At 54.7% G+C, this 71,793-nt stretch overlaps 1 protein-coding gene across 1 annotated transcript; it reads left to right on the top strand.

Moving 5' to 3' along the window:
• Positions 1 to 13,449: 13,449 nt before the first annotated feature.
• myrf (myelin regulatory factor) lies at positions 13,450 to 68,332 on the top strand. Its single transcript, XM_088935046.1, has 27 exons — positions 13,450 to 14,265; positions 32,899 to 32,989; positions 34,360 to 34,602; positions 36,715 to 36,776; positions 38,742 to 39,012; positions 39,598 to 39,698; positions 40,457 to 40,571; positions 42,746 to 42,941; positions 43,061 to 43,137; positions 44,605 to 44,715; positions 46,091 to 46,181; positions 47,533 to 47,733; positions 50,430 to 50,538; positions 51,950 to 52,059; positions 52,142 to 52,302; positions 55,362 to 55,434; positions 58,037 to 58,119; positions 58,203 to 58,271; positions 58,512 to 58,595; positions 60,365 to 60,435; positions 62,093 to 62,209; positions 62,302 to 62,505; positions 62,586 to 62,679; positions 64,439 to 64,516; positions 64,620 to 64,722; positions 64,836 to 64,910; positions 66,973 to 68,332. The coding sequence occupies exons 1-27, from the start codon at positions 14,220 to 14,222 to the stop codon at positions 67,063 to 67,065; spliced, it is 3,129 nt and encodes a 1,042-aa protein (XP_088791172.1). The 5' UTR covers positions 13,450 to 14,219; the 3' UTR covers positions 67,066 to 68,332.
• Positions 68,333 to 71,793: the final 3,461 nt, after the last annotated feature.

The following is a 71,793-nucleotide window of genomic DNA, read 5'->3' as shown; positions in this document are numbered from 1 at the left end:
GCTGAGCTCCTCTCTGTGTGTCACTCCTGCAGCTGACAGTGAGAGCTGGGCTCCTCTGTGTGTGTCACTCCTGCTGCTGAGAGTGAGAGCTGAGCTCCTCTGTGTATGTGTCACTCCTGCTGCTGAGAGTGAGAGCTGAGCTTCTCTGTGTGTGTGTGTGTGTCACTCCTGCTGCTGAGAGTGAGAGCTGGGCTCCTCTGTGTGTGTCACTCCTGCTGCTGAGTGTGAGAGCTGAGCTTCTCTCTGTGTGTGTGTGTCACTCCTGCTGCTGAGAGTGAGAGCTGGGCTCCTCTGTGTGTGTCACTCCTGCTGCTGAGAGTGAGAGCTGGGCTTCTCTGTGTGTGTGTCACTCCTGCTGCTGAGAGTGAGAGCTGAGCTCCTCTGTGTGTGTGTCACTCCTGCTGCTGAGAGTGAGAGCTGAGCTCCTCTGGGTGTGTGTCACTCCTGCTGCTAAGAGTGAGAACAGAGCTCCTCTGGGTGTGTGTCACTCCTGCTAAGAGTGAGAGCTGAGCTCCTCTGGGTGTGTCACTCCTGCTGCTGAGAGTGAGCGCTGGGCTCCTCTGTGTGTGTGTGTGTCACTCCTGCTGAGAGTGAGAGCTGGGATCCTTTGTGTGTGTGTGTGTCACTCCTGCTGCTGAGAGTGAGAGCTGGGCTCCTCTGTGTGTCACTCCTGCTGCTGAGGGTGAGAGCTGATACATGCACCCTCATACACACATGTGCACACGCCATCATACACACACACATACACATCCCCAAACACACATATAGAGACACCCTTATACACACATACAGTATACACACCCCCTCATAAACACATACACACACATATAAGTACACACCTCCAGATTTACACACACACGTATACACACAGCCTCATACACACCCCCATACACACACATACTGTACACACACACATACATACCCCCATACACACACCATCATACACACACCTCCATACACACGCCATCATACATACATATACACACCCTCATACACACACCTCCATACACACGCCATCATACACACACATATACACCCCTATACACACCGCCATACACACACCATCATTCACACACATATACACACCCCCATATACACACACCCTCATACACACACATATACACACCTCCATACACACACCATCATACACACACATATACACACACCATCATTCACACATATACACACACCATCATTCACACATATATACATACCCTCATACACACCCCCATACACACAACCCCATACACACACCATCATACACATACACACCCCTATACACACACCATTATACACACATACACACCCCCATACACACACCATCATACACATACACACCCCCATACACACATACACACCCCCATACACACACCATCATACACGTCTATACACACCCCCATACACAAGCCATCATGCACACATATACACACATATACACACCCCCATACACACATATACACACCCTCATACACACGCCATCATACACACATATACACACCCACACACACACCCTTATACACACACCATCATACACACATATACACCCCCATATACACATATACACACCCTCATACACACCCCCATACACACATATACACACCATCATACACACCCCCACACGCTGCCTGCTGTTCCCAGGAATGCAGCAGGAATCCAGCAGGCTGTCAGCTCATGGATAGAAGCCACCTGTGGGCAGAAGGGGGCAGGGGTATCAGCACAGTGTGTGAGAGTATCTGTGTGTGTGAGAGTGTTTGTGTGTGTGTATCTGTGAGAGTGTGTTTGTGTAAGTATCTGTGTGTGTGTGAGTATCTGTGTGTGTGTGTGTGTGTGTGAGAGAGTATCTGTCTGTATGTGAGAGAATATCGGTGTGTGTATCTGTGAGAGAGTATCTGTGTGTGTGTGTGTGAGAGTAGCTGTGTAAGAGAGTATCTGTGTGTGTGTGAGAGTAGCTGTGTGAGAGAGTATCTGTGTGTGTGAAAGTAAGTACACACCTCCAGATTTACACACACATACGTATACACATACGCTGTGAGCAGTTGTGAGAAAACGTTTGTGAACCATTAGGAATTACCTGGATTTCTGCATGAATGGCTCTGAAAATGTGATCTGATCTTTTTTCATAATCATAATAAATGATTAAATGATTATTTAAACAACACACAACATTTTACATTGTCCTATCTTTATTGAACAAATGGTCAAAAAGTTCTGACTGGACATGCTGACCTGACCTGCAGTTTACACACTGACCAGACCTGCACTGGACACACTGACCAGACCTGGACTGGATATGCTGACCTGTCTGGTAGTGGACACGCTGAGCAGACCTGGACTGGATGTACTGACCTGTCTGGTAGTGGACACTCCGAGCAGACCTGACCTGTCTGGTAGTGGACACTGTGAGCAGACCTGGACTGGACATACTGACCTGTCTGGTAGTGGACACTCTGAGCAGACCTGGCCTGTCTGGTAGTGGATGCTGTGAGCAGACCTGGCCTGTCTGGTAGTGGACACTGTGAGCAGACCTGGCCTGTCTGGTAGTGGACGCTGTGAGCAGACCTGGTCTGTCTGGTAGTGGACGCTGTGAGCAGACCTGGCCTGTCTGGTAGTGGACACACCGGGCAGACCTGGCCTGTCTGGTAGTGGACACTCTGAGCAGACCTGGCATGTCTGGTAGTGGACGCTGTGAGCAGACCTGGCCTGTCTGGTAGTGGACGCTGTGAGCATACCTGGCCTGTCTGGTAGTGGACACTCCGGGCAGACCTGGCCTGTCTGGTAGTGGACACTCCGGGCAGACCTGGCCTGTCTGGCAGTGGACACTCCGGGCAGACCTGGCCAGTCTGGTAGTGGACGCTCTGAGCAGACCTGGCCTGTCTGGTAGTGGACGCTGTGAGCAGACCTGACCTGCCTGGTAGTGGACACTCCGAGCAGACCTGGCCTGTCTGGTAGTGGACACTCCGGGCAGACCTGGCCTGTCTGGCAGTGGACGCTGTGAGCAGACCTGGCCTGTCTGGTAGTGGACACTCTGAGGAGACCTGGCCTGTCTGGTAGTGGACGCTGTGAGCAGACCTGGCCTGTCTGGCAGTGGACGCTGTGAGCAGACCTGGCCTGTCTGGTAGTGGACACTCTGAGGAGACCTGGCCTGTCTGGTAGTGGACGCTGTAAGCAGACCTGGCCTGTCTGGCAGTGGACGCTGTGAGCAGACCTGGCCTGTCTGGCAGTGGACACTCCGGGCAGACCTGGCCTGTCTGGCAGTGGACGCTGTGAGCAGACCTGGCCTGTCTGGCAGTGGACGCTGTGAGCAGACCTGGCCTGTCTGGTAGTGGACGCTGTGAGCAGACCTGGCCTGTCTGGCAGTGGACGCTGTGAGCAGACCTGGCCTGTCTGGCAGTGGACGCTGTGAGCAGACCTGGCCTGTCTGGTAGTGGACGCTGTGAGCAGACCTGGCCTGTCTGGCAGTGGACACTCCGGGCAGACCTGGCCTGTCTGGCAGTGGACGCTGTGAGCAGACCTGGCCTGTCTGGCAGTGGACGCTGTGAGCAGACCTGGCCTGTCTGGCAGTGGACGCTGTGAGCAGACCTGGCCTGTCTGGTAGTGGACACTCCGGGCAGACCTGGCCTGTCTGGTAGTGGACACTCCGGGCAGACCTGGCCTGTCTGGCAGTGGACGCTCCGAGCAGACCTGGCCTGTCTGGCAGTGGACGCTCCGGGCAGACCTGGCCTGTCTGGCAGTGGACGCTGTGAGCAGACCTGGCCTGTCTGGCAGTGGACACTCCGGGCAGACCTGGCCTGTCTGGCAGTGGACGCTGTGAGCAGACCTGGCCTGTCTGGCAGTGGACGCTGTGAGCAGACCTGGCCTGTCTGGCAGTGGACACTCCGGGCAGACCTGGCCTGTCTGGCAGTGGACGCTGTGAGCAGACCTGGCCTGTCTGGCAGTGGACGCTGTGAGCAGACCTGGCCTGTCTGGTAGTGGACACTCCGGGCAGACCTGGCCTGTCTGGTAGTGGACACTCCGGGCAGACCTGGCCTGTCTGGCAGTGGACGCTCCGAGCAGACCTGGCCTGTCTGGCAGTGGACGCTCCGGGCAGACCTGGCCTGTCTGGCAGTGGACGCTGTGAGCAGACCTGGCCTGTCTGGCAGTGGACACTCCGGGCAGACCTGGCCTGTCTGGCAGTGGACGCTGTGAGCAGACCTGGCCTGTCTGGCAGTGGACGCTGTGAGCAGACCTGGCCTGTCTGGCAGTGGACACTCCGGGCAGACCTGGCCTGTCTGGCAGTGGATGCTGTGAGCAGACCTGGCCTGTCTGGTAGTGGACGCTGTGAGCAGACCTGGCCTGTCTGGCAGTGGACACTCCGAGCAGACCTGGCCTGTCTGGCAGTGGACGCTGTGAGCAGACCTGGCCTGTCTGGTAGTGGACGGTGTGAGCAGACCTGGCCTGTCTGGTAGTGGACACTCCGAGCAGACCTGGCCTGTCTGGCAGTGGACGCTGTGAGCAGACCTGGCCTGTCTGGTAGTGGACACTCCGGGCAGACCTGGCCTGTCTGGCAGTGGACACTCCGGGCAGACCTGGCCTGTCTGGCAGTGGACGCTGTGAGCAGACCTGGCCTGTCTGGTAGTGGACACTCCGGGCAGACCTGGCCTGTCTGTCAGTGGACGCTGTGAGCAGACCTGGCCTGTCTGGCAGTGGACACTCCGAGCAGACCTGGCCTGTCTGGCAGTGGACGGTGTGAGCAGACCTGGCCTGTCTGGCAGTGGACGCTGTGAGCAGACCTGGCCTGTCTGGTAGTGGACACTCTGGGCAGACCTGGCCTGTCTGGCAGTGGACGCTGTGAGCAGACCTGGCCTGTCTGGCAGTGGACGCTGTGAGCAGACCTGGCCTGTCTGGTAGTGGACACTCTGGGCAGACCTGGCCTGTCTGGCAGTGGACGCTGTGAGCAGACCTGGCCTGTCTGGTAGTGGACGCTGTGAGCAGACCTGGCCTGTCTGGCAGTGGACACTCCGGGCAGACCTGGCCTGTCTGGCAGTGGACACTCCGAGCAGACCTGGCCTGTCTGGCAGTGGACGCTCCGAGCAGACCTGGCCTGTCTGGTAGTGGACCCTGTGAGCAGACCTGGCCTGTCTGGCAGTGGACACTCCGGGCAGACCTGGCCTGTCTGGCAGTGGACACTCCGAGCAGACCTGGCCTGTCTGGCAGTGGACGCTCCGAGCAGACCTGGCCTGTCTGGCAGTGGACGCTGTGAGCAGACCTGGAAGCTGCAGCAGCCCAGTGGCGTGCAGAGGCAGCTGTTCACTGGGAGGAACAATCCCCACTCTGTGCAGAAGAAGGGAGGTGTTGTTCCCACAAACAGAGGCCAGAGAGAGCGAGACTCCAGCTGTGAGGGAAAACACAACAGCACGCCTCAGAGAGGCAGGGCAGCCGTGGGGCACAAACACTGCCATTGTCTCCGCACACCCTGAACAAGGCAGGGGTAGAATCTCTCCTCCCCCTGCCTGCACAGCAAACCTGAGAGTACAGTCTGAGCAGGGCCCGCTCACAGACACACAGACAGCATGAGCGCCAGAGACACAGAGACACAGAGACACAGACACACAGACAGCATGAGCAGCACAGAGACACAGAGACACAGACAGCATGAGCAGCACAGAGACACAGAGACACAGACACACAGACAGCATGAGCACCAGAGACACAGAGACACAGACACACAGACAGCATGAGCAGCACAGAGACACAGAGACACAGACAGCATGAGCAGCACAGAGACACAGAGACACAGAGACACAGACACACAGACAGCATGAGCAGCACAGAGACACAGAGACACAGACAGCATGAGCACCAGAGACACAGAGACACAGACACACAGACAGCATGAGCAGCACAGAGACACAGAGACACAGACAGCATGAGCGCCAGAGACACAGAGACACAGACACACAGACACACAGACACACAGACAGCATGAGCAGCACAGAGACACAGAGACACAGACAGCATGAGCGCCAGAGACACAGAGACACAGAGACACAGAGACACAGAGACACAAACACACAGACACACAGACACACAGACAGCATGAGCAGCACAGAGACACAGAGACACAGACAGCATGAGCACCAGAGACACAGAGACACAGACACACAGACACACAGACAGCATGAGCAGCACAGAGACACAGAGACACAGACAGCATGAGCACCAGAGACACAGAGACACAGACAGCATGAACAGCACAGAGACACAGAGACACAGACAGCATGAGCAGCACAGAGACACAGAGACACAGACAGCATGAGCACCAGAGACACAGAGACACAGACACACAGACAGCATGAGCAGCACAGAGACACAGAGACACAGACACACAGACAGCATGAGCAGCACAGAGACACAGAGACACAGACAGCATGAGCACCAGAGACACAGAGACACAGACACACAGACAGCATGAGCAGCACAGAGACACAGAGACACAGACAGCATGAGCAGCACAGAGACACAGACAGCATGAGCAGCACAGAGACACAGAGACACAGAGACACAGACAGCATGAGCAGCACAGAGACACAGACAGCATGAGCAGCACAGAGACACAGAGACACAGAGAGCATGAGCACCAGAGACACAGAGACACAGACACACAGACAGCATGAGCAGCACAGAGACACAGAGACACAGACAGCATGAGCACCAGAGACACAGAGACACAGAGACACAGAGACACAGACACACAGACACACAGACAGCATGAGCAGCACAGAGACACAGAGACACAGACAGCATGAGCGCCAGAGACACAGAGACACAGAGACACAAACACACAGACACACAGACACACAGACAGCATGAGCAGCACAGAGACACAGACAGCATGAGCACCAGAGACACAGAGACACAGACACACAGACAGCATGAGCAGCACAGAGACACAGACACACAGACACACAGACAGCATGAGCAGCACAGAGACACAGAGACACAGACAGCATGAGCACCAGAGACACAGAGACACAGACAGCATGAACAGCACAGAGACACAGAGACACAGACAGCATGAGCAGCACAGAGACACAGAGACACAGACAGCATGAGCACCAGAGACACAGAGACACAGACACACAGACAGCATGAGCAGCACAGAGACACAGAGACACAGACACACAGACAGCATGAGCAGCACAGAGACACAGAGACACAGACAGCATGAGCACCAGAGACACAGAGACACAGACACACAGACAGCATGAGCAGCACAGAGACACAGACAGCATGAGCAGCACAGAGACACAGAGACACAGACAGCATGAGCAGCACAGAGACACAGAGACACAGAGAGCATGAGCACCAGAGACACAGAGACACAGACACACAGACAGCATGAGCAGCACAGAGACACAGACAGCATGAGCACCAGAGACACAGAGACACAGAGACACAGACACACAGACAGCATGAGCAGCACAGAGACACAGAGACACAGACAGCATGAGCGCCAGAGAGACAGAGAGACAGAGAGACAGAGACACAGAGACACACAGACAGCATGAGCAGCACAGAGACACAGAGACACAGACAGCATGAGCACCAGAGACACAGAGACACAGACACACAGACAGCATGAGCAGCACAGAGACACAGAGACACAGACAGCATGAGCACTAGAGACACAGAGACAGCATGAGAGCCAGAGACACTGAGACACAGATAGCATAAGCACCAGAGACACAGACAGCATGACCAGCACAGAGACACAGAGACACAGACAGCATGACCAGCACAGAGACACAGAGACACAGACAACAGGAGCAGCACAGCGACACAGAGACACAGACAGCATGAGCACCAGAGACACAGACAGCATGAGAACCAGAGACACTGAGACACAGATAGCATAAGCACCAGAGACACAGAGACACAGACAACAGGAGCAGCACAGAGACACAGACAGCATGAGCACCAGAGACACAGAGACACAGACAGCATGAGCAGCACAGAATAACACAGAGATATGATACAATGATACAGAGACAGTGACACACTGTCCCTCACTCCTGTGTCTGTTTGACACACTATCACACCTGTGTCTGTCTGACACACTGTCACACCAGTGTCTGACACACCGTCACACTTGTGTCTGTTTGACACACTGTTACACCTGTGTCTGACACACTGTTACACCTGTATCTGTCTGAAACACAGTCACACCTATGTGTCTCTGACACACTGTCACTCCTATGTCTGTCTGACACACTGTGACACCTGTGTCTGTCTGACACAACCGTGTCTGACACATTGTCACACCTGTGTCTGACACACTATCACATCTGTGTCTGTCTGAGACACTGTCACTCCTATGTCTGTCAGACACACTGTGACACCTGTGTCTGTATGACACACTGTCATTCCTGTGTCTGTCTGACACACCGTCACACCTGTGTCTGTCAGACACATCATCACACCTGTGTCTATCTGACACACTGTCACTCCTGTGTCTGACTGACACACTGTCACACCTGTGTCTATCTGACACGCTGTCACACCTGTGTCTGTCTGACACACTGTCACACCTGTGTCTGACACACTGTCACTTCTGAGTCTGACTGACACACCGTCACACCTGTATCTGTCTGACACACTGTCACACCTGTCTGTATGACACGCTGTCACTCCTGTGTCTGTCTGACACACTGTCACACCTGCGTCTCACACACTGACACACTGTCACTCCTGTGTCTGTCTGACACACTGTCACACCTGTCTGTATGACACGCTGTCACTCCTGTGTCTGTCTGACACACTGTCACACCTGAGTCTGTCTGACATACTGTGTCTGTCTAACACACTGTGTCTCACACACTGACACACCGTCACACCTGTGTCTGTCTGACACACTGTCACACCTGTGTTTTACTGAAACACTGTCACACCTGTGTCTGTCTGACACACCGTCACACCTGTGTCTGTCTGACACACCATCACTCCTGTGTCTGTCAGACACACTGTGACACCTGTGTCTGTATGACACACTGTCATTCCTGTGTCTGTTTGAGACACTCTGACACCTGTGTCTGACTGACACACTGTCACTCCTTTTCTGTCAGACACGCTGTCACACCTGTGTCTGTCTGACACAGTGTCAAACCTGTTTCTGACACACTGTCACTCCTGTGTCTGTCTGACAAACCGTCACACCTGTCTGTCTGACACACTGTCACACCTGTGTTTTACTGACACACTGTCACACCTGTGTCTGACTGACACAGTTTCACTCCTGTGTCTGTCTGACATGCTGTCACACCTGCGTCTGACACACTGTCACTCCTGTGATTGTCTGACACACTGTGACACCTGTGTCTGTATGACACACTGTCATTCCTGTGTCTGTCTGAGACACTCTGACACCTGTGTCTGACTGACACACTGTCACACTTGTGTCTATCTGACAAACCGTCACACCTGTGTCTGTCTGACACACCGTCACACCTGTGTCTCACACACTGTCACACCTGTGTCTGATACGCTGTCACCCCTGTGTCTGTCTGACACACTGTCACTCCTGTGTCTGACTGACACACTGTCACTCCTGTGTCTATCTGACACACTGTCACTCCTGTGTCTGACTGACACACTGTCACTCCTGTGTCTATCTGACACACTGTCACTCCTGTGTCTGTCTGACACACCGTCACACCTGTGTCTCACACACTGTCACACCTGTGTCTGATACGCTGTCACCCCTGTGTCTGTCTGACACACTGTCACTCCTGTGTCTCACACACTGACACACTGTCACTCCTGTGTCTGTCTGACACGCTGTCACACCTGTGTCTGACACGCTGTCACACCTGTGTCTGACACACTGTCACTCCTGTGTCTGTCTGACAAACCGTCACACCTGTGTCTGTCTGACATACTGTCTCTCCTGTCTGTCTAACACACTGTCACACCTGTGTCTGACTGACACACTGTCACTCCTGTGTCTATCTGACACACTGTCACTCCTGTGTCTGACTGACACACTGTCACTCCTGTGTCTATCTGACACACTGTCACTCCTGTGTCTGTCTGACACACCGTCACACCTGTGTCTCACACACTGTCACACCTGTGTCTGACACACTGTCACCCCTGTGTCTATCTGACACACTGTCACTCCTGTGTCTCACACACTGACACACTGTCACTCCTGTGTCTGTCTGACACGCTGTCACACCTGTGTCTGACACACTGTCACTCCTGTGTCTGTCTGACAAACCGTCACACCTGTGTCTGTCTGACATACTGTCTCTCCTGTCTGTCTAACACACTGTCACACCTGTGTCTTACACACCGACACACCGTCACACCTGTTTCTCACACACCGACACACCGTCACACCTGTGTCTGTCTGACACACTGTCACACCTGTGTTTTACTGACACACTGTCACACCTGTGTCTGACTGACACAGTTTCACTCCTGTGTCTATCTGACACACTGTCACTCGTGTCTGTCTGACACACCGTCACACCTGTGTCTAACTGACACTGTCACACCTGTGTCTGTCTGACACACTGTCACTCCTGTGTCTTGTCAGACACACTGTGACACCTGTGTCTGTATGACACACTGTCATTCCTGTGTCTGTTTGAGACACTCTGACACCTGTGTCTGACTGACACACTGTCACACCTGTGTCTGTCTGACATACTGTCACTCCTTTTTCTGTCAGACATACTGTCACACCCGTGTCTGTCTGACATACCGTCACTCCTTTTTCTGTCAGACACACTGTCACACCCGTGTCTGTCTGACACACTGTCACACCTGTGTCTGTCTGACACACCGTCACACCTGTGTCTGTCTGACACACTGTCACTCCTGTGTCTGTCAGACACACTGTGACACCTGTGTCTGTATGACACACTGTCATTCCTGTGTCTGTTTGAGACACTCTGACACCTGTGTCTGACTGACACACTGTCACACTTGTGTCTATCTGACAAACCGTCACACCTGTGTCTGTCTGACACACCGTCACACCTGTGTCTCACACACTGTCACACCTGTGTCTGATACACTGTCACCCCTGTGTCTGTCTGACACACTGTCACCCCTGTGTCTATCTGACACACTGTCACTCCTGTGTCTATCTGACACACTGTCACTCATGTCTGTCTGACACACTGTCACTCATGTCTGTCTGACACAGTCACACCTGTGTCTGTCTGACACACTGTCACTCCTGTGTCTTGTCAGACATACTGTGACACCTGTGTCTGTATGACACACTGTCATTCCTGTGTCTGTTTGAGACACTCTGACACCTGTGTCTGACTGACACACTGTCACACTTGTGTGTGACTGACACACTGTCACACTTGTGTCTGTCTGACAAACCGTCACACCTGTGTCTCACACACTGTCACTCCTGTGTCTGACTGACACACGGTCACACCTGTGTCTGTCTGACATACCGTCACTCCTTTTTCTGTCAGACACACTGTCACACCCGTGTCTGTCTGACATACCGTCACTCCTTTTTCTGTCAGACACGCTGTCACACCCGTGTCTATCTGACACACTGTCACACCTGTGTCTGTCTGACACACTGTCACTCCTGTGTCTGACTGACACACTGTCACACTTGTGTCTTTCTGACACACTGTCACTTCTGTATCTGTTTGACACACCAACACTTCTGTGTCTATTTGACACACTCTCACACCTGTGTCTGACACACTGTCACTCCTGTGTCTGACACACTGTCACTCCTGTGTCTGTCTGACACACTGTCACTCCTGTGTCTCACACACTGTCACTCTTGTGTCTGTCTGACAAACTGTCACTCCTGTGTCTGTCTGACACACTGTCACACCTGTGTCTGACACACCGTCGCAACTGTCTGACACACTGTCACACCTGTGTCTGACACACTAGCACTTCTGTCTGTCTGACACACTGTCACTCCTGTGTCTGTCAGACACACCGTCACTCCTGTGTCTCACACACTGACACTGTCACTGCTGTATCTGTCTGACAAACTGTCTCACCTGTGTCTGTCTGACACACTGTCACACCTGTCTGTATGACACGCTGTCACTCCTGTGTCTGTCTGACACACTGTCACTCCTGTGTCTGTCTGACACACTGTCACTTCTGTCTGTCTGACACACTGTCACTCCTGTGTCTGTCAGACACACTGTCACTTCTGTATCTGTCACACTGTCACTCCTGTGTCTGTCAGACACACTGTCACTTCTGTATCTGTCACACTGTCACTCCTGTGTCTATCTGACACACTGTCACTCCTGTATCTGTCACACTGACACACTGTCACTGCTGTATCTGTCTGACACACCGTCACACCTGTCTGTATGACACGCTGTCACTCCTGTGTCTGACACTGTCACTCCTGTGTCTGTCTGACACACTGTCACTTCTGTATCTGTCACACTGTCACTCCTGTGTCTGACACACTGTCACTCCTGTGTCTGTCTGACACACTGTCACTTCTGTATCTGTCACACTGTCACTCCTGTGTCTGTCTGACACACTGTCACACCTGTGTCTGTCTGACACACTGTCACTCCTACAGTGTGTCTGTCTGACACACTGTCACACCTGTGTCTGTCTGACACACTGTCACACCTGTCTGTATGACACACTCTCACTCCTGTGTCTGTCTGACACACTGTCACACCTGTGTCTGACACACTGTCACACCTGGGTCTGTCTGACACACCGTCACACCTGTATCTGTCACACTGTCACTCCTGTGTCTGACACACTGTCACTCCTGTGTCTGTCTGACACACTGTCACTTCTGTATCTGTCACACTGTCACTCCTGTGTCTGTCTGACACACTGTCACACCTGTGTCTGTCTGACACACTGTCACTCCTACAGTATGTCTGTCTGACACACTGTCACACCTGTGTCTGTCTGACACACTGTCACACCTGTCTGTATGACACACTGTCACTTCTGTGTCTGACTGACACACTGTCACTCCTGTGTCTGTCTGACACACTGTCACACCTGTATCTGACACACTGTCACACCTGTGTCTGACTGACACAGTGTCGCTCCTGTGTCTGACACACTCTCACTGCTGTTTCTGACACACTCTTCCTGTGACCCTGGCGCCGGGTCAGTCTGCAGTCTGTGGCCAGAGTTCCCCTTGCTGGACTTCTGCTGATCGTGTCGGTTTTACCGAGGAGGAGGAAACGTGACGCTCTTGATTGGTCTCGCCGGGACAGTGAACTTGTGGCCGCGGCCGCGGGAGGAGAAACGATAGGTATTGAAAACGGTTGGTTTGGGCAGGAGCGCCGGTCCTGGGGCTGGGAGGACGGGCGGAGCAGCTCGTGTCGGAGGCGTGTCGATGCCGCTCACCTGGGGGAGAGGGGCCGGGTCTCGGGGCGGAGCCGAGCAGCGCAGCGCAGCGCAGAGCAGCGCCCCTCCTCTCACAGCGCTGCTGCCCTCGCTGGGATTCACGGACCGGACCGCGCTGGGCTGCACCGCGGAGAGCTGTGAACTAGCGGATTCGGTTCCGGACGATGCTGACCCGCTAGGGCGGACGAGTTTCCGTGTGTCGGTGGTCTGAAACACTTTCTCGGCTCAGCTGCTACCTGTGCGGGCGGGCGGGCGAGTGAGCGAGCGAGCGAGCGGGGCAGAGCGGAGCCCAGCCCGCAGCGGAGACCCGGGGCAGAGAGGAGCCCAGCCCGCAGCGGAGACCCGGGGCAGAGAGGAGCCCAGCCCGCAGCGGAGACCCGGGGCAGAGCGGAGCCCGCAGAGGAGAGCCGGGGCAGAGAGGAGCCCAGCCCGCAGCGGAGACCCGGAGCAGAGACTCGGGGCAGAGCGGAGCCAGCAGAGGAGAGCCGGGGCAGAGCGGAGCCCAGCCCGCAGCGGAGACCCGGAGCAGAGACTCGGGGCAGAGCGGAGCCCGCAGAGGAGAGCCGGGGCAGAGACCCGGGGCAGAGCGGAGCCCAGCCCGCAGCGGAGAGCCGGGGAGGCGCGCAGGTCCTCAGCCCGGCGGCGGGCGGGCGAAGCCGGGCGATGACGGCCGGGCTGCCCGCGAGTGGAGCAAGAGACTACTGAGGGAGAGGACGGCCGAGCAGCCGCCGCAGAGAGAAACAGGGACCCGCTTCACTCCCCTCCGGGCCGCCATGGGCCCGGTCTAGACCCGAGTCCGGCTGGGAGAGACACCTGGATGGAGGTTCCGAAGAGGACCCGCTAGAATGGATGTGGTCGGTGAAACGGAAGCCTTACAGCGATTCTTTGAAGGTAGTGCTGCTATTATTATTATTATTATTATTGTTATTATTATTATTATTATTGTTGTTGTTGGACCCGTGTTTTCAGGGTCCGCTCAGTCTCGAGCTGCACCTGAGCGACAGGGTGGCCAGCGCTCGTGCCCGGGCTCTGTCTGTGCGGAGTCCGCACGTTCTCTCCGGGCTAACCCTGGGGTTCCATCAGGAAGCCGAGCCATGCTGGGAGGTTAGCGTGGCCCCGGGTGCGAGAGTGTGCGGCCCTGCGCTGGTGAGACACGCTCGGCCTCCTGCTCCGCCCTGCACTGTGAGGAGGTGGCCGCTCAGAACTTCAGTTAAAACTTGATTTTATTTTGTATAGCGCCTTTGCGGTCAGAAAAAAGAAGCAGACAATGAGAGGAGGAGGCAGAATGACAGGGCTCTGTGGGCCGTGGGGAGAGCAGAGGCAGCTCAGTGACAGCCCTTCTGAGTCCGGACATGGTAGGGTGGTAGGGTAGGAGCCTCTTTCAGCTCTGGGGCACAGCTCGAGAAGCCCCTGTCACCCCCAGAGTGTCCGCAAGCTGGGGGGACAGACAGAGGACCAGGGTCAGCTGAGCGAAGGCTGTGAGGTGGGAGCAGTTCAGACAGGTGCTGAAGCGTCATGCAGAGCCCTGTAGCTGAGAGAAGGGGGTTTAAGTCAACGTGAAACCTCGCAGGTCAGATGGAGAGAATTCGGAGTCACCCAGGATTTTAGGAGACAGAGAAACTGGGAGAGACTGACACTTAGAAGATGGACGCTGGTGTGGGCAGTTGGACCACACTGCTGTACTGCTCTGTCACAGACAGGGGGCAGCTCGGAGTCGGGGGCTTGAATACCTGGGTGACGAGCGCTGTAGTGTCCCCTGCTGCAGGAGGGGGTGAGGAATGTGATGGTCAGCTCATGTGCGGATCAGGATGATAGAAGTTCTGCAAGTGTATCTGCAGCTCCTGGAGTCTGTCCAGCAGGTTCTGTACACATCCCCTAGACCCAGCACTGACCCTGACCCCAGCTCAACACTGACCCCGACACTGACCCCCGCACTGACCCCAGCCAAACACTGCCACTGACCCCAGCACTGATACTCACCCCAGCACTGACACTGACACTGACACTGACTCCAGCACTGATACTGACCCTGACCCCAGCCAAACACTGCCACTGACCCCAGCACTGACCCTGACCCCAGCACTGACCCTGACCCCAGCACTGATACTGACCCCAGCACTGACACTGACACTGACCCCAGCACTGATACTCACCCCAGCACTGACACTGACACTGACTCCAGCACTGATACTGACCCTGACCCCTGCACTGACCCCAGCCAAACACTGCCACTGACCCCAGCACTGACCCTGACACTGACCCCAGCACTGATACTGACCCCAGCACTGACACTGACACTGACCCCAGCACTGATACTGACCCCGACACTGACCCGAGCACTGATACTGACCCCAGCACTGACACTGACACTGACCCCCATTCTGACCCCAGCCAAACACTGCCACTGACCCCAGCACTGATACTGACCCCGACACTGACCCCTGCACTGACCCCAGCCAAACACTGCCACTGACCCCAGCACTGACCCTGACACTGACCCCAGCACTGATACTGACCCCAGCACTGACCCTGACACTGACCCCAGCACTGATACTGACCCCAGCACTGACACTGACCCTGACCCCAGCACTGATACTGACCCCAGCACTGACACTGACACTGACCCCAGCACTGATACTCACCCCAGCACTGACACTGACACTGACTCCAGCACTGATACTGACCCTGACCCCTGCACTGACCCCAGCCAAACACTATCCACTGACCCCAGCACTGACCCTGACACTGACCCCAGCACTGATACTGACCCCAGCACTGACACTGACACTGACCCCAGCACTGATACTGACCCCGACACTGACCCGAGCACTGATACTGACCCCAGCACTGACACTGACACTGACCCCCATTCTGACCCCAGCCAAACACTGCCACTGACCCCAGCACTGATACTGACCCCGACACTGACCCCTGCACTGACCCCAGCCAAACACTGCCACTGACCCCCGCACTGACACTGACACTGACCCCAGCACTGATACTCACCCTGACACTGACACTGACCCCAGCACTGACACTGACCCCCGCACTGACCCCAGCCAAACACTGATACTGACCCCAGCACTGACCCTGACACTGACCCCCGCACTGACCCCAGCCAAACACTGCCACTGACCCCAGCACTGACCCTGACACTGACCCCAGCACTGACACTGATACTGACCCCAGCACTGACACTGACACTGACCCCAGCACTGATACTGACCCCAGCACTGTCCCCAGCCAAACACTGATACTGACCCCAGCACTGATACTGACCCTGACACTGACCCCTGGACTGACCCCAGCCAAACACTGACACTGACCCCAGCACTGATACTGACCCCGACACTGACCCCCGGACTGACCCCAGCCAAACACTGACACTGACCCTGACACTGACCCCAGCACTGACACTGACCGCAGCACTGATACTCACCCCAGCACTGACACTGACACTGACTCCAGCACTGATACTGACCCTGACCCCCGCACTGACCCCAGCCAAACACTGACACTGACCCCGACACTGACCCCAGCACTGATACTGACCCCGACACTGACCCCCGCACTGACCCCAGCCAAACACTGACACTGACCCCAGCACTGATACTGACCCTGACCCCAGCCAAACACTGACACTGACCCCAGGACTGACCCCAGCACTGACCCTGACCCCAGCCCAATACTGACCCTGACCCCAGCCCAGCACTGACCCCCGCACTGACCCCAGCACTGTCAGTGCGGTAGGGTCAGTGTCAGTGTGGTAGGGTCAGTGTCAGTGGGTCAGGTCAGTCTCAGTGTCAGTGGGTCGGGTCAGTGTCAGTGTCAGTGTGGTAGGGTCAGTGTCAGTCTCAGTGTCAGTGGGTCGGGTCAGTGTCAGTGGGTCAGTCTCAGTGTCAGTGCGGTAGGGTCAGTGTCAGTGGGTCGGGTCAGTGTCAGTGTCAGTCTCAGTGTCAGTGGGTCGGGTCAGTGTCAGTGGGTCAGTGTCAGTGTGTCGGGTCAGTGTCAGTGTCAGTGTGGTAGGGTCAGTGTCAGTCTCAGTGTCAGTGGGTCGGGTCAGTGTCGGTGTCAGTGGGTTGAGTTAGTGGGTCTGGTCAGTGTCAGTGTGGTAGGGTCAGTGTCAGTCTCAGTGTCAGTGGGTCGGGTCAGTGTCAGTGTGGTAGTGTCAGTGGGTCGGGTCAGTGTCAGTGTGTCAATGTCAGTCTCAGTGGGTCGGGTCAGTGTCAGTGTGGTAGGGTCAGTGTCAGTGGTTCGGGTCAGCGTCCGTGTCAGTGTGGTAGGGTCAGTGTCAGTAGGTCAGGTCAGTGTCAGTGTCAGTGGTTCGGGTCAGTGTCAGTCTCAGTGTCAGTGGGTCAGTGTCAGTGGGTCAGTGTCAGTGTGGTAGGGTCAGTGTCAGTGTCAGCGGGTCGGGTCAGTGTCAGTGTCAGTCTCAGTGTGGTAGGGTCAGTGTCAGTGGGTCAGTGTCAGTGTGGTAGGGTCAGTGTCAGTGGTTCGGGTCAGTGTCAGTGTGGTAGGATCAGTGGTTTGGGTCAGTGTCAGTGTGGTAGGGTCAGTGTCAGTGTGGTAGGATCAGTGGTTTGGGTCAGTGTCAGTGGGTCAGTGTCAGTCTCAGTGTGGTAGGGTCAGTGTCAGCGGGTCGGGTCAGTGTCAGTGTCAGTGACAGTGTGGTAGGGTCAGTGTCAGTGTCAGTGGTTCGGGTCAGTGTCAGTGTGGTAGGGTCAGTGTCAGTGGTTCGGGTCAGTGTCATTTGTCAGTGTCAGTGTCAGTGTGGTAGGGTCAGTGTCAGTGGGTCAGTGTCAGTCTCAGTGTGGTAGGGTCAGTGGGTCAGTGTCAGCGGGTCGGGTCAGTGTCAGTGTCAGTGTCAGTGTGGTAGAGTCAGTGTCAGTGGTTCGGGTCAGTGTCAGTGTCAGTGTGGTAGAGTCAGTGTCAGTGTGGTAGGGTCAGTGTCAGTGGTTCAGGTCAGTGTCAGTGTGGTAGGATCAGTGGTTTGGGTCAGTGTCAGTGTCAGTGTCAGTGTGGTAGGGTCAGTGTCAGTGTCAGCAGGTCGGGTCAGTGTCAGTGTCAGTGGTTCGGGTCAGTGTCAGTGTCAGTGTGGTAGAGTCAGTGTCAGTGTGGTAGGGTCAGTGTCAGTGTCAGTGGTTCGGGTCAGTGTCAGTGTGGTAGGATCAGTGGTTTGGGTCAGTGTCAGTGGGTCAGTGTCAGTGTCAGTGTCAGTGTGGTAGGGTCAGTGTCAGTAGTTCGGGTCAGTGTCAGTGTCAGCGGGTTGGGTCAGTGTCAGTGTCAGTGTCAGTGTGGTAGGGTCAGTGTCAGTGTGGTAGGATCAGTGGTTTGGGTCAGTGTCAGTGTGGTAGGGTCAGTGTCAGTGTGGTAGGATCAGTGGTTTGGGTCAGTGTCAGTGGGTCAGTGTCAGTGTGGTAGGGTCAGTGTCAGCGGGTCGGGTCAGTGTCAGTGTCAGTGGTTCGGGTCAGTGTCAGTGTGGTAGGATCAGTGGTTTGGGTCAGTGTCAGTGGGTCAGTGTCAGTGTCAGTGTGGTAGGGTCAGTGTCAGTGTCAGCGGGTCGGGTCAGTGTCAGTGTCAGTGTGGTAGGGTCAGTGTCAGTGTGGTAGGATCAGTGGTTTGGGTCAGTGTCAGTGGGTCAGTGTCAGTGTCAGTGTGGTAGGGTCAGTGTCAGTGGTTCGGGTCAGTGTCAGCGGGTTGGGTCAGTGTCAGTGTCAGTGTGGTAGGGTCAGTGTCAGTGTGGTAGGATCAGTGGTTTGGGTCAGTGTCAGTGTGGTAGGGTCAGTGTCAGTGTGGTAGGATCAGTGGTTTGGGTCAGTGTCAGTGGGTCAGTGTCAGTGTGGTAGGGTCAGTGTCAGTGTCAGCGGGTCGGGTCAGTGTCAGTGTCAGTGGTTCGGGTCAGTGTCAGTGTGGTAGGATCAGTGGTTTGGGTCAGTGTCAGTGGGTCAGTGTCAGTGTCAGTGTGGTAGGGTCAGTGTCAGTGTCAGCGGGTCGGGTCAGTGTCAGTGTCAGTGTCAGTGTGGTAGGGTCAGTGTCAGTGTCAGCGGGTCGGGTCAGTGTCAGTGGTTCGGGTCAGTGTCAGTGTCAGTGTGGTAGGGTCAGTGTCAGTGTCAGTGGTTCGGGTCAGTGTCAGTGTGGTAGGATCAGTGGTTTGGGTCAGTGTCAGTGGGTCAGTGTCAGTGTGGTAGGGTCAGTGTCAGTGTCAGCGGGTCGGGTCAGTGTCAGTGTCAGTGTGGTAGGGTCAGTGTCAGTGTGGTAGGATCAGTGGTTTGGGTCAGTCTCAGTGTGGTAGGGTCAGTGTCAGTGTGGTAGGATCAGTGGTTTGGGTCAGTGTCAGTGGGTCAGTGTCAGTGTCAGCGGGTCGGGTCAGTGTCAGTGTCAGTGTGGTAGGGTCAGTGTCAGTGTCAGTGGTTCGGGTCAGTGTCAGTGTCAGCGGGTCGGGTCAGTGTCAGTGTCAGTGTGGTAGGGTCAGTGTCAGTGTCAGCGGGTCGGGTCAGTGTCAGTGTCAGTGTCAGTGTGGTAGAGTCAGTGTCAGTGGTTCGGGTCAGTGTCAGTGTGGTAGGGTCAGTGTCAGTGGTTCGGGTCAGTGTCAGTGTGGTAGGATCAGTGGTTTGGGTCAGTGTCAGTGGGTCAGTGTCAGTGTCAGTGTGGTAGGGTCAGTGTCAGCGGGTCGGGTCAGTGTCAGTGTCAGTGTCAGTGGTTCGGGTCAGTGTTAGTGTGGTAGGATCAGTGGTTTGGGTCAGTGTCAGTGTGGTAGAGTCAGTGTCAGTGGTTTGGGTCAGTGTCAGTGTCAGTGTGGTAGAGTCAGTGTCAGTGTGGTAGGGTCAGTGTCAGTGTCAGTGGTTCGGGTCAGTGTCAGTGTGGTAGGATCAGTGGTTTGGGTCAGTGTCAGTGGGTCAGTGTCAGTGTGGTAGGGTCAGTGGTTTGGGTCAGTGTCAGTGGGTCAGTGTCAGTGTCAGTGTGGTAGGGTCAGTGTCAGTGTCAGCGGGTCGGGTCAGTGTCAGTGTGGTAGGATCAGTGGTTTGGGTCAGTGTCAGTGGGTCAGTGTCAGTGTCAGTGTGGTAGGGTCAGTGTCAGTGTCAGCGGGTCGGGTCAGTGTCAGTGTGGTAGGGTCAGTGTCAGCGGGTCGGGTCAGTGTCAGTGTCAGTGTCAGTGGTTCGGGTCAGTGTCAGTGTGGTAGGATCAGTGGTTTGGGTCAGTGTCAGTGTGGTAGAGTCAGTGTCAGTGGTTTGGGTCAGTGTCAGTGTCAGTGTGGTAGAGTCAGTGTCAGTGTGGTAGGGTCAGTGTCAGTGTCAGTGGTTCGGGTCAGTGTCAGTGTGGTAGGATCAGTGGTTTGGGTCAGTGTCAGTGGGTCAGTGTCAGTGTGGTAGGGTCAGTGGTTTGGGTCAGTGTCAGTGGGTCAGTGTCAGTGTCAGTGTGGTAGGGTCAGTGTCAGTGTCAGCGGGTCGGGTCAGTGTCAGTGTGGTAGGATCAGTGGTTTGGGTCAGTGTCAGTGGGTCAGTGTCAGTGTCAGTGTGGTAGGGTCAGTGTCAGTGTCAGCGGGTCGGGTCAGTGTCAGTGTGGTAGGATCAGTGTCAGTGGGTCAGTGTCAGTGGGTCAGTGTCAGTGTCAGTGTGGTAGGGTCAGTGTCAGTGGTTCGGGTCAGTGTCAGTGTGGTAGGGTCAGTGTCAGTGGTTCGGGTCAGTGTCAGTGTGGTAGGATCAGTGGGTCAGTGTCAGCGGCTCGGGTCAGTGTCAGTGTCAGTGTCAGTGTGGTAGGGTCAGTGTCAGTGTCAGTGTGGTAGAGTCAGTGTCAGTGGTTCGGGTCAGTGTCAGTGTCAGTGTCAGCGGGTCGGATCAGTGTCAGTGTCAGTGTCAGCGGGTCGGGTCAGTGTCAGTGTGGTAGGATCAGTGGTTTGGGTCAGTGTCAGTGGGTCAGTGTCAGTGTCAGTGTGGTAGGGTCAGTGTCAGTGTCAGCGGGTCGGGTCAGTGTCAGTGTGGTAGGGTCAGTGTCAGTGTCAGCGGGTCGGGTCAGTGTCAGTGTGGTAGGATCAGCGGGTCGGGTCAGTGTCAGTGTCAGTGTCAGTGTGGTAGGGTCAGTGTCAGTGTCAGCGGGTCGGGTCAGTGTCAGTGTCAGTGTCAGTGTCAGTGTGGTAGGGTCAGTGTCAGTGTCAGTGTGGTAGGGTCAGTGTCAGTGGTTCGGGTCAGTGGCAGTGTGGTAGGGTCAGTGTCAGTGTCAGTGGGTCAGTGTCAGTGTCAGTGGTTCGGGTCAGTGGCAGCGGGTCGGGTCAGGTGATTCTGGGCTGGGGGGCAGGCCGCTCACGCTGTGTCCTGGGGGGTAGTTAGCAGGGAAGCGGTGGTACAGATTAGCCGGTGGACAGTCTGGGCTCTCTCTGTAATCCGCTGTGCTGGCTCTCAGTGCCGCAGGTGCTGCAGTCCTGGTACAGCCGGGTCTCATGACTGACCGGGGCCTAATCCCCCGACCACACACACACACACGCACACTGTCCAGCGCGCTGCCTGGGGGAGACACACTCGCTCCGCGCAGGATGTGAGCAGGGAGACGGGGCGTTTGCACTCAGGAGCGACGTGTTGGGAGAGAAGCACCATGCTGTGGTTCCGAGCAGGTACCCTGTGTCTGTGTCTGAACCCGCCAGGTCCGATCGGACCCGGTCGGTTTTCATCTGACTGTCAGGAAAGCGGTTCGGCAGCGTTAATGTTGCTGTTCCAGCTCTGCGCCTCTGCCTGTGCAAGTGTATTCAAAATGAGGTAACAGTAGGTTTGAAATCTCTTGGTCTTGGGTTTGTCTTCTGTACAAGAGCAGTAGGTAACACCTGGAGCGGATCAGACTGCTGAACACTGGGAGTGTGACTGACAGCTCTGTCACACCTGGAGCGGATCAGACTGCTGTACACTGGGAGTGTGACTGACAACACTGTCACATCTGGAGCGGATCAGACTGCTGTGCACTTACTGTCTGACTGACAGCTCTGTAAAACCTGGAGCGGATCAGACTGCTGAGCACTGGGAGTCTGACTGACAGCTCTGTAAAACCTGGAGCGGATCAGACTGCTGAGCACTGGGAGTCTGACTGACAGCTCTGTTAAACCTGGAGCGGATCATACTGCTGTGCACTGGGAGTCTGACTGACAGCACTGTCACACCTGGAGCGGATCAGACTGCTGAGCACTGGGAGTCTGACTGACAGCTCTGTAGTGGATCCAAGTGGCTTGTGTATGCTTGTGTATTGCAGCAGCAGGAGTGTGGCTCTGTGCTACAAGAGAAGAGTGCAATAGAGATGGGCAGTAGAACAGGAGGGCGGACCTGGAATGGCTTGAGTCTGATCCCAGACAACCAAACCCCCACACTCAGTCCACATGGCTGATATTTTGTGTGTGTGAGTTTGGTAAACTTCTGCTTCCAGGACAACACAGATTGGATCTGGACTCCTTTTAGGCTCTCTGTTAGACCAGGTTTGAGATTAATACAATTAATTCATTGCAGCTCTGACCTGAACGAGGCTGTTGTGGGGGAGAGGATGGGGCTCTTGGATTGAATGACCTAGTTTACTGTACGTCATGAACGAACGCGATCTTGGATCTTGAATCCTGTTCAGTCTGAGGTGAGAGCACAGAGCAGTGTCTCAGTGTTGATGGAGTGTGTTACTGCTCTGGGCTGTGGCTCAGGGTCAGACACAGAGAATCCTGTCCAGTCTGAGGTGAGAGCGCAGAGCAGTGTCTCAGTGTTGATGGAGTGTGTTACTGCCCTGGGCTGTGGCTCAGGGTCAGACACAGAGAATCCTGTCCAGTCTGAGACGAGAGCGCAGAGCAGTGTGTCAGTGTTGATGGAGTGTGTTACTGCTCTGGGCTGTGGCTCAGGGTCAGACACAGAGAATCCTGTCCAGTCTGAGACGAGAGCGCAGAGCAGTGTGTCAGTGTTGATGGAGTGTGTTACTGCTCTGGGCTGTGGCTCAGGGTCAGACACAGAGAATCCTGTCCAGTCTGAGGTGAGAGCGCAGAGCAGTGTGTCAGTGTTGATGGAGTGTGTTACTGCCCTGGGCTGTGGCGCGGGGTGAGACACAGAGAATCCTTTCCAGTCTGAGGTGAGAGCGCAGAGCAGTGTCTCAGTGTTGATGGAGTGTGTTACTGCTCTGGGCTGTGGCTCAGGGTCAGACACAGAGAATCCTGTCCAGTCTGAGACGAGAGCGCAGAGCAGTGTGTCAGTGTTGATGGAGTGTGTTACTGCTCTGGGCTGTGGCTCAGGGTCAGACACAGAGAATCCTGTCCAGTCTGAGGTGAGAGCGCAGAGCAGTGTGTCAGTGTTGATGGAGTGTGTTACTGCTCTGGGCTGTGGCTCAGGGTCAGACACAGAGAATCTTGTCCAGTCTGAGGTGAGAGCGCAGAGCAGTGAGTCAGTGTTGATGGAGTGTGTTACTGCTCTGGGCTGTGGCTCAGGGTCAGACACAGAGAATCCTGTCCAGTCTGAGGTGAGAGCGCAGAGCAGTGTGTCAGTGTTGATGGAGTGTGTTACTGCTCTGGGCTGTGGCTCAGGGTCAGACACAAAGAATTTTGTCCAGTATGAGGTGAGAGCACAGAGCAGTGAGTTACTGCTCTGGGCTGTGCTCCAGGGCGAGCAGGAGAGAATTTGTGCACAGACAGTGTGTCATTGTGTTTACAGTCAGTCATTGTGTGTGCAAGTCTCTGCCCTAGTGCATGCTGGGATGTGTTGACAGTGTGATAGCAGTATGGACTTTGGTCACTTACCTGTAACTGAGTAATTATTAACCCCAAACTCCGCAACACACTGCCACACTCCGCGACACACTGACACCCAGACCCACACACTCACTGACTGACACACTGACCCACTCACCCATAAAATCACTGACACACCCATACACACACTGTCCACGCTGACACAGGGATACACATCGCTGACACACTCACTGAAGCTCACTCTCGCACATTCACTGACACACTCACACACGCGCTGAGTCACGGCCACACCAACGTGCTCACCCACACACAAACACACCGATCTCTCACTGACACACAGCCATGAGTGCATTGTTCAGAGTTTCTGTTACACAGTATTACACACACTCACTGTGTCACGCTGGGGTCAGTAGGGACAGAGGTGGACAGTGACAGAGGAGGGGTCAGTAGGGACAGAGGCGGACAGTGAGAGAGGAGGGGTCAGTAGGGACAGAGGTGGACAGTGAGAGAGGAGAGGTCAAGAGGAGAACGAGGGTGGACAGTGAGAGAGGAGGGGTCAGTAGGAGAACGAGGGTGGACAGTGAGAGAGGAGGGGTCAGTAGGTGAATGAGGGTGGACAGTGAGAGGAGGGGTCAGTAGGAGAACGAGGGTGGACAGTGAGAGAGGAGGGGTCAGTAGGTGAATGAGGGTGGACAGTGAGAGAGGAGGGGTCAGTAGGGACAGAGGCGGACAGTGAGAGAGGAGGGGTCAGTAGGGACAGAGGTGGACAGTGAGAGAGGAGGGGTCAGTAGGGACAGAGGTGGACAGTGAGAGAGGAGGGGTCAGTAGGAGAATGAGGGTGGACAGTGAGAGAGGAGGGGTCAGTAGGGACAGAGGCGGACAGTGAGAGAGGAGGGGTCAGTAGGGACAGAGGCGGACAGTGAGAGAGGAGGGGTCAGTAGGAGAACGAGGGTGGACAGTGAGAGAGGAAGGGTCAGTAGGTGAATGAGGGTGGACAGTGAGAGAGGAGGGGTCAGTAGGTGAATGAGGGTGGACAGTGAGAGAGCAGGGGTCAGTAGGGACAGAGGTGGACAGTGAGAGAGGAGGGGTCAGTAGGTGAATGAGGGTGGACAGTGAGAGAGGAGGGGTCAGTAGGTGAACGAGGGTGGACAGTGAGAGAGGAGGGGTCAGAGAGAGGGAGAGGAGGGTGATAGAGAGAGAGAAAGAGGACACAGAGAGAGAAGCTCAGGGCTCAGGGCTGACAGGGAGGGAGAGCTTGTGCACACGCACGCCTGTGTGTGTGTGTGTGTGTGTGTGGGGGGGGGTATTGTGATGTTGTGTATAAACTAACAGCGGACAAGAGGGCCATTGACTAGGTCAGACAGCCCCTCGACTGGACACGCTGCTGTCCACCTGGAGACACAAGGAGCGCAGTGTGAGGCCGGCCTCACAGCTGGAGCAGGACAGCCACAGCTGGAGCAGCGACAGGGACAGTCACTGTGAGGCGCCAGGCAGCTCATAATCGTGTCATTGTGGCACAGCACACGTTCACTGACCGAGAGAGACGAGGGGGAGGGTCAGGTACAGGAAGGGCTCTGAACTTGAACGAGAGGGAGTGAGGTGAAGGAGCTCTGTCCCTCTCTCATCGCTGTGTCTCTCTCCTCTCTCACTCCTGTCCCTCTCTCATTGCTGTGTCTCTCTGTCTCTCTCCTCTCTCACTCCTGTCCCTCTCTCATCGCTGTGTCTCTCTTTCTCACTCCTGTCCCTCTGTCCCTCTCTCATCCCTGTGTCTCTCTTTCTCACTCCTGTCCCCCCCTCCCTCTCTCCTGTCCCTCTGTCCCTCTCTCATCCCTGTGTCTCTCTTTCTCTCTCCTGTCCCTCTCTTATCACTCTCTCCCTCTCTCCTGTTCCTCTATCTCTCTCTCATGTCCCTCTGTCCCCCTTTCTCTCCTGTCCCTCTATCTCTCTCTCTCATCCCTGTATCTTTCCCCCTCTCCTGTTCCTCTGTCCCTCACCTCTGTCTCTGTCTCCCCTCTTTCCTTCTCTTTCTGTCTCCTTCTCTCTCCCCCATCCTGTCTCTCTCTCCTTCTCTCTCCTTTCTGCTCCTGCCTGTCTCTCTCCACCTGTCTCCCTCTCTCCTGTCCCCCTCTCTGTCCTCCCTCCCGTCTGTCCATCTGACTTGATCTGTCCATTTAAAGGAGTTTATTGTCATGACTGAGAAATCACAGTGTTGCCAAAGCAAAAACAATGAACAGAACATTTCCATTTACAAGAAAGCCCATCAACAGGACGATGACGATGATGATGATCAGACAGTCAGCAATGTCCTCTCTTCCTTTGCTCTGGAAAGAGAAAGCCAGGAGCCTGCCTGCCCTCCCCCTCTCCCCCTCCCTCCCCTCTCTTATCAGGCTCCGGGCTGCCAGTTTCTGTCAGGGTGTGTTTCACATCTGGATCTCATTAAAGACCAGACACCCCCTCCCCCCGGTGCTCCCCAGCGGGGACCCCTCTCCCCTCTCCCCAGCGATGTGCAGATCCAGGACAAGCGCTCAGCCCCTGGGAATGATGGACCGGTCTGCGGTCTGCTGTTGGTAGGGCTGATGGAGCTGCAGGCAGGGGAGAGGAGCTCTACAGCCCTGCTGTAGGACAGCAATCCGGCACTGTCCCACACTGAGCCTGTCCCACTCTGACCTGGTCACTGTCCCACACTGAGCCTGTCCCACTCTGACCTGGTCACTCTCCCACACTGAGCCTGTCCCACTCTGACCTGGTCACTGTCCCACACTGAGCCGGTCCCACTCTGACTTGATCACTGTCCCACACTGACCTGATCACTGTCCCACACTGAGCCTGTCCGACTCTGACCTGGTCACTGTCCCACACTGAGCCTGTCCCACTCTGACCTCTTCACTGTCCCACACTGACCTGGTCACTGTCCCACACTGAGAACTGTCACTATACTTATCCCACACTGTCTCTGTTCTGTCCTACACTGACAGTGTAGTGTGACTGTCACACAATGTCCCTGTCCAACATTGTCACTGTACCTGTGTCACGCTGTATCTGTCTCGCTGTCTCTGTACCACAGTCACACTGTGTGTCAGATTGTCACACTATCTCTGTGCCACAGTGTCACACTGTCTCTGAGCCAGACTGTCACACTGACACTCACACTGTTTCTGTGTCACACTGTCACACTGACACAGTCACACTGTCTCTGTGCCACTGTCACACTGACACAGTCACACTGTCTCTGTGCCACTGTCACACTGACACTGTCACACTGTTTCTGTGCCACACTGTCACAGTCACGTTGTCTCTGTGTCACACTGTCACACTGCCTCTGAGCCACACTGACACAGTCACGTTGTCTCTGTGCCACATTGTCACACTGACACACAGTCACGCTGTCTCTGTGCCACACAGTCACACTGACACTGCCACACTGTTTCTGTGTCACACTGTCACACTGCCTCTGAGCCACACTGACACAGTCACGTTGTCTCTGTGCCACATTGTCACACTGACACACTGTCACGCTGTCTCTGTGCACACTGTCACACTGTCTCTGTGCCACACTGTCACACTGACACACTGTCACACTGTCTCTGAGCCACACTGTCACATTGTCTCTGTGCCATACTGTCACACTGCGGTTCTGCTGTACCCAGTTTTTCTTCTTCCTGCTGTGTTTTGCTGTCTTTGGGACCCCTGGCTCACCCCCACTGGTCATCGCCCACGGTAACTGCCTGTGTTTCTGGATGGGATGGCACAGAGGTTGCCAGGGTTACAGTGTAAATAACAGTGAAGCTCAATGCTGAACAATTCCAGAAATTCAGCTCCTGAAAATGCCCCAGGAGGGGGGAGGGGCAGGGGCAGGGGGAGGGGTGGTAGAGGTGGGGAGCAGGGGAGGGCGAGAGGAGGGGGGACAGGACAGGTGTCCGGGAGGGAGCAGGACAGGGCTGGCCGAGGGAGAGGAGGGTGAGGGAGAGGAGGAAGATGGGCCGGACCGGGCCGGACTGGGGCGCTGCTGGGAGAGTGGTGTAGGATGGGACAGGGAGCGAGGGAGAGGGAGAGGGAGGAGGGGAGACAGGTTTTCCTACACAAACACAGGGATTCCTGGCATTCCTGACTGGAGCGGGGCTTAATCCATCAGGCAGAGGGAGAGGGAGGGCCAGGCTGACCCACAGCACACCCCCCTCACCCCCTGCGCCTCCTCTCTGCCTGTGTGTCTCCCCAGAGCAAGACAGCACAGCACGCTCCCCACCCCCACTCCCACTCACAACACAGCACAGCACACTCCCCACTCCCACTCCCACTCACAACACAGCAAAGCACAGCACAGCACACTCCCCATTTCCACTCCCACTCACAACACAGCAAAGCACAGCACAGCACACTCCCCATTTCCACTCCCACTCACAACACAGCACAGCACACTCCCCACTCCCACTCCCTCTCAAAACACAGCACAGCACAGCACACTCCCCACTCCCACTCCCACTCCCACTCCCACTCCCACTCACAACACAGCACAGCACACTCCCCACTCCCACTCCCACTCCCACTCACAACACATTACAGCACAGCACAGCATACTCCCCACTCCCCACTCCCACTCCCACTCACAACACAGCACAGCACACTCCCCACTCCCACTCCCACTCACAACACAGCACAGCACACTCCCCACTCCCACTCCCACTCATAACACAGCACAGCACAACAAAGCACAGCACACTCCACACTCCCACTCAAAACACAGCACAGCACAGCACACTCCCCACTCCCACTCCCACTCCCACTCACAACACAGCACAGCACAGCACGCTCCCCACTTCCACTCAAAACACAGTCAGTCAGTGTGTTCTGAATCGGTCGGTCAGTCAGTGTGTTCTGTATCGGTCGGTCAGTCAGGGTGTCCTGTATCAGTCAGGGTGTCCTGTATCAGTCAGTGTGTTCTGTATCGGTCGGTCAATCAGGGTGTCCTGTATCAGTCAGGGTGTCCTGTATCGGTCGGTCAGTCAGGGTGTCCTGTATCAGTCAGGGTGTCCTGTATCGGTCGGTCAGTCAGGGTGTCCTGTATCGGTCAGGGTGTCCTGTATCGGTTGGTCAGTCAGGGTGTCCTGTATCGGTCAGGGTGTCCTGTATCGGTCGGTCAGTCAGGGTGTCCTGTATCAGTCAGGGTGTCCTGAATCGGTCAGTCAGGGTGTCCTGTATCGGTCGGTCAGTCAGGGTGTCCTGTATCGGTCAGTCAGGGTGTCCTGTATTGGTCAGTCAGGGTGTCCTGTATCGGTTGGTCAGTCAGGGTGTCCTGTATCGGTCAGTCAGGGTGTCCTGTATCGGTCGGTCAGTCAGGGTGTCCTGTATCAGTCAGGGTGTCCTGTATCGGTCGGTCAGTCAGGGTGTCCTGTATTGGTCAGTCAGGGTGTCCTGTATTGGTCGGTCAGTCAGGGTGTCCTGTATCGGTCAGTCAGGGGTCCTGCAGCGGTCGGTCAGTCAGGGTGTCCTGTATCGGTCAGGGTGTCCTGTATCAGTCAGTCAGGGTGTCCTGTATCGGTCGGTCAGTCAGGGTGTCCTGTATCGGTCAGTCAGTCAGGGTGTCCTGTATCGGTCAGTCAGGGTGTCCTGTATCGGTCAGGGTGTCCTGTATCGGTCGGTCAGTCAGGGTGTCCTGTATCGGTCAGGGTGTCCTGTATCGGTTGGTCAGTCAGGGTGTCCTGTATCGGTCAGGGTGTCCTGTATCGGTCGGTCAGTCAGGGTGTCCTGTATCAGTCAGGGTGTCCTGAATCGGTCAGTCAGGGTGTCCTGTATCGGTCGGTCAGTCAGGGTGTCCTGTATCGGTCAGTCAGGGTGTCCTGTATTGGTCAGTCAGGGTGTCCTGTATCGGTTGGTCAGTCAGGGTGTCCTGTATCGGTCAGTCAGGGTGTCCTGTATCGGTCGGTCAGTCAGGGTGTCCTGTATCAGTCAGGGTGTCCTGTATCGGTCGGTCAGTCAGGGTGTCCTGTATTGGTCAGTCAGGGTGTCCTGTATTGGTCGGTCAGTCAGGGTGTCCTGTATTGGTCGGTCAGTCAGGGTGTCCTGTATCGGTCAGTCAGGGGTCCTGCAGCGGTCGGTCAGTCAGGGTGTCCTGTATCGGTCAGGGTGTCCTGTATCAGTCAGTCAGGGTGTCCTGTATCGGTCGGTCAGTCAGGGTGTCCTGTATCGGTCAGTCAGTCAGGGTGTCCTGTATCGGTCAGTCAGGGTGTCCTGTATCGGTCAGGGTGTCCTGTATCGGTCGGTCAGTCAGGGTGTCCTGTATCGGTCAGTCAGGGGTCCTGCAGCGGTCGGTCAGCCTGTGAGCCTGCTGTCCTCAGTGCTGACTCTAATCTCTTCACCTCCTTAATCTTCTCCCCCTCCTCTCTCTGCTGCTCAGGACTGCAAAGCCCCCCAAATCCTGAACACATGACCCCCATAATCTGTGTGAGAGTGGGAAAAAGCTGTGATAAAGCTGTAAAAAGTATCTTGTGTCACAGAAAAGAGCAGTTTATATTTACATGTTTGTAGAAGCCCATCACTGTGTTCACTGAAGATAGAGGACTGTAATGATATTTATTCACAAGTGAACCTGCTGAAGCTTTCTGTCTCTGTGCTGTATGACACTGACTCTGTGTCACACTATCACACTGTCTCTGTGTCACACTGTCTCTGAGTCAGACTGTCACACTGTCTCTGTGTCACACTGTCTCTGAGTCAGACTGTCACACTGTCACACTGTCTCTGTGTCACACTGTCACACTGTCACACTGTCTCTGTGTCACACTGTCTCTGAGTCAGACTGTCACATTGTCAAACTGTCTCTGTGACACATTGTCTCTGAGTCACAGTACCACACTGTCACGCTGTCTCTGAGCCACACTGTCTCTGTGCCACACTGTCACACTGTCTCTGTAGGCAGACACATACTCCACACTGTCTCATGTTTCACCCCAGTGCATCACTGAGGAGGTGGGAGCTCAGGAGATCTGCTTGCACAGTGTAATCGATTTGTCTTGCAGTGTGGGATTCCCCTGCCTGTCCAAAACACAGCACAGCAGGAGAGAGAGACACTCAGAGAGCCGGGCTCTGTCCCACTGTGTCCCACTGTCTCACTCTCTCGCTGTCTCACTGTGCACCTTGCTGTCTCTCTGTCAGAACTGTGAAGGGAGCTACTGTAAGTGCTGGAGTGCGGGACAGAGGGAGAGAGAGGGGTGGGGCTGCTCTGGACACAGTGCTGTTTGTCACATGCTGTGGGTTTTCTGTAATCCATTATGTCTCCAATACTCCAGCCATTGTTCAGACCTGCCAGCGTAAAAGCGGGCTCTGCACACAGCTGGGGAGCAGCAGCATCGTCAACTTGTTCAGCCAATAAAGACAGAGGGAACAGAGGAAGTGATGTGTTACAGCTCTGTAGTGCCCACAGCTTACACAGGAAAACTGTGTCTCAGTGCCCTCAGGTAACACAGGAAAACTGTGTCTTAGTGCTCTCAGGTGACACAGGAAAACTGTGTCTCAGTGCTCTTGGGTGACACAGGAAAACTGTGTCTTGTGCTCTCAGGTGACACAGGAAAACTGTGTCTCAGTGCTCTCAGCTTACACAGGAAAACTGTGTCTCAGTGCTCTCAGCTTACACAGGAAAATTGTGTCTCAGTGCCCTCAGGTAACACAGGAAAATTGTGTCTCAGTGCCCTCAGGAAACACAGGAAAACTGTGTCTCAGTGCTCTCAGCTTACACAGGAAAATTGTGTCTCAGTGCCTTCAGGTAACACAGGAAAACTGTGTCTCAGTGCTCTCAGCTTACACAGGAAAATTGTGTCTCAGTGCCCTCAGGTAACACAGGAAAATTGTGTCTCAGTGCTCTCAGGTGACACAGGAAAACTGTCTCAGTGCTCTCAGGTGACACAGGAAAACTGTCTCAATGCCTTCAGGTGACACAGGAAAACTGTGTCTCAGTGCTCTCGGGTGACACAGGAAAACTATATCTCTGCTCTCGGGTAACACAGGAAAACTGTGTCTTAGTGCTCTCATCTTACACAGGAAAACTGTGTCTTAGTGCTCTCAGCTTACACAGGAAAAATGTGTCTCAGTGCTCTTGGGTGACACAGGAAAACTGTGTCTTAGTGCTCTCAGCTTACACAGGAAAACTGTCTCAGTGCTCTCAGCTTACACAGGAAAACTGTGTCTTAGTGTTCTCAGCTTACATAGGAAAACTGTGTCTCAGTGCTCTCAGGTGACACAGGAAAACTGTGTCTCAGTGCTCTCAGGTGACAGTGTCTCAGTGCTCTCAGGTGTGTCGCGGGTGAAATCTGTGTCTCAGTGCTCTGAGGTGTGTCGCGGGTGAACTCTGTGTCTCAGTGCTCTCAGGTGTGTTGCGGGTGAGCTCTGTGTCTCAGTGCTCTCAGGTGTGTCGCGGGTGAACTCTGTGTCTCAGTGCTCTGAGGTGTGTCGCGGGTGAACTCTGTGTCTCAGTGCTCTCAGGTGTGTCGCGGGTGAGCTCTGTGTCTCAGTGCTCTCAGGTGTGTCGCGGGTGAGCTCTGTGTCTCAGTGTTCTCAGGTGTGTCGCGGGTGAGCTCTGTGTCTCAGTGCTCTCAGGTGTGTCGCGGGTGAACTCTGTGTCTCAGTGCTCTCAGGTGTGTCGCGGGTGAACTCTGTGTCTCATTGCTCTCAGGTGTGTCGCGGGTGAACTCTGTGTCTCATTGCTCTCAGGTGTGTCGCGGGTGAACTCTGTGTCTCGGTGCTCTCAGGTGTGTCGCGGTTGAGCTCTGTGTCTCAGTGCTCTCAGGACAGAGTGCAATATGATGACTTGTGAGTGGTCACTGCTCTCCCCTATCCTGCAGGTCATGACATTAACAGCCCACTGGAGTCGGCCAACATCGACACCAGTATCCTGGAGGAGTACATCAGCAAGGAGGACGACAGCGCAGACATGTGAGCACGGCTCTGTCGCCTCATCGTGTTGTGTGTCTGATTCATTCTCATCCTGTCTCTCTGCCCTGACTCTCTCTCTCTCTCCTCCTCTCTCCCTGTCTATTTCTCTCCCTTCTCTCCCCTTTCTGCTCCTGTGTCTGTCTCTCTCTGCCCTTGTCCTCCCTGTCTCTCTCTTCCTCTCTCCCTGTCTCTTTCTCTCTCTGTCTCCCCTATTTCTTTCAGTTTTTCTCTCCTCCTCTCTCCCCCATCTTTTTTCTCTCTCCCTCTGTCTCTCTCTCTCTCAATTCAATTCAAGATGCTTTATTGGCATGACCAATGAATAAGTCAGTCTTGACAAAGCAATACAAATACAATTAACATAAAATCTACAGACATTTACAATATAGACACAACACAAAACATTTACATAGAAACATATGGAGCATTATTGAGAGACAGGCTCACTGTTTCTCAGGCTGTGACAGGAGATCACACACTGTATTATTATTATTGAGAGACAGGCTCACTGTCTGTTCCTCAGGCTGGGACAGGAGATCACACACTGTATTATTATTATTGAGAGACAGGCTCACTGTCTGTTCCTCAGGCTGTGACAGGAGATCACGCACTGTATTATTATTATTGAGAGACAGGCTCACTGTCTGTTCCTCAGGCTGGGACAGGAGATCACACACTGTATTATTATTATTGAGAGACAGGCTCACTGTCTGTTCCTCAGGCTGGGACAGGAGATCACACACTGTATTATTATTATTGAGAGACAGGCTCACTGTCTGTTCCTCAGGCTGTGACAGGAGATCACGCACTGTATTATTATTATTGAGAGACAGGCTCACTGTCTGTTCCTCAGGCTGGGACAGGAGATCACACACTGTATTATTATTATTGAGAGACAGGCTCATTGTCTGTTCCTCAGGCTGGGACAGGAGATCACACAGTGTATTATTATTATTGAGAGACAGACTCACTGTTCCTCAGGCTGTGACAGGAGATCACACACTGTATTACTATTATTGAGAGACAGGCTCACTGTCTGTTCCTCAGGCTGGGACAGGAGATCACAAACTGTATTATTATTATTGAGAGACAGGCTCACTGTCTGTTCCTCAGGCTGGGACAGGAGATCACACACTGTATTATTGTTATTAAGAGACAGGCTCACTGTTCCTCAGGCTGGGACAGGAGATCACACACTATATTATTGTTATTAAGAGACAGGCTCACTGTTCCTCAGGCTGGGACAGGAGATCACACACCATATTATTGTTATTAAGAGACAGGCTCACTGTTCCTCAGGCTGGGACAGGAGATCACATACTGGGCTGCCAGTTTACCTTCTCTCTCCCTTTCTGTCTCTCTCTGTCTCGCAGTTGTTTCTCAGAGGTGCAGGGAGCCCCAGGTCCCAGTTTTCACCCCCCACAGCAGGGAGGGTCTTCAGGAGCTGTGTGTGGAGTGAGCCCCCCCCTCCCCCTGCGCCCGGGCCCCTCCCTGCCACCCCCCTGCCAACCACCGTACCCCCACCCACCTCCGCTGGGGCTGCTGAGGCACAGCTACCCCTGCCTGGGGCAGCAACAGCCTGTCAAGAGTGAACACAAGGGGCTCTATACACCTGGGTAAGAGGGGCGAGGAGGGCTGCGGCATGTTAACAGTGTGATACTCGTGTATGACCACACTCCTTCTCTCTGTGACAGTCCAACATAGTCTCTCTGATCCTCAGCACAATCTACAGCATAACACACACACACTGACATTGACCTACTGACAGATACTGTAATACACACACTCACACACTCTAACACACACTGACACTGACCTCCTGACAGATACTGTAATACACACACTGACACACTCTAACACACACTGACACTGATCTCCTGACAGATGCTGTAATACACACACTGACACACTCTAACACACACTGACACTGATCTCCTCACAGATACTGTAATACACACACTGACACACTCTAACACACACTGACACTGATCTCCTGACAGATACTGTAATACACACACTGACACACTCTAACACACACTGACACTGATCTCCTCACAGATACTGTAATACACACCCACACACTCTAACACACTGACATACTCTAACACACACTGACACTGATCTCCTGACAGATACTGTAATACACACACTCACACACCCACACACTGACACTGATCTCCCGACAGATACTGTAATACACACACTGACACACCCACACACTGACACTGATCTCCTGACAGATACTGTAATACACACACTGACACACTCTAACACACACTGACACTGATCTCCTCACAGATACTGTAATACACACCCACACACTCTAACACACACTGACACTGATCTCCTCACAGATACTGTAATACACACCCACACACTCTAACACACTGACATACTCTAACACACACTGACACTGATCTCCTGACAGATACTGTAATACACACACTGACACACTCTAACACACACTGACACTGATCTCCTGACAGATACTGTAATACACACACTGACACACTCTAACACACACTGACACTGACCTCCTGACAGATACTGTAATACACACACTGACACACTCTATCACACACTGACACTGATCTCCTCACAGATACTGTAATACACACACTGACACACTCTAACACACACTGACACTGATCTCCTGACAGATACTGTAATACACACACTGACACACTCTAACACACACTGACACTGATCTCCTGACAGATACTGTAATACACACACTGACACACTCTAACACACACTGACACTGATCTCCTGACAGATACTGTAATACACACACTGACACATTCTAACACACACTGACACTGATCTCCTCACAGATACTGTAATACACACACTCACACACTCTAACACACACTGACACTGACCTCCTGACAGATACTGTAATACACACACTGACACACTCTAACACACACTGACACTGATCTCCTGACAGATACTGTAATACACACACTGACACACTCTAACACACACTGACACTGATCTCCTGACAGATACTGTAATACACACTCTGACACACTCTAACACACACTGACACTGACCTCCTGACAGATACTGTAATACACACACTGACACACTCTAACACACACTGACACTGATCTCCTGACAGATACTGTAATACACACCCACACACTCACACACTGACACACTCTAACACACACTGACACTGATCTCCTGACAGATACTGTAATACACACACTGACACACTCTAACACACACTGACACTGATCTCCTGACAGATACTGTAATACACACCCACACACTCACACACTGACACACTCTAACACACACTGACACTGATCTCCTGACAGATACTGTAATACACACACTGACACACTCTAACACACACTGACACTGATCTCCTGACAGATACTGTAATACACACACTCACACACCCACACACTGACACAGATCTCCTCACAGATACTGTAATACACACACTCACACACATATGCACTCCAACACACACTGACACACTGACACACACAGGTTCACACACACTCAGTTCCATGACGTCAGTGCAGCCTGTTAGACTTCAGCTGCACAAACAGCAGCAGGAGAGAAGGAGGAAGGAGGGAGAGAGAGGAGGCAAAGGAAAGGAGAGTCGGGCAAACCGATTGCCCTTCCAGAGCAAGCAGCTGGCCAGGACCATTTAGCAATTAACCAATTACCTCTGCTCGCTACTTCATAACGAGCTCCCACCTCTCTTACAGCACGCTGCCAGAGTCCCCTCCTGACTCCAGCTCAGAGCCCTACTCCCCCCAGCAGGTGAATGGTAAGTCCCAGCATCCCACTGCACGTCAGTACAGAGACTGTACCACTGCACAGGCCAGGGGGGGGAGAGGCGTACGGTGTGCGCGCGCTGTCTTTCTGTACACAGGGTGGGGCGGCTGGCTTTGTCCTCTATGTGGGCAAGGTGTGAGAGGGGGGAGGGGTGGAATTAGCGCTGGGAAGGAGGGAAAGCGCCCGAGAGGCCGCAGACGCAGGGAGAGCGGCGAGCCGAGCGAGACCAGGCCAGAGCAGAGCGAGGGAAGGGCAGGGGGCAGAGGAGCGACTCGGCCAGCCCGCAGGTAAAAACCCCACCCCAGCCGGCCACTCATCCACTGCCCCCCATCCAGCTCCGGGGGGCAGGGCAGAGGGGCCTGGAGCTCGGACACGCGCCGCATTCACACACTCGCACACTGACCGCACACGCACACACACAGACTGCAACTGCACACACCCCCTCCCCCCCCGCCTCAGCTGTGTTGGTCTCTCCCGCTCGGGTGTCAGAGCGGAATCTGCTAATCTGATTGGCTGAGCTCCAAGGTTGCGGGCCACAATGGCAGGTACCAAGAGCAGCGGAGGGGGGAGGAACTGTGCAAATAAGGAAGGTCAAAGGACACTGGGCACACTGTAGCTCATGGGGCATGCCAGCACAGCTCGGCGAGCCGCACTGGGCCAAGAGGGGCCGGGAGAGCACAGAGGGGAGAGCCTGAGGGCTGAGGCAGAGGGATAGGGCTGTCTGTGTTCAAGGACGGGGGCTCAAAGTTGTGTTGAGGTTGGGATAGAAGATAGAAGAGCCAGAGTATACAGAGAAATGAAGTGTTCAGAGTGCACACTTTAGATCAAGGGGTGTTGTGTTCAAATGTACCACACTCTAGCAACACTTCGTTTGGAATATTGAATTGCACTGCGGAAATATTGTACTGTACAGGAATCTGCCCAGAGAAGAGCAACAGGGTACATTCCTGGGGTCAAAGGGAGAGGCTGGAGGAACTGAGTCTCTTTAATCTGGAGGGAGTGTCCCACACCGACAGGCTGAGGAACTGAGTCTCTTTAGTCTGGAGGGAGTGTCCCACACCGACAGGCTGAGGAACTGAGTCTCTTTAGTCTGAAGGGAGTGTCCCACACCAACAGGCTGAGGAACTGAGTCTCTTTAGTCTGAAGGGAGCGTCCCACACTGACAGGCTGGAGGAACTTTGACCTTCCTGAGCTGAGGGCGGAGCAGTGGCTCTGTGGCTCAGGATCTGCGCCTGTGGCTGGAAGGTTGCCGGTTCAAATCCCGCAACCAGCAGAGAAATCCTACTCCGTAGGGCCCCTGAGCAAGGCCCTTAACCCCAACTGCTCCAGGGGCGCTGTACAATGACTGACCCTGCACTCTGACCCCCAGCTTCTCTCCCTGTCTGTGCATCTGTGTCTCATAGAGAGCAAGCTGGGGTATGGGAAAAGCCACATTCCTAATGCAAGAAATTGTATAGGGCTGATAGAGAAACATTAACATTATTATCATTATCTGAAAAGGAACTCAGTTACTGACTCAGTACTCAAAAATAGAACAAGTAATAGGTTTATTCCATGCTCAAAAAAAGAAGAACGTTTCGGCCGTGGAGCCTTCTTCAGGTGTGAGGAAGACAGGGCAGTAAACCTATTACTATTACTTGTTACTTTGCAGCCTACACATGCTGACACAGCTCCCCACCTGAACTACTCAAAAATATTGGCAACATCAGTCAGGAAAGACAAGTGGAAAGTATGTGGAAGTGGATTTAAAGCAGAGAGCAGGAGACATGTCTTTACCCCAAGAGTGGTGGGAGTGTGGAACAAGCTGCCCAGCCATGTTATTGAAACAGGCTGACTTTGGTTTCTCCTCAGGAAACTGCTGGGATGAGCTACAGTATCTAGCAGTTAGCAGTTAGGCTCCTGTGGCGCCTGACCTCTCTGATCTGCTGCAGGAGTCTGTGTGCGTTTTCTCTCCCAGACTGTCACATGCTCCGGACCATGACCCCCGAGAACATGTGCCACATGACCCCCCCCCCGCCGGGGCCCCCCCCGCCACACCACCACTACCCCAGCATGCACCGGGACATGTACTTAAAGGCCGAGCCCATGATGCCGCAGTACCCGCTGGGCGCCGGGCTGGGCGCCGGGCTGGGCGCCGGGCTGGGCGCCGGGGAGCTGCAGCAAGGCCAGCAGAGCCAGATGCAGACCCAGATGCTGCACCAGCTGCTGCAGCAGCAGCACGGCGCAGAGTGAGTATCCCACAGGGAGGGTGTGGGTGTGTGTTTGTGGGTGTGGGTGTGGGTGTGGGTGTGGGTGTGAGTGTGGGTGTGAGTGTGAGTGTGAGTGTGAGTGTGAGTGTGGGTGTGGGTGTGGGTGTGGGTGTGGGTGTGAGTGTGAGTGTGAGTGTGAGTGTGGGTGTGGGTGTGGGTGTGGGTGTGAGTGTGAGTGTGAGTGTGGGTGTGGGTGTGGGTGTGAGTGTGAGTGTGAGTGTGGGTGTGAGTGTGAGTGTGAGTGTGAGTGTGAGTGTGAGTGTGAGTGTGAGTGTGGGTGTGGGTGTGGGTGTGGGTGTGGGTGTGGGTGTGGGTGTGGGTGTGGGTGTGGGTGTGAGTGTGAGTGTGAGTGTGAGTGTGAGTGTGAGTGTGAGTGTGAGTGTGAGTGTGAGTGTGAGTGTGAGTGTGAGTGTGAGTGTGAGTGTCTGCACCTCATGCCTTCCCATGTGTGTGTGTGCGTGTGCGCTCCTGCGCCTCACACCTTCCCATGCCTGCGTGAGTGCGTGAGTGTGTGCTCCTGCGCCTCACGCATTCCTGTGCCTGTGTGTGTGTGTGTGAGTACAGGGGGATCCCGGTGCACCAGGCCAAGAAGAGGAAGCACTCGGACTCCCCCCCCAGCACGCTCAACGCGCAGATCCTCTCCGGTATCATCAAGCAGGAGCCAGGTGAGCTCATCACAGGGGTCCCACACACCTGGCCAGCTCAGGCCACGAGCATGCACTTGTGCAGATAAAACACACAGGGCTGAGCCCCTACATTAATACTCCACAGCTCTGAGCCCCTACATTAATACTCCACAGCTCTGAGCCCCTACATTAATACTCCACAGCTCTGAGCTCCTACATTAATACTCACACAGCTCTGAGCCCTTACATTAATACTCACACAGGTCTGCACTCCTACATTAATACTCACACAGGTCTGCACTCCTACTTTAATACTCACGCAGGTCTGCGCCCCTACATTAATACTCACACAGGTCTGCACTCCTACATTAATACTCACGCAGGTCTGCACTCCTACATTAATACTCATAAAGCTCTACTCCTCTATAAGATAAGAGCGAGATAAGATCAGATAAGATAAGATCACTTTATCAGCCCTATACAATTTCTTGCATTAGGAATTTGTCTTTTCACATACCCCAGCCTGCTCTCCATGAGACACACAGACAGGGAGAGAAGCTGGGGGTCAGAGCGCAGGGTCAGCCATTGTACAGCGCCCCTGGAGCAGCTGGGGTGAAGGGCCTTGCTCAGGGGCCCAACAGAGTAGGATTCCTCTGCCGGCCACGGGATTTGAACCAGCAACCTTCCAGCCACAGACGCAGTATTATATTAATACTTGCACTGATCTGTGCAGTTACACATAGCCTTCGGGCACACCTGGAGCACTACAGCTGCACTGCCGATCTGTGTCTCCGCAGGGCTGATGCAGGACGGGGACAGCTCCTATCTGGACCCTAATTACCAGTGCATAAAGTGGCAGCCCCACCAGCAGAACAAGTGGACTCCCCTGTACGACGCCAACTGCAAAGAGCTGTGAGTGTCCAGCCATCCTCCTGGGGAGCAGCGCAGGGGAGAGGGGCGCCGCCCTGGTGGAGGACACAGGACAGGACAGGGCAGGGAGAGAGGGGGGCACAGGACAGGGCAGGGGGAGAGAGGGGAGAAGCACAGGGAGAGAGGGGGAGACAGGACAGGGGGGAGAGAGGGGAGCAGCACAGGGAGAGAGGGGGACACGGGACAGGGCAGGGAGAGAGGGGGACACAGGACAGGACAGGGGGGAGAGAGGGGAGCAGCACAGGGAGAGAGGGGCGCCACCCTGGTGGAGGACACAGGACAGGGGGGAGATGGGAAATAGGACAGCAGGGAGAGAGGAGAAGCTGGGAGTAGGGAGGGCAGCAGGAGAGAGGAGAAGCTGGGAGTAGGGATGGCAGCAGGAGAGAGGAGAAGCTGGGAGTTGGGAGGGCAGCAGGAGAGAGGAGAAGCTGGGAGCTGGGAGGGCAGCAGGAGAGAGGAGAAGCTGGGAGCTGGGAGTGCAGCAGGAGAGAGGAGGAGCTGGGAGTAGGGAGGGCAGCAGGAGAGAGGAGAAGCTGGGAGCTGGGAGGGCAGCAGGAGAGAGGAGAAGCTGGGAGTAGGGAGGGCAGCAGGAGAGAGGAGAAGCTGGGAGCTGGGAGGGCAGCAGGAGAGAGGAGAAGCTGGGAGTAGGGAGGGCAGCAGGAGAGAGGAGAAGCTGGGAGTAGGGAGGGCAGCAGGAGAGAGGAGAAGCTGGGAGTAGGGAGGGCAGCAGGAGAGAGGAGAAGCTGGGAGTAGGGAGGGCAGCAGGAGAGAGGAGAAGCTGGGAGCTGGGAGGGCAGCAGGAGAGAGGAGAAGCTGGGAGTAGGGAGGGCAGCAGGAGAGAGGAGAAGCTGGGAGCTGGGAGGGCAGCAGGAGAGAGGAGAAGCTGGGAGTAGGGAGGGCAGCAGGAGAGAGGAGAAGCTGGGAGCTGGGAGGGCAGCAGGAGAGAGGAGAAGCTGGGAGTAGGGAGGGCAGCAGGAGAGAGGAGAAGCTGGGAGTAGGGAGGGCAGCAGGAGAGAGGAGAAGCTGGGAGTAGGGAGGGCAGCAGGAGAGAGGAGAAGCTGGGAGTAGGGAGGGCAGCAGGAGAGAGGAGAAGCTGGGAGCTGGGAGGGCAGCAGGAGAGAGGAGAAGCTGGGAGCTGGGAGTGCAGCAGGAGAGAGGAGAAGCTGGGAGCTGGGAGGGCAGCAGGAGAGAGGAGAAGCTGGGAGTAGGGAGGGCAGCAGGAGAGAGGAGAAGCTGGGAGCTGGGAGGGCAGCAGGAGAGAGGAGAAGCTGGGAGTAGGGAGTGCAGCAGGAGAGGGGGCAGAGGCAGGAGACGCTGTGCAGGAGCCCATCAGCACAGTGGCTCTGAGCGCGGAGGGGTGGTGAATTCCTGAGAGGTGAGCTGTGTGTGGGAGACGGCCTGCAGAGTTTCGGCTGAGGGAGAGGTGGAGGGGGTGGGGAACGTTCCTGAGAAAGTGGAAAACATCTTCCTGTGCCAGTGAAGTCAGGAGAGGGAGAGGGACTGAGCCACAGTCTGCGCCCCCCAGTGTCCACTGTGGGCTCTGGAGTGGGGCAGGGCTGACCCACAGTGTGGACACAGCAATACAGAGCTGTACTGGTGCACACTCACTGTCTGTCCTTCTCTCTCTCCTCCAGCCAGTGTGTCTGTATTAACCCCTCTTTCTCTCAGTGCAGTGTTAATGTACTGGAGTGTCCAGTCAGTGTGTCTGTATTAACCCCTCTCTCTCAGTGCAGTGTTAATGTACTGGAGTGTCCAGTCAGTGTGTCTGTATTAACCCCTCTCTCTCAGTGTAGTGTTAATGTACTGGAGTGTCCAGTCAGTGTGTCTGTATTAACCCCTCTCTCTCAGTGCAGTGTTCATGTACTGGAGTGTCCAGTCAGTGTGTGTGTATTAACCCCTCTCTCTCAGTGCAGTGTTCATGTACTGGAGTGTCCAGTCAGTGTGTCTGTATTAACCCCTCTCTCTCTCTCAGTGCAGTGTTAATGTACTGGAGTGTCCAGTCAGTGTGTCTGTATTAACCCCTCTCTCTCAGTGCAGTGTTAATGTACTGGAGTGTCCAGTCAGTGTGTCTGTATTAACCCCTCTCTCTCAGTGTAGTGTTAATGTACTGGAGTGTCCAGTCAGTGTGTCTGTATTAACCCCTCTCTCTCTCTCAGTCCCATGCCCACCTATCGCGTCGACGCCGATAAGGGGTTTAATTTCTCGGTGGCCGATGACTCCTTTGTCTGCCAGAAGAAGAACCACTTCCAGGTCACAGTGTACGTCGGCATGCTGGGAGACCCCAAATACGTCAAGACCAGCGAAGGGCTGCAGCCAATAGACTGTTTCTACCTCAAACTGAACGGAGTGAAGGTGAGAGGGAGATAGAGGCACACCGCCCCCTGCTGGGGACTGGACGCCAGCGTTGGCTTGAAAACAAGCAGATACATCGATGTACTCGCAGACTGACTCCATGTGTCGCTGTGTTGCAGCTTGAAGCCATGAACCAGTGTATCAACATCGAGCAGTCCCAGTCAGACCGCAGCAAGAGACCCTTCAAGCCCGTCCTGTGAGTGAGCGGGCCTGGGTGCGCCAGGGCAGAGGGGCAGGAGAGCGAGAGTGTGGGGCAGGATGGAGGGGCAGTCAGGGAGGGCAGGAAGAGAGACCCAGAGTAGCGCGTGTGAACAGGGGGAGAGCTTGCGTCAGAGTCGTCTCCGGGCTCAAATGCCTGTCTGACGCTGAGGGGCCAGAAGGACAGAGCTCGTTACAGAGGAGACGACGAGGGGAGCTGACTCAAGTGTTCAAAATCCTCAGCGTCGCTGAAAGACTCCAACCTCAGCACTTCTGCACAGTCCACAGTGAGCCAGAGCACGCTGGTGGAAACTGTGGAAATGCATGTAAAAATTAGAACTGAGGGCACTTCTTTACACTCGAGGTGGTGGGGGCGTGGAACAAGCCACGCAGCTGTGTTGTGAAAGCTGATAATAAGGCTTCTTTCAGCAACCAGCTGTCTCCCGAGGCAGATGGGGGACAGTGAGGGAGAATGAGGTGGACAGGGGACAGTGAGGGAGTGAGGCAGAGGGGAGACAGTGAGAGAGAGTGAGGCAGAGGGGGGAAAGTGAGGGAGTGAGGCAGACAGCAACAGTGAGAGAGTGAGGCAGAGGGGGGACAGTGAGAGAGTGAGGCAGAGGGGGGACAGTGAGGGAGAGTGAGGCAGAGGGGGGACAGTGAGAGAGAGTGAGGCAGAGGGGGGACAGTGAGAGAGAGTGAGGCAGAGGGGGGACAGTGAGAGAGTGAGGCAGAGCGGGGACAGTGAGAGAGTGAGGCAGAGGGGGGACAGTGAGGGAGAGTGAGGCAGACGAGGACAGTGAGGGAGAGTGAGGCAGAGGGGGGACAGTGAGGGAGTGAGGCAGACAGCAACAGTGAGAGAGTGAGGCAGAGGGAGGACAGTGAGGGAGAGTGAGGCAGAGGGGGGACAGTGAGAAAGAGTGAGGCAGAGGGGGGACAGTGAGAGAGTGAGGCAGAGCGGGGACAGTGAGAGAGTGAGGCAGAGGGGGGACAGTGAGGGAGAGTGAGGCAGACGAGGACAGTGAGGGAGAGTGAGGCAGAGGGGGGACAGTGAGGGAGTGAGGCAGAGGGGGGACAGTGAGGGAGTGAGGCAGAGGGGGGACAGTGAGGGAGAGTGAGGCAGACGAGGACAGTGAGGGAGTGAGGCAGAGGGGAGACAGTGAGAGAGAGTGAGGCAGAGGGGGGACAGTGAGGGAGTGAGGCAGACAGCAACAGTGATAGAGTGAGGCAGAGGGAGGACAGTGATAGAGAGTGAGGCGGGGGGGGACAGTGGGGGAGAGTGAGGCAGAGGGGGGACAGTGGGGGAGAGTGAGGCAGACAAGGACAGTGAGGGAGTGAGGCAGAGGGGGTACAGTGAGAGAGTGAGGCAGAGGGAGGACAGTGAGAGAGAGTGAGGCAGACAAGGACATTGAGAGACAGTGATGCAGAGGGGGACAAAGCCAGAGTCACAGTAATATGTGTTTTCCAGGGTGTCAGTCCCCCCGGAGCAGGTGACCAAGGTGACAGTCGGGCGACTGCACTTCAGCGAGACGACAGCCAATAACATGAGGAAGAAAGGAAAACCCAACCCTGACCAGAGGTAAGAACACAGAAATACACACTGCCCAGCCCTGACCAGAGGTAAGAACACAGAAATACACACTGCCCAACCCTGACCAGAGGTAAGAACACAGAAATACACACTGCCCAGCCCTGACCAGAGGTAAGAACACAGAAATACACACTGCCCAGCCCTGACCAGAGGTAAGAACACAGAAATACACACTGCCCAGCCCTGACCAGAGGTAAGAACAGAGAATTACACACTGCCCAGCCCTGACCAGAGGTAAGAAGACAGAAATACACACTGCCCAGCCCTGACCAGAGGTAATAACACAGTAATACACACTGCCCAGCCCCGACCAGAGATCATAACACAGAAATACACACTGCCCAGCCCCGACCAGAGATCATAACACAGAAATACACACTGCCCAGCCCTGACCAGAGGTAAGAACACAGAAATACACACTGCCCAGCCCCGACCAGAGGTAATAACACAGTAATACACACTGCCCAGCCCCGACCAGAGATCATAACACAGAAATACACACTGCCCAGCCCTGACCAGAGGTAAGAACAGAGAATTACACACTGCCCAGCCCTGACCAGAGGTAAGAACACAGAAATACACACTGCCCAACCCTGACCAGAGGTAAGAACACAGAAATACACACTGCCCAACCCTGACCAGAGGTAAGAACACAGAAATACACACTGCCCAGCCCTGACCAGAGGTAAGAACACAGAAATACACACTGCCCAGCCCTGACCAGAGGTAAGAACAGAGAATTACACACTGCCCAGCCCTGACCAGAGGTAAGAACACAGAAATACACACTGCCCAGCCCTGACCAGAGGTAAGAACACAGAAATACACACTGCCCAGCCCTGACCAGAGGTAATAACACAGTAATACACACTGCCCAGCCCCGACCAGAGATCATAACACAGAAATACACACTGCCCAGCCCTGACCAGAGGTAAGAACACAGGAATACACACTGCCCAGCCCTGACCAGAGGTAATAACAGAGAATTACACACTGCCCAGCCCTGACCAGAGATCATAACACAGAAATACACACTGCCCAGCCCCGACCAGAGATCATAACACAGAAATACACACTGCCCAGCCCTGACCAGAGGTAATAACAGGTTTAATACACACCCCTTTTCTGATCAGGGGTAATAACAGGGTCATACACACTGCCCTTTCTTGACTAGAGGTAATAACAAGGTAATACACAATGTCCTTTCCTGATCAGAGGTAATAACAGGGTCATACACACTGTCCTTTCTTGACTAGAGGTAATAACAAGGTAATACACAATGTCCTTTCCTGATCAGAGGTAATAACAGGGTCATACACACTGCCCAGCCCAGTGCGTGTGACAGAATGTCTTGCTCTTGCAGGTACTTCATGCTGGTCGTGGCTCTCCAGGCTCAGAGTCGCAATCAGAGCTTCACTGTGGCAGCCCAAGTCTCGGAGAGGATCATCGTCAGGGTAACTGCTGGTAACCCCTGTGTGTCTCCCTGCCCCTGTGTCTCTCTCCCTGCCCCTGTGTCTCTCTCCCTGCCCCTGTGTGTCTCTACCGGCCCCTGTGTGTCTCTACCGGCCCCTGTGTGTCTCTACCGGCCCCTGTGTGTCTCTGCCTGCCCCCGTGTGTCTCTGCCTGCCCCCGTGTGTCTTCCTGCCCCTGTGTGTCTCTACCGGCCCCTGTGTGTCTCTACCGGCCCCTGTGTGTCTCTACCGGCCCCTGTGTGTCTCTGCCTGCCCCCGTGTGTCTTCCTGCCCCTGTGTGTCTCTGCCTGCCCCTGTGTGTCTCTACCGGCCCCTGTGTGTCTCTACCTGCCCCGTGTGTCTCTGCCTGCCCCCGTGTGTCTCCCCCTGCCGCTGTGTGTCTCCCCCTGCCGCTGTGTGTCTCTACCGGCCGCTGTGTGTCTCTGCCTGCCTCTGTGTGTCTCTCCCTGCCTCTGTGTGTCTCTGCCTGCCCCCGTGTGTCTTCCTGCCCCTGTGTGTCTCTGCCTGCCGCTGTGTCTCTCCCTGCCTCTGTGTGTCTCTCCCTGCCCCTGTGTGTCTCTACCGGCCCCTGTGTGTCTCTACCGGCCCCTGTGTGTCTCTACCTGCCCCTGTGTGTCTCTACCGGCCCCTGTTTCTCTCCCTGCCCCTGTGTGTCTCTCCCTGCCCCTGTGTGTCTCTACCGGCCCCTGTGTCTCTCCTTGCCCCTGTGTGTCTCTACCGGCCCCTGTGTGTCTCTACCGGCCCCTGTCTCTCTCCTTGCCCCTGTGTGTCTCTACCGGCCCCTGTGTGTCCCTACTGGCCCCTGTGTGTCCCTACTGGCCCCTGTGTCTCTCCTTGCCCCTGTGTGTCTCTACCGGCCCCTGTGTCTCTCCTTGCCCCTGTGTGTCTCTCCTTGCCCCTGTGTGTCTCTACCGGCCCCTGTGTCTCTCCTTGCCCCTGTGTGTCTCTCCCTGCCCCTGTGTGTCTCTACCGGCCCCTGTGTCTCTCCTTGCCCCTGTGTGTCTCTACCGGCCCCTGTGTCTCTCCTTGCCCCTGTGTGTCTCTACCGGCCCCTGTGTGTCTCTACCGGCCCCTGTGACTCTCCTTGCCCCTGTGTGTCTCTCCCTGCCCCTGTGTGTCTCTGCAGGCCCCTGTGTGTCTCTACCGGCCCCTGTGTCTCTCTCCCTGCCCCCGTGTGTCTCTCCCTGCCCCCGTGTGTCTCTGCCTGCCCCCGTGTGTCTCTACCAGCCCCTGTGTGTCTCTGCCTGCCCCTGTGTGTCTCTGTCTCTGCCCGTCAGCTGAAGGTCTGTCTCTGCTCCTCCTCTGCCTTCCCTCCACCCTACCGCTCTCCCAGGCCTCGAACCCGGGTCAGTTTGAGAGTGACAGCGAGGTGCTGTGGCAGCGCGGACAGCTCCCGGACTCGGTGTTCCACCATGGCCGTGTGGGCATCAACACCGACCGGCCGGACGAGGCGCTGGTCGTCCATGGTAACCTGAAGGTCATGGGGTCCCTGGTGCACCCCTCTGACATCCGCGCCAAGGAGAACGTGCAGGAGGTGAGACTGATGGACACACTGTCTGATGGACACAGTGAATATTCTCTCTCTCAGGTGGACACACTGTCTGATGGACACAGTGAATATTCTCTCTCTGTCTCAGGTGGACACACTGATGGACACAGTGAATATTCTCTCTCTCAGGTGGACACACTGTCTGATGGACACAGTGAATATTCTCCCTCTCTCTCCTCAGGTGGACACACTGTCTGATGGACACAGTGAATATTCTCTCTCTCAGGTGGACACACTGATGGACACAGTGAATATTCTCTCTCTCAGGTGGACACACTGTCTGATGGACACAGTGAATATTCTCTCTCTGTCTCAGGTGGACACACTGATGGACACAGTGAATATTCTCTCTCTCAGGTGGACACACTGATGGACACAGTGAATATTCTCTCTCTCAGGTGGACACACTGATGGACACAGTGAATATTCTCTCTCTGTCTCAGGTGGACACACTGATGGACACAGTGAATATTCTCTCTCTCAGGTGGACACACTGTCTGATGGACACAGTGAATATTCTCTCTCTCAGGTGGACACACTGATGGACACAGTGAATATTCTCTCTCTCAGGTGGACACACTGTCTGATGGACACAGTGAATATTCTCTCTCTCAGGTGGACACACTGATGGACACAGTGAATATTCTCTCTCTCAGGTGGACACACTGTCTGATGGACACAGTGAATATTCTCTCTCAGGTGGACACACTGATGGACACAGTGAATATTCTCTCTCTCAGGTGGACACACTGTCTGATGGACACAGTGAATATTCTCTCTCTCAGATGGACACACTGTCTGATGGACACAGTGAATATTCTCCCTCTCTCTCCTCAGGTGGACACACTGTCTGATGGACACAGTGAATATTCTCCCTCTCTCTCCTCAGGTGGACACACTGTCTGATGGACACAGTGAATATTCTCTCTCTCAGGTGGACACACTGATGGACACAGTGAATATTCTCTCTCTCAGGTGGACACACTGTCTGATGGACACAGTGAATATTCTCTCTCAGGTGGACACACTGATGGACACAGTGAATATTCTCTCTCTCAGGTGGACACACTGTCTGATGGACACAGTGAATATTCTCTCTCTCAGATGGACACACTGTCTGATGGACACAGTGAATATTCTCCCTCTCTCTCCTCAGGTGGACACACTGTCTGATGGACACAGTGAATATTCTCTCTCTTAGGTGGACGCACTGTCTGATGGACACAGTGAATATTCTCTCTCTCAGGTGGACGCACTGTCTGATGGACACAGTGAATATTCTCTCTCTCAGGTGGACACACTGTCTGATGGACACAGTGAATATTCTCTCTCTGTCTCAGGTGGACACACTGATGGACACAGTGAATATTCTCTCTCTCAGGTGGACACACTGTCTGATGGACACAGTGAATATTCTCCCTCTCTCTCCTCAGGTGGACACACTGTCTGATGGACACAGTGAATATTCTCTCTCTCAGGTGGACACACTGATGGACACAGTGAATATTCTCTCTCTCAGGTGGACACACTGTCTGATGGACACAGTGAATATTCTCTCTCTGTCTCAGGTGGACACACTGATGGACACAGTGAATATTCTCTCTCTCAGGTGGACACACTGATGGACACAGTGAATATTCTCTCTCTCAGGTGGACACACTGATGGACACAGTGAATATTCTCTCTCTGTCTCAGGTGGACACACTGATGGACACAGTGAATATTCTCTCTCTCAGGTGGACACACTGTCTGATGGACACAGTGAATATTCTCTCTCTCAGGTGGACACACTGATGGACACAGTGAATATTCTCTCTCTCAGGTGGACACACTGTCTGATGGACACAGTGAATATTCTCTCTCTCAGGTGGACACACTGATGGACACAGTGAATATTCTCTCTCTCAGGTGGACACACTGTCTGATGGACACAGTGAATATTCTCTCTCAGGTGGACACACTGATGGACACAGTGAATATTCTCTCTCTCAGGTGGACACACTGTCTGATGGACACAGTGAATATTCTCTCTCTCAGATGGACACACTGTCTGATGGACACAGTGAATATTCTCCCTCTCTCTCCTCAGGTGGACACACTGTCTGATGGACACAGTGAATATTCTCCCTCTCTCTCCTCAGGTGGACACACTGTCTGATGGACACAGTGAATATTCTCTCTCTCAGGTGGACACACTGATGGACACAGTGAATATTCTCTCTCTCAGGTGGACACACTGTCTGATGGACACAGTGAATATTCTCTCTCAGGTGGACACACTGATGGACACAGTGAATATTCTCTCTCTCAGGTGGACACACTGTCTGATGGACACAGTGAATATTCTCTCTCTCAGATGGACACACTGTCTGATGGACACAGTGAATATTCTCCCTCTCTCTCCTCAGGTGGACACACTGTCTGATGGACACAGTGAATATTCTCTCTCTTAGGTGGACGCACTGTCTGATGGACACAGTGAATATTCTCTCTCTCAGGTGGACGCACTGTCTGATGGACACAGTGAATATTCTCTCTCTCAGGTGGACACACTGTCTGATGGACACAGTGAATATTCTCTCTCTGTCTCAGGTGGACACACTGATGGACACAGTGAATATTCTCTCTCTCAGGTGGACACACTGATGGACACAGTGAATATTCTCCCTCTCTCTCCTCAGGTGGACACCACTGACAATTTGAAGCGGATCTCTCAGATGCGACTGGTTCAGTATCAGTACAAACCTGAATTCGCCGCTACTGTGGGAATCGAGACCAGTGCAGAGACAGGTACCCCCAAAGCTGCAGCAGGCAACCCCATCACAGTTAAACCCCACACCTGAGACAGGTAGCCCCATCACAGGTAACCCCACACCTGAGACAGGTAGCCCCATCACAGGTAACCCCACACCGGAGACAGGTACTGTAGCCCCATCACAGGTAACCCCACACCTGAGAGAGGTACTGTAGCCCCATCACAGGTAACCCCACACCTGAGACAGGTAGCCCCATCACAGGTAACCCCACACCTGAGACAGGTAGCCCCACCACAGGTAACCCCACACCTGAGACAGGTAGCCCCATCACAGGTAACCCCACACCTGAGAGAGGTACTGTAGCCCCATCACAGGTAACCCCACACCTGAGACAGGTACTGTAGCCCCATCACAGGTAACCCCACACCTGAGACAGGTAGCCCCACCACAGGTAACCCCACACCTGAGACAGGTAGCCCCATCACAGGTAACCCCACACCTGAGAGAGGTACTGTAGCCCCATCACAGGTAACCCCACACCTGATACAGGTAGCCCCATCACAGGTAACCCCACACCGGAGACAGGTACTGTAGCCCCATCACAGGTAACCCCACACCTGAGACAGGTAGCCCCATCACAGGTAACCCCACACCTGAGACAGGTACTGTAGCCCCATCACAGGTAACCCCACACCTGAGACAGGTAGCCCCATCACAGGTAACCCCACACCTGAGAGAGGTACTGTAGCCCCATCACAGGTAACCCCACACCTGAGACAGGTAGCCCCATCACAGGTAACCCCACACCTGAGACAGGTACTGTAGCCCCATCACAGGTAACCCCACACCTGAGACAGGTAGCCCCATCACAGTTAAACCCCACACCTGAGAGAGGTAGCCCCATCACAGGTAACCCCACACCTGAGACAGGTACTGTAGCCCCATCACAGGTAACCCCACACCTGAGACAGGTAGCCCCATCACAGGTAACCCCACACCTGAGACAGGTACTGTAGCCCCATCACAGGTAACCCCACACCTGAGACAGGTAATGCTCCAGCCGCCTACAGTATATGTCAATATTTTATAATATGTCTTTGTTGTAAATGTCTGTAATATGTCTGTAGATTTTATTTTACTTTTATTTTTTGTTTTGTTTAATGTAAATATCATTACTTTCATTTGCTTTGGAAATCGGTCATGCTAATAAAGCACCTTGAATTGAATTGAACTGAATTAATTCCAGACACAGGGTTTCTCAGAGCAGTGTTGAGTCACTGTACACCAGAAAGACACACAGGGTTTCTCAGAGTGTAGAGAGACCGTGTGCCACCTCCACACTGACCAGATGACCAGATGTCCAGGTGTCCAGATGGCCAGGTGCCCAGGAGACCAGGTGTCCGGGTCAGTGTGGTTCTGATCCGGCGTGTGTCATGGCTCCGCAGGGGTGATCGCACAGGAGGTGCAGGAGATCCTGCCTGAGGCCGTGAGGGAGGGGGGCGACGTGGTCTGCGCCAACGGAGAGACCATCCAGAACCTGCTGGTCGTGAACAAGGTGAGAGCGCCCCCCGCTGGTCCCAGGCGGTCCCACGCCGGCCGGCGCGCTGCTGACCGGCCTGCTCTCGCCCTCCCTGCAGGAGCGCATCTTCATGGAGAACGTGGGAGCCGTGAAGGAGCTCTGCAAGCTCACGGACAACCTGGAGACCCGGATCGACGAGCTGGAGCGCTGGAGCCGCAAGCTGGCCAAGCTGAGGAGACTGGACAGCCTGAAGAGCACCATGAGCAGGGGGACAGTGAGGTGAGGGACTGGACACTGACCAGTGAGACTGGACAGCCTGAAGAGCACCATGAGCAGGGGGACAGTGAGGTGAGGGACTGGACACTGACCAGTGAGACTGGACAGGCTGAAGAGCACCATGAGCAGGGGGACAGTGAGGTGAGGGACTGGACACTGACCAGTGAGACTGGACAGCCTGAAGAGCACCATGAGCAGGGGGACAGTGAGGTGAGGGACTGGACACTGACCAGTGAGACTGGACAGCCTGAAGAGCACCATGAGCAGGGGGACAGTGAGGTGAGGGACTGGACACTGACCAGTGAGACTGGACAGCCTGAAGAGCACCATGAGCAGGTGGACAGTGAGGTGAGAGACTGGACACTGACCAGTGAGACTGGAAAGCCTGAAGAGCACCATGAGCAGGGGGACAGTGAGGTGAGGGACTGGACAGCCTGAAGAGCACCATGAGCAGGGGGACAGTGAGGTGAGGGGCGTGACACTGGACAGCCTGAAGAGCACCATGAGCAGGGGGACAGTGAGGTGAGAGACTGGACACTGACCAGTGAGACTGGACAGGCTGAAAAGCACCATGAGCAGGGGACAGTGAGGTGAGGGACTGGACACTGACCAGTGAGACTGGACAGCCTGAAGAGCACCATGAGCAGGGGGACAGTGAGGTGAGGGACTGGACACTGACCAGTGAGACTGGACAGGCTGAAGAGCACCATGAGCAGGGGGACAGTGAGGTGAGGGACTGGACACTGACCAGTAAGACTGGACAGGCTGAAGAGCACCATGAGCAGGGGGACAGTGAGGTGAGGGACTGGACACTGACCAGTGAGACTGGACAGCCTGAAGAGCACCATGAGCAGGGGGACAGTGAGGTGAGGGACTGGACACTGACCAGTGAGACTGGACAGCCTGAAGAGCACCATGAGCAGGGGGACAGTGAGGTGAGGGACTGGACACTGACCAGTGAGACTGGACAGCCTGAAGAGCACCATGAGCAGGGGGACAGTGAGGTGAGGGGCGTGACACTGGACAGCCTGAAGAGCACCATGAGCAGGGGGACAGTGAGGTGAGAGACTGGACACTGACCAGTGAGACTGGACAGCCTGAAGAGCACCATGAGCAGGGGGACAGTGAGGTGAGAGACTGGACACTGACCAGTGAGACTGGACAGCCTGAAGAGCACCATGAGCAGGGGGACAGTGAGGTGAGGGACTGGACACTGACCAGTGAGACTGGACAGCCTGAAGAGCACCATGAGCAGGGGGACAGTGAGGTGAGAGACTGGACACTGACCAGTGAGACTGGACAGCCTGAAGAGCACCATGAGCAGGGGGACAGTGAGGTGAGGGACTGGACACTGACCAGTAAGACTGGACAGGCTGAAGAGCACCATGAGCAGGTGGACAGTGAGGTGAGGGACTGGACACTGACCAGTGAGACTGGACAGGCTGAAGAGCACCATGAGCAGGGGGACAGTGAGGTGAGGGACTGGACACTGACCAGTGAGACTGGACAGCCTGAAGAGCACCATGAGCAGGGGGACAGTGAGGTGAGAGACTGGACACTGACCAGTGAGACTGGACAGGCTGAAGAGCACCATGAGCAGGGGGACAGTGAGGTGAGGGACTGGACACTGACCAGTGAGACTGGACAGCCTGAAGAGCACCATGAGCAGGGGGACAGTGAGGTGAGGGGCGTGACACTGGACAGCCTGAAGAGCACCATGAGCAGGGGGACAGTGAGGTGAGAGACTGGACACTGACCAGTGAGACTGGACAGCCTGAAGAGCACCATGAGCAGGGGGACAGTGAGGTGAGAGACTGGACACTGACCAGTGAGACTGGACAGGCTGAAGAGCACCATGAGCAGGGGGACAGTGAGGTGAGAGACTGGACACTGACCAGTGAGACTGGACAGCCTGAAGAGCACCATGAGCAGGGGGACAGTGAGGTGAGAGACTGGACACTGACCAGTGAGACTGGACAGGCTGAAGAGCACCATGAGCAGGGGGACAGTGAGGTGAGAGACTGGACACTGACCAGTGAGACTGGAAAGCCTGAAGAGCACCATGAGCAGGGGGACAGTGAGGTGAGGGACTGGACACTGACCAGTGAGACTGGACAGCCTGAAGAGCACCATGAGCAGGGGGACAGTGAGGTGAGGGACTGGACACTGACCAGTGAGACTGGACAGCCTGAAGAGCACCATGAGCAGGGGGACAGTGAGGTGAGAGACTGGACACTGACCAGTGAGACTGGACAGGCTGAAGAGCACCATGAGCAGGGGGACAGTGAGGTGAGGGACTGGACACTGACCAGTGAGACTGGACAGCCTGAAGAGCACCATGAGCAGGGGGACAGTGAGGTGAGGGGCGTGACACTGGACAGCCTGAAGAGCACCATGAGCAGGGGGACAGTGAGGTGAGAGACTGGACACTGACCAGTGAGACTGGACAGCCTGGAGAGCACCATGAGCAGGGGGACAGTGAGGTGAGAGACTGGACACTGACCAGTGAGACTGGACAGGCTGAAGAGCACCATGAGCAGGGGGACAGTGAGGTGAGAGACTGGACACTGACCAGTGAGACTGGACAGGCTGAAGAGCACCATGAGCAGGGGGACAGTGAGGTGAGGGACTGGACACTGACCAGTAAGACTGGACAGGCTGAAGAGCACCATGAGCAGGGGGACAGTGAGGTGAGGGACTGGACACTGACCAGTAAGACTGGACAGGCTGAAGAGCACCATGAGCAGGTGGACAGTGAGGTGAGGGACTGGACACTGACCAGTAAGACTGGACAGCCTGAAGAGCACCATGAGCAGGGGGACAGTGAGGTGAGGGACTGGACACTGACCAGTGAGAGAGTGGACAGTGACCAGGGGGACTGGACAGTCAGGTGAGAGAGTGGACGGTGACCAGTGAGACTGGACAGTCAGGTGAGAGAGTGGACAGTGACCAGGGGGACTGACAGTGGCCTGAGGATGTCAGGGGCAGCAGTAGGGGCAGCAGAGCGAGAGAATGGTCTCTCTGGGAGGAGGATGACTGTGGAACACTCCCTTCTCTTGCAGCCAAGCAGGAAGTCAATTCAGCCGAGCAGGAAGTGGGCTGCAGAGGAAAAGGCCTGTTAAAGCAGGAGTCAAGGTAGGTCAGTGTGAACTCACTGTGTGCCAGCAGGCTGTGTGTGAGCAGGTGTGGACTCACTGTGTGCCAGCAGGCTGTGTGTGAGCAGGTGTGGACTCACTGTGTGCCAGCAGGTTGTGTGAACAGGTGTGGACTCACTGTGTGCCAGCAGGCTGTGTGTGAACAGGTGTGCACTCACTGTGTGCCAGCAGGCTGTGTGAACAGGTGTGGACTCACTGTGTGCCAGCAGGCTGTGTGAACAGGTGTGGACTCACTGTGTGCCAGCAGGCTGTGTGTGAGCAGGTGTGAACTCACTGTGTGTGAGCAGGTGTGGACTCACTGTGTGCCAGCAGGCTGTGTGTGAGCAGGTGTGGACCCACTGTGTGCCAGCAGGCTGTGTGTGAGCAGGTGTGCACTCACTGTGTGCCAGCAGGTTGTGTGTGAGCAGGTGTGAACTCACTGTGTGCCAGCAGGTTGTGTGTGAGCAGGTGTGAACTCACTGTGTGCCAGCAGGCTGTGTGAGCAGGAGTGGATTCACTGTGTGCCAGCAGGCTGTGTGTGAGCAGGTGTGAACTCACTGTGTGCCAGCAGGTTGTGTGTGAGCAGGTGTGCACTCACTGTGTGCCAGCAGGCTGTGTGAACAGGTGTGGACTCACTGTGTGCCAGCAGGCTGTGTGTGAGCAGGTGTGCTCACTTTGTGCCAGCAGGCTGTGTGTGAGCAGGTGTGGACTCACTGTGTGCCAGCAGGTTGTGTGTGAGCAGGTGTGGACTCACTGTGTGCCAGCATGCTGTGTGTGAGCAGGTGTGAACTCACTGTGTACCAGCAGGCTGTGTGAACAGGTGTGGACTCACTGTGTGCCAGCAGGCTGTGTGTGAGCAGGTGTGAGCAGGTGTGCACTCACTGTGTGCCAGCAGGCTGTGTGTGAGCAGGTGTGGACTCACTGTGTGCCAGCTGGCTGTGTGTGAACAGGTGTGGACTCACTGTGTGCCAGCAGGCTGTGTGAGCAGGTGTGGACTCACTGTGTGCCAGCTGGCTGTGTGTGAGCAGGTGTGCACTCACTGTGTGCCAGCTGGCTGTGTGTGAGCAGGTGTGCACTCACTGTGTGCCAGCAGGTTGTGTGTGAGCAGGTGTGGACTCACTGTGTGCCAACAGGTTGTGTGTGAGCAGGTGTGAACTCACTGTGTGCCAGCAGGTTGTGTGTGAGCAGGTGTGAACTCACTGTGTGCCAGCAGGTTGTGTGTGAGCAGGTGTGAACTCACTGTGTGCCAGCAGGCTGTGTGTGAACAGGTGTGGACTCACTGTGTGCCAGCAGGCTGTGTGAGCAGGTGTGGACTCACTGTGTGCCAGCTGGCTGTGTGTGAGCAGGTGTGCACTCACTGTGTGCCAGCTGGCTGTGTGTGAGCAGGTGTGCACTCACTGTGTGCCAGCAGGTTGTGTGTGAGCAGGTGTGGACTCACTGTGTGCCAGCAGGCTGTGTGTGAGCAGGTGTGAGCAGGTGTGCACTCACTGTGTGCCAACAGGTTGTGTGTGAGCAGGTGTGAACTCACTGTGTGCCAGCAGGTTGTGTGTGAGCAGGTGTGAACTCACTGTGTGCCAGCAGGCTGTGTGTGAGCAGGTGTGAGCAGGTGTGCTCACTTTGTGCCAGCAGGCTGTGTGTGAGCAGGTGTGCACTCACTGTGTACCAGCAGGCTGTGTGTGAACAGGTGTGAGCAGTTGAACAGGTGTGATCTCATCGTGTGCCAGCAGGTTTTGTGTGAACAGGTGTGAGCAGGTGTGGACTCACTGGGTGCCAGCAGGCTGTGTGTGAACAGATGTAAGCAGTTGAACAGGTGTGATCTCATCGTGTGCCAGCAGGTTTTGTGTGAACAGGTGTGAGCAGGTGTGGACTCACTGGGTGCCAGCAGGCTGTGTGTGAACAGGTGTGAGCAGGTGTGCTCACTTTGTGCCAGCAGGCTGTGTGTGAGCAGGTGTGCACTCACTGTGTACCAGCAGGCTGTGTGTGAACAGGTGTGAGCAGGTGTGCTCACTGTGCGCCAGCGGGCTGTGTGAGCAGGTGTGAACTCACTGTGTGCCAGCAGGCTGTGTGTGAACAGGTGTAAGCAGTTGAACAGGTGTGATCTCATCGTGTGCCAGCAGGTTTTGTGTGAACAGGTGTGAGCAGGTGTGGACTCACTGGGTGCCAGCAGGCTGTGTGTGAATAGGTTTGGACTCAATTTGTGCCAGCAGGCTGTGTGTGAACAGGTGTGAGCAGGTGTAAGCAGTTGAACAGGTATGATCTCACCGTGTGCCAGCAGGTTGTGTGTGAGCAGGTGTGAGCAGGTGTGGACTCACTGTGTGCCAGCAGGCTGTGTGAACAGGTGTGGACTCACTGTGTGCCAGCAGGCTGTGTGTGAGCAGGTGTGAGCAGGTGTGGACTCACTGTGTGCCAGCAGGCTGTGTGTGAGCAGGTGTGAGCAGGTGTGGACTCACTGTGTGCCAGCAGGCTGTGTGTGAGCAGGTGTGAGCAGGTGTGGACTCACTGTGTGCCAGCAGGCTGTGTGTGAACAGGCGCGGGCCGTGGGTGGGCAGTGTGTGGGCAGGTGTAGCCAGACTCCTCTCTCAGTGTGACCTGTGTGTCCACAGAGCCCCTCGGTGGACCAGACCTGCTTCAGCCAGCGGCTCCTGCAGGGCACCATCATCGCCCTGGTCATCGTCATGGCTTTCAGGTGACTGAGCACTGCCTGTCCTCCGTGTGCCCTGCTGTGTGGCCTTCCCTGTGCCCCTGTGCTGACCCTCCATCTCTCCGCAGTGTGATCTCCATGTCCACCCTGTACGTGCTGACCCTGCACAGCCGTGGAGAGATTGTAGAGACTGATGGGTAAGGACCCGTCTCATTCTGCTGCCATCTCGTACCTCAGCGCCTTCAGTTTCACAAGTTCTCTCTCTCCCTCCCTGTCCTCCTTTCTCTCTCTCTCTCCCTGTTCTCCTCCTGTTTCTCACTCCCTGTCCTCCTCCTCTCTCACCCTCTCACCCTCTCTCCCTGTCCTCTTCCTCCTCTCTCCCTCCCTGTCCTCCTCCTCTCTCTCCCTGTCCTCCTCTCTCTCTCCCTCCCTCGCAGTTCTGTGTCTCTTTGCGTTCTCACCATGTCCTGGACGCCGTTCCTGACTGTGACTGTCCCCTCCTGTCCGCCTGTGTGTCGGTGGTACGTTCTCTCCCTCATCATGACAGCTCTTACTGTTAGAGAGGCTCCAGCTTTGTTCCTCAATCTGGGACAGGAGATCACACACTGTATTATTATAATTGAGAGACAGGCTCACTGTCTGTTCCTCAGGCTGGGACAGGAGATCACACACTGTATTATTATAATTGAGAGACAGGCTCACTGTCTGTTCCTCAGGCTGTGACAGGAGATCACACACTGTATTATTATAATTGAGAGACAGGCTCACTGTCTGTTCCTCAGGCTGGGACAGGAGATCACACACTGTATTATTATTATTGAGAGACAGGCTCACTGTCTGTTCCTCAGGCTGGGACAGGAGATCACACACTGTATTATTATAATTGAGAGACAGGCTCACTGTCTGTTCCTCAGGCTGGGACAGGAGATCACACACTGTATTATTATTATTGAGAGACAGGCTCACTGTCTGTTCCTCAGGCTGGGACAGGAGATCACACACTGTATTATTATTATAGAGAGACAGGCTCACTGTCTGTTCCTCAGGCTGTGACAGGAGATCACACACTGTATTATTATAATTGAGAGACAGGCTCACTGTCTGTTCCTCAGGCTGGGACAGGAGATCACACACTGTATTATTATAATTGAGAGACAGGCTCACTGTCTGTTCCTCAGGCTGTGACAGGAGATCACACACTGTATTATTATAATTGAGAGACAGGCTCACTGTCTGTTCCTCAGGCTGGGACAGGAGATCACACACTGTATTATTATTATTGAGAGACAGGCTCACTGTCTGTTCCTCAGGCTGGGACAGGAGATCACACACTGTATTATTATAATTGAGAGACAGGCTCACTGTCTGTTCCTCAGGCTGGGACAGGAGATCACACACTGTATTATTATTATTGAGAGACAGGCTCACTGTCTGTTCCTCAGGCTGGGACAGGAGATCACACACTGTATTATTATTATAGAGAGACAGGCTCACTGTCTGTTCCTCAGGCTGTGACAGGAGATCACACACTGTATTATTATTATTGAGAGACAGGCTCACTGTTCCTCAGGCTGGGACAGGAGATCACACACTGTATTATTATAATTGAGAGACAGGCTCACTGTCTGTTCCTCAGGCTGTGACAGGAGATCACACACTGTATTATTATAATTGAGAGACAGGCTCACTGTCTGTTCCTCAGGCTGGGACAGGAGATCACACACTGTATTATTATTATTGAGAGACAGGCTCACTGTCTGTTCCTCAGGCTGGGACAGGAGATCACACACTGTATTATTATAATTGAGAGACAGGCTCACTGTCTGTTCCTCAGGCTGGGACAGGAGATCACACACTGTATTATTATTATTGAGAGACAGGCTCACTGTCTGTTCCTCAGGCTGGGACAGGAGATCACACACTGTATTATTATTATAGAGAGACAGGCTCACTGTCTGTTCCTCAGGCTGTGACAGGAGATCACACACTGTATTATTATTATTGAGAGACAGGCTCACTGTCTGTTCCTCAGGCTGGGACAGGAGATCACACACTGTATTATTATTATTGAGAGACAGGCTCGCTGTTCCTCAGGCTGGGACAGGAGATCACACACTGTATTATTATTATTGAGAGACAGGCTTACTGTCAGTTCCTCAGGCTGGGACAGGAGATCACACACTGTATTATTATTATTGAGAGACAGACTCACTGTTCCAGTGGGTGGGGTCACTACACAGTGACCAGATGTGTCTGTGTGTCTTTGTTATCCCCTGTCTGTGTCCGGCAGGCCTGGGCCAGCATCCGGATCGTCCCGCCAGTCCACCTTCTCCCCCGGAACCACCACCCTCCCCCCACGAGGTGACTCCCTAAAATACACACACGGTGTGCACTGCGCTACACTGTACAACACTGAACACTGCACACACTGTATACATACACTGTATACACACACGGTGTGCACTGCACTACACTGTACAACACTGAACACCGCACTACACTGTACAACACTGAACACTGCACACACTGTATACACACACTGTACACTGTACCTGCACTAAACTGTACAAAACTGTACACTGCGCTACACTGTATACACACTTTGTACACTGTACTACACTGTACCTGCACTACACTGTACAACACTTGACACTGTACTACACTGTATACACATCCTGTACACTGTACTGCACTACACTGTACACTGGGCTACACTGTATACACACCCTGTACACTGTACTACTCTGTATAGAGACACTCTGTACATCGAACTACACTGTATACTGTGCTATCCTTTATAGACACACTACACATACACACTCTGCATAGATGCACTGTACACTGTATTATGTTCTATACAGTACTACACTGTAAAAATAAACACTGTACACTGTACTGCACTCTACAGACGCACACTGTACAGTGTACTACTGTGCTACCCTGTATAGACACACTATACAGTGTTCACTGTACAGATACACTGTAAAGTATACTACTGTACTATCCTATATAGTCTCACACTGTACACTGTACTACACTGCATACATATTTTACACTGTCCACTGTACAGACACACGGTACACTGTACTATGTGGCCTACAGTACTACACTATGTAAACAAACACTGTACACTGTACTTCTTTATAGACACACTGTACACTGTATTACACTGTTTACCATGCTTCACTGTACACTCTGTTACACTGTATAGATGTCACAGGAGCCAGGTCAGACTCCCATGAAGTGTGTTGGGAAGACCCTAGGCATGACAGTCTCATCCGGAAGAGTCTGGAGAAGGACAGCAGCCGGGTCGGGTGGGGTTGAAAGACGGGGTGATCCGGTGTGGGGGTGGGGGGGTGCAGGCCTTGATCCAAGAGCCGGGAAATCCATCCAAGACACAGAGGATTCAAACCAGGGAACAGGGAATTAGGACCAGGAGCACGGAGATAGAAACGTGCCGGGACGAGGCGCTCCGAGGCCCGGGCTCAGAGGTCAGGACGCCCATGGACAAGGCCTCTGCCCTCGGGCTTCTCCGGAGCCCGGTGACAGGAGGGCCGACAGACGTCTGTCCTCCAGTGCTGAGCCCGGAACTGCGGAGACACTGGGCTTCAATGACAAAAAAGGGACGAGACAGGTGACACAAGTACTAAAACTAAAAACAATATAGAAAAGGTAGATAAGATAAGATCACTTTATTGGCCCTATACAATTTCTTGCATGAGGAATGTGTCTTGTCACAGACCCCAGCTTGCTCTCCGTGAGACACAGACAGGGAGAGAAGCTGGGGGTCAGAGCGCAGGGTCAGCCATTTATACAGCACCCCTGGAGCAGTTGGGGTTCAGGGCCTTGCTCAGGCGCCCAACGGAGTAGGATTCCTCTGCCGGCTGCGAGATTTGAACCGGCAACCTTCCAGCCACAGGCGCAGATCCTGAGCCACAGCGCCGCCACACCCTCTAGAGTGGAGGAGAGGAGGGATGACGACCGTGACCATAGACACCCTTGTGTTCTCTGTCTCCAGCTGCTGTCCCGCCCTCCCCCACGCTGTCCAATCAAGGAGCCTGCTGTTCCCCCACTTCCCTGATGACCAACCAATCGGCAACAAGCAGGTCCCCGAGCCCCAGCCAGTTCGGCACAGGCAAGTCCACTTGAGCTAACGGGCTCGTTAATGCACTCCTGCTTGGCCGCGGTGAGGTAATTCTCCCTCTCTGCCTCCCCCTGGCCCCTCAGACGCCAGCAGCCCCGCCCCGACCCCGGGGAGCACCAATAAGAAGGGCAAGTCCCGGCAGCTGGAGAAGGACAGTCGCTACAGGAACCGCCTCAGCCACACCCCGGCCCCCACCCACGCCCTCGTCAAGGCCAAGAGGCCCTCCGAGCTGGGCATCACCGAGGGCAAGCGCCTGCCCCGGCGCCAGCGCCGCGCGGACGCTCACGGTGAGAGGCACACCCGCCCTGTCCGTGTCTGTCTGTCTCTCTCGGACCCGGGACTGACCCGCTCTCTGACTCCCCCACAGCTCTGGGCTCCGCCCCCTCTCTCACCTCCCTGCGCATCCTGGAGACCAACCAGCCAATCACAGCGCGGCACTGCCCCCTCCCCGAGAGCTGCAGGTCAGTGCTGTGAGCCACTGGAGTCACTGGACTGGTGTGCAGAGCTATACTGGCACTATACTGTAGTGTACTAGAGTGTAGTGTACTATACAGTAGTGTAGTGTGTTGTACAGAGCTATACTGGCACTATACTGTAGTGTACTAGAGTGTAGTGTACTATACAGTAGTGTAGTGTGTTGTACAGAGCTATACTGTGCTATACTGCAGTGTACTAGAGTGTAGTGTACTATACAGTAGTGTAGAGTGTTGTACAGAGCTATACTGGCACTATACTGCAGTGTACTAGAGTGTAGTGTACTATACAGTAGTGTAGTGTGTTGTACAGAGCTATACTGTGCTATACTGCAGTGTACTAGAGTGTAGTGTACTATACAGTAGTGTAGTGTGTTGTACAGAGCTATACTGGCACTATACTGCAGTGTACTAGAGTGTAGTGTACTATACAGTAGTGTAGTGTGTTGTACAGAGCTATACTGTGCTATACTGCAGTGTACTAGAGTGTAGTGTTCTATACAGTAGTGCAGTGTGTTGTACAGAGCTATAATGCACTATAGCCAGCAGCCATATCACTCTGCAACTCACAACTAGCAACCTACTGAAGCTCAGCAGGTGTGAGCCTGGTCGGTACCTGGATGGGAGACTCCTGGGAAAAACTAAGGCTGCTGCTGGAAGAGGTGTTAGTGGGGCCAGCAGGGGGGCGCTCCTAATGCCCCAGTATAGTGACGGGGACACTATACTGTAAACAGGCGCTGTCCTTCAGATGAGACGTAAAACCGAGGTCCTGACTCTCTGTGGTCATTAAAAATCCAAGGGCGTCTCTCGAAAAGAGTAGGGGTGTAACCCCGGCGTCCTGGCCAAATTTCCCATTGGCCCTTACCAATCATAGCCTCCTAATAATCCCCCTCTATGAATTGGCTTCATTACTCTGCTCTCCTCCCCACTGAGAGCTGGTGTGTGGTGAGTGTACTGGAGCACTATGGCTGCCGTCGCATCATCCAGGTGGGGCTGCACATTGGTGGTGGTGGAGGGGATCCCCATTACCTGTAAAGTGCTTTGAGTGGAGTGTCCAGAAAAGCGTTAGATAAGTGTAAGCAATTATTAATTAATTAATTATTATTATTATTATTATACTGCAGTGTACTAGAGTGTAGTGTACTATACGGTAGTGCAGTGTGTTGTACAGAGTTATACTGCGCTATACTGTTCTGTGCTGTAGTGTGCTGTGCAGGACTGTACTGTGCTTAGTACTCTGTGCAGAACTATGCTATACTGTACTGTGCTGGAGTGCTCTGTGCTGGGCTGTGCTATAATGTACTGTGCTGTAGTGCTGTGTGCAGGACTGTACTATACTGTACTGTGCTGGACTGTGCTATAATGTACTGTGCTGTAGTGCTGTGTGCAGGACTGTGCTATACTGTACTGTGCTGTAGTGCTCTGTGCTGGGCTGTGCTATACTGTACTGTGCTGTAGTGCTCTGTGCAGGACTGTGCTATACTGTACTGTGCTGGACTGTGCTATAATGTACTGTGCTGTAGTGCTGTGTGCAGGACTGTGCTATACTGTACTGTGCTGTAGTGCTCTGTGCTGGAATGTACTGTGCTGTAGTGCTCTGTGCAGGACTGTGCTATACTGTACTGTGCTGTAGTGCTCTGTGCTGGACTGTACTGTGCTGTAGTGCTCTGTGCAGGACTGTGCTATACTGTACTGTGCTGTAGTGCTCTGTGCTGGACTGTGCTATAATGTCTGTTTCCTGTCACAGGCCGGGTCACTACAGTTTCTCTGTATCTCTCAGTGGAAATGGCAGTTCTTCTCTTTCACACATCTCACTGCGCATGAGGTGAGTAGAAAGTCTTTTTCACAGTTTTCAGCACTATAATTTTTATACAAGATAATGTGAAATTTTAACTTCTCACATGTCCTCTCCCCCTCTCTCTCTCCAGCTCCAGTGCTGCTGTGCTGGTGTTGCAGTGTGGAGCCACCAGGGGGCAGCAGTGTGCAGACACTCCGCACTCTGAGAGCAACAGTGTGCTGGGATTCACACAGGTACTCTGAGTGCCCAACCTGCAAGAAGTATTTGCTATTAATGACAGACAAGGAGAGTTTGTTTCTCTGCATCTTGGCCGCACTCTGCTCTGTTAATGATTCTCTCTCTTCAGGGGACAGAGCACCTGTGGCCTCTGGCTGTGAGTCCATTCCAGGAGATCTCTTACCACTTTCGCATAGCCCAGTCTGTAAGTGTCTCAGCCCAGTCTGTCAGTGTGTCACTGTGTCACAGCCCAGTCTGTCAGTGTCTCAGCCCAGTCTGTCACTGTGTCACAATCCAGTCTGTCAGTGTGTCACTGTGTCACAGCCCAGTCTGTCAGAGTGTCACAGCCCAGTCTGTCAGTCTGTCAGAGTGTCACAGCCCAGTCTGTGTGTCAGTGTCTCATAACCCAGTCTGTGTGTCAGAGTGTCTCAGCCCAGTCTGTCAGTGTCTCGGCCCAGTCTGTCAGAGTGTTACAGCCCAGTCTGTCAGTGTCTCGGCCCAGTCTGTCAGTGTGTCACTGTGTCACAGCCCAGTCTGTCAGTGTGTCAGAGGGTCACAGCCCAGTCTGTGTGTCAGTGTCTCATAACCCAGTCTGTGTGTCAGAGTATCTCAGCCCAGTCTGTCAGTGTCTCGGCCCAGTCTGTCAGAGTGTTACAGCCCAGTCTGTCAGTGTCTCGGCCCAGTCTGTCAGTGTGTCACTGTGTCTCAGTCCAGTCTGTCAGTGTCTCAGCCCAGTCTGTCAGTGTGTCACTGTGTCTCAGCCTAGTCTGTCAGTGTCTCGGCCCAGTCTGTCAGTGTGTCACTGTGTCTCAGCCCAGTCTGTCAGTGTGTCACTGTGTCACAATCCAGTCTGTCAGTGTGTCACTGTGTCTCAGCCCAGTCTGTCAGAGTGTCACTGTGTCACAATCCAGTCTGTCAGTGTCTCAGCCCAGTCTGTCAGTGTGTCACTGTGTCACAATCCAGTCTGTAAGTGTCTCAGCCCAGTCTGTCAGTGTGTCACTGTGTCACAATCCAGTCTGTAAGTGTCTCAGCCCAGTCTGTCAGTCTGTCAGAGTGTCACGGCCCAGTCTGTAAGTGTCTCAGCCCAGTCTGTCAGTGTGTCACTGTGTCTCAGCCCAGTCTGTAAGTGTCTCAGCCCAGTCTGTCAGTGTGTCACTGTGTCTCAGCCCAGTCTGTAAGTGTCTCAGCCCAGTCTGTCAGTGTGTCACAATCCAGTCTGTCAGTCTGTCACAGTGTCACAACCCAGTCTGTGTGTCAGTGTCTCATAACCCAGTCTGTGTGTCAGAGTGTCACAGCCCAGTCTGTCAGTCTGTCAGAGTGTCACAGCCCAGTCTGTCAGTATCTCGGCCCAGTCTGTCAGTCTGTCAGAGTGTCTCAGCCCAGTCTGTAAGTGTCTCAGCCCAGTCTGTCAGTGTGTCACTGTGTCACAATCCAGTCTGTCAGTCTGTCAGAGTGTCACAGCCCAGTCTGTGTGTCAGTGTCTCATAACCCAGTCTGTGTGTCAGAGTGTCTCAGCCCAGTCTGTCAGTCTGTCAGAGTGTCACGGCCCAGTCTGTCAGAGTGTCACAGCCCAGTCTGTGTGTCAGTGTCTCATAACCCAGTCTGTCAGTGTCTCAGCCCAGTCTGTCAGTCTGTCAGAGTGTCACGGCCCAGTCTGTAAGTGTCTCAGCCCAGTCTGTCAGTCTGTCAGAGTGTCACGGCCCAGTCTGTAAGTGTCTCAGCCCAGTCTATCAGTGTGTCACTGTGTCACAATCCAGTCTGTCAGTGTGTCACAGTGTCACAACCCAGTCTGTGTGTCAGTGTCTCATAACCCAGTCTGTCAGTGTCTCGGCCAAGTCTGTCAGTCTTTCAGAGTGTCACAGCCCAGTCTGTGTGTCAGAGTGTCACAGCCCAGTCTGTCAGTGTCTCTGCCCAGTCTGCAAGTGTGTCAGAGTGTTACGGCCCAGTCTGTCAGTATCTCGGCCTAGTCTGTCAGTCTGTCAGAGTGTTACGGCCCAGTCTGTCAATGTGTCAGTGTCTTATAACCCAGTCTGTAAGTGTGTCAGTGTCTCATAACCCAGTCTGTGTGTCAGTGTGTCTCAGCCCAGTCTGTCAGAGTGTCAGTGTGCCAGTCTGTGTCAGTTGGCAATAGTCAAATTCTTTGGTCATGCCAATAAAGCCATTTGAATTCAGTCACTGTCTGTCCAAGTGCTGTTCATAGGTGAGAAATCTACCTGTCCCCTTTCGGTGACCTCCCCATGCCCTCTGACCCCTCTCTCATTTCCCAGCAGGAGGTGACCTGTGACAGCCAGCCTGAAGAGGAGGCAGTGACGCCCCTCTTCTCTGATTACCACTTCCTGTTCTGGCGGAGCTGTGCGTGAGGCGTGCGGCTCCAGGGGGGGTACTGCTGCATTCTGGGACCAATATCCACTGTGCCCCCCCCGTCCTGTCAGCCTGCCTCTGTCCTCCAGGGCACTTCTCTCACGCTCTATAGTCTATGTACCCACATTTATCATGTTTGTTTTTTTTAATATTTCACGTTCCATTTTAAAAATCTCTCTTATGTTTTCCGAAAACGATGAAAATCTCTCGGCAGCAGGTGTTTGCTGGCGATGGATTTTTGGTGGGACCTGCGCACTCGAACCGGACGGACTGGTGTGGGACTTGAGCTCCGTGAGGGACAAAAAAAGACAAAATTCCACAACACCAGTCCTGGCTTGGCTGGCTGATACTTACTGCCGCCACCAGAGGGCGCCTCTCTCACTGGCGTGACCAGTCCTGGTCCTGGGGGGCCGGTCAGCGCGTCTGCACGGTTTCTCTCTGACACAGCCGAATCGGATGAGCTCTGAGCTGCTGTTAAATCTGTCCAGCCAGGGCTGTACTGAGCAGGTTTATCTTGGAATAGCTCCGGGATCCTCCGGGACCAGGACTGAATCCTGGATTAAACACTCCGGTAATGCTATACCTGAGGAACTGTTTCACTGACAGAAGTGAGAGCTGATGGTCCAGCTCACAGCAGTCAGTCCAATCCTATTATTGATCTCAGTTAATAACTAATCAGTCTCACAGCAAAGTCAGTCCAGTCTGGTCCAGCCTGGAGTGGCTCGGACTGCTCTCTTGGTTTTTATTTCAATTTGAAAGTTTTATATTTTAGTATTCTCTGTGTTTGTTAGTATTGACTCTTGTAGTTTCCTAAATTATCTAATCTAAAAAAAATAATCACTTTTTGGACATATGTTATAGATGTCAGAACTTCTCAAATCGCTCGGTGTTCAAACACAAAGATTAGCACTTTGCCATACAGCCCCCTTCAAACTGGAAATGAGTGTTATGTGCTGTAAATGAGTGTAGGGCACACTGTAACACATGCTAATATGAGAAGCAAACACTGTACATGTAGTATACACTGTGACTAATCCACTGTACTACGCACTGTGATTAACACACCATCTCAGCTAAAATACTGTGACTATAAAATGCTCAGCGATTATGCTTTCTGTTGATGCCATTTAACTTAACTGACTACAGTACACTGTGACTGGCTATTGCATACAATACAACTGATTGTAGTACAATATAACCAGCTGTAACATACAATGTAACCTGCTGTCATTTAGAACTTTGGTGTTACTGAATATAGCATCCCTGATTACTGATTGTACTGTCTGTGGTTACGGGCTGTAGTGTCTGTGGTGACTGGCTGTGGTGACTGACTGTAGTGTCCATGGTGACTGGCTGTAGTGTACATGGTTACGGGGCTGTAGCGTCCATGGTGACTGGCTGTAGTGTCTGTGGTGACTGGCTGTGGTGACTGGCTGTAGTGTCCATGGTTACAGGCTGTAGTGTCTGTGGTGACTGGCTGTAGTGTCTGTGGTGACTGGCTGTGGTGACTGGCTGTAGTGTCTGTGGTGACTGGCTGTAGTGTCCATGGTTACGGGCTGTAGTGTCTGTGGTGACTGGCTATAGTGTCCGTGGTGACGGGGCTGTAGTGTCCATGGTGACTGGCTGTAGCGTGCAGGCTCAGCTCTTCCTGACATTACTTTACTCTGCCTGACCATGGTGAGGGAGGTGATGTAGTGGTGATCAGCCTCAGGCATCTGCTCCACAGTGATGCACAGGAAAGAGAGACGAGTGTAATTCAGGTGTGAGTGTGACCTAACACTATCACCAGTCGGGGATACGCCTGGAGTAGGCAGCAGGTCAGGCACGGGTCAGGCAGGGGTAGTCAGTAGTCAGACAGAGGTCAGGTCACCTGTGGCAGGCAGGCTGGGGTCAGGCAGGGGCCAGGTCACCTGTGGCAGGCAGGCTGGGGTCAGGCAGCGGCCAGGTCAGGTCACCTGTGGCAGGCAGGCTGGGGTCAGGCAGCGGTCAGGTCAGGTCACCTGTGGCAGGCAGGCTGGGGTCAGGCAGCGGTCAGGTCAGGTCACCTGTGACAGGCAGGCTGGGGTCAGGCAGTTGTCAGACAGCGGTCAGGTCACCTGGGGCAGGCAGGCTGGGGTCAGACAGCAGTCAGGTCAGGTCACCTGTTGCAGGCAGGCTGGGGTCAGACAGTTGTCAGACAGCGGTCAGGTCAGGTCACCTGTGACAGGCAGGCTGGGGTCAGGCAGCGGCCAGGTCAGGTCACCTGGGGCAGGCAGGCTGGGATCAGGCAGGGGTCAGACAGCGGTCAGGTCACCTGTGGCTGGCAGGCTGGGGTCAGACAGCAGTCAGGTCAGGTCACCTGTGGCAGGCAGGCTGGGGTCAGGCAGTGGTCAGGTCAGGTCACCTGTGGCAGGCAGGCTGGGTCAGGCAGTGGTCAGGTCAGGTCACCTGTGGCAGGCAGGCTGGGGTCAGGCAGCGGTCAGGTCAGGTCACCTGTGGCAGGCAGGCTGGGGTCAGGCAGCGGTCAGGTCAGGGCACCTGTAGCAGGCAGGCTGGGGTCAGGCAGCGGTCAGGTCAGGTCACCTGTGACAGGCAGGCTGGGGTCAGGCAGCGGTCAGGTCAGGTCACCTGTGGCTGGCAGGCTGGGGGTCAGGCAGGGGTCAGGTCACCTGTGGCAGGCAGGCTGGGGGTCAGGCAGGGGTCAGGTCACCTGGGGCAGGCAGGCTGGGGTCAGGCAGGGGTCAGGTCACCTGGGGCAGGCAGGCTGGGGGTCAGGCTGGGGGTCAGGCTGGGGGTCAGGCAGGGGGTTACTGCGCAGTTACCTGGGGGACCCCGTGTGTGCCTGAGCCCCTGCGCAGTTACCTGGGGGACCCCGTGTGTGCCTGAGCCCCTGCAGTTACCTGGGGGACCCTGTGTGTACCTGAGCCCCTGTGCTGTTACCTGGGGGACCCCTGTGTGTACCTGAGCCCCTGTGCTGTTACCTGGGGGACCCCTGTGTGTGCCTGAGCCCCTATGCAGTTATCTGGGGGACCCCGTGTGTGCCTGAGCCCCTGTGCAGTTATCTGGGGGGACCCCGTGTGTGCCTGAGCCCCTGCGCAGTTACCTGGGGGACCCCCGTCTGTGCCTGAGCCCCTGTGCAGTTATCTGGGGGGACCCCTGTGTGTACCTGAGCCCCTGTGCAGTTATCTGAAGGACCCCGTGTGTGCCTGAGCCCCTGTGCAGTTATCTGGGGGACCCCGTGTGTGCCTGAGCCCCTGCGCAGTTACCTGGGGGACCCCGTGTGTGCCTGAGCCCCTGCAGTTATCTGGGGGGACCCCGTGTGTGCCTGAGCCCCTGTGCAGTTATCTGGGGGGACCCCGTGTGTGCCTGAGCCCCTGTGCAGTTATCTGGGGGACCCCGTCTGTGCCTGAGCCCCTGCAGTTACCTGGGGGACCCCGTGTGTACCTGAGCCCCTGTGCAGTTATCTGGGGGACCCCGTGTGTGCCTGAGCCCCTGCGCAGTTACCTGGGGGACCCCGTGTGTGCCTGAGCCCCTGCAGTTACCTGGGGGACCCTGTGTGTACCTGAGCCCCTGTGCTGTTACCTGGGGGACCCCTGTGTGTACCTGAGCCCCTGTGCAGTTATCTGGGGGACCCCTGTGTGTGCCTGAGCCCCTGTGCAGTTATCTGGGGGACCCCGTGTGTGCCTGAGCCCCTGCACAGTTATCTGGGGGGACCCCGTGTGTGCCTGAGCCCCTGTGCAGTTATCTGGGGGACCCCGTGTGTGCCTGAGCCCCTGTGCAGTTATCTGGGGGACCCCTGTGTGTGCCTGAGCCCCTGTGCAGTTATCTGGGGGACCCCTGTGTGTGCCTGAGCCCCTGAGCCCCACGCAGGGCCGCACTGTCACTGCACTGCCCACTGCTGCACCCCCCTGGACAGGGCTCTGGTCAGCTCCCACTACACTGGACCATGCGAACTGGACACCCCCCTTCACGGCGCGCAGGAGGCGAGTGGGCCCGGGGTCCAGTCCGGTCCGGGCGGGCGGCTGCACCTCCTGCAGAGCGCAGCCCAGCCCGGTCCGGCCGGACCCCAGAGTGCTTCGGTTCTCCAGACTCCACGGCCGCCCCATCTCCCCTCGCTCCTCTGTCTCGCCACGTGCTTTCCGCTGTTTTTAATAAAAGATTCTTCTGCTCACCCTCGCGGTCTCGTTCTTTTCGACTGCGGCGCCAGCGCGAGCCGGTACTTCACTGCCTGCCGAACCACCTTTTGTTCAGGGTGAGAGAAGTAGATCCAGCAGGTGACCACCGGTGACACAAGAGGACCAACCTTCAGGTGTTTGACTGTGGGGTTATAATAGGGGCTACAGTCCCAGTGCAGTAGGACAGTCCTGTTACAGTAGGAGCTACAGTCCCAGTGCAGTAGGACAGTCCTGTTACAGTAGGAGCTACAGTCCCAGTGCAGTAGGACAGTCCAGTTACAGTAGGAGCTACAGTCCCAGTACAGTAGGACAGTCCTGTTACAATAGGAGCTACAGTCCCAGTGCAGTAGGACAGTCCTGTTACAGTAGGAGCTACAGTCCCAGTGCAGTAGAACAGTCCTGTTACAGTAGGAGCTACAGTCCCAGTGCAGTAGGACAGTCCTGTTACAGTAGGAGCTACAGTCCCAGTGCAGGAGGACAGTCCTGTTACAGTAGGAGCTACAGTCCCAGTACAGTAGGACAGTCCTGTTACAGTAGGAGCTACAGTCCCAGTACAGTAGCGTGAAGCTAGCG

The sequence above is a fragment of the Atractosteus spatula genome, chromosome 16 (genome assembly GCF_055471065.1).
Source record: "Atractosteus spatula isolate fAtrSpa1 chromosome 16, fAtrSpa1.hap1, whole genome shotgun sequence".
Lineage (NCBI taxonomy): Eukaryota > Metazoa > Chordata > Actinopteri > Semionotiformes > Lepisosteidae > Atractosteus > Atractosteus spatula.
The sequence above is the reverse complement of the archived record's forward strand: the minus strand, read 5'-3'. Positions and strand labels throughout refer to the sequence as shown.

Bases quoted from the DNA above. Each gene is read 5' to 3' on its own strand.
- myrf (XM_088935046.1), top strand. From the start codon at position 14,220: ATGGATGTGGTCGGTGAAACGGAAGCCTTACAGCGATTCTTTGAAG. The intron at 36,777-38,741 runs GTAAGTCCCAGC...TTTCTCTCCCAG, and splicing joins CTCCCCCCAGCAGGTGAATG to ACTGTCACATGCTCCGGACC. The intron at 64,723-64,835 runs GTACTCTGAGTG...CTCTCTCTTCAG, and splicing joins GTGTGCTGGGATTCACACAG to GGGACAGAGCACCTGTGGCC.